The 67,941-nt window shown below is 47.8% G+C and overlaps 4 protein-coding genes and 2 long non-coding RNA genes across 13 annotated transcripts in view; 1 reads left to right on the forward strand and 5 right to left on the reverse strand.

The window, feature by feature from the left end:
* Positions 1 to 989: 989 nt before the first annotated feature.
* Positions 990 to 19,770, reverse strand: ESYT1 (extended synaptotagmin 1). The gene is made up of 31 exons (XM_053555956.1): positions 19,175 to 19,770; positions 17,077 to 17,118; positions 16,761 to 16,895; positions 16,568 to 16,641; positions 16,370 to 16,442; positions 16,044 to 16,133; positions 15,418 to 15,473; positions 14,327 to 14,450; positions 14,061 to 14,237; positions 13,863 to 13,945; positions 13,544 to 13,592; positions 13,336 to 13,422; positions 13,143 to 13,235; positions 12,830 to 12,901; positions 12,576 to 12,662; positions 10,617 to 10,766; positions 10,151 to 10,297; positions 9,853 to 10,029; positions 9,605 to 9,687; positions 9,421 to 9,469; positions 8,944 to 9,033; positions 8,733 to 8,828; positions 7,547 to 7,618; positions 7,138 to 7,224; positions 3,547 to 3,687; positions 3,242 to 3,396; positions 3,037 to 3,135; positions 2,818 to 2,949; positions 2,634 to 2,739; positions 2,387 to 2,436; positions 990 to 1,836 (listed from the first exon to the last, which is right to left on the reverse strand). The coding sequence occupies exons 1-31, from the start codon at positions 19,562 to 19,564 to the stop codon at positions 1,797 to 1,799; spliced, it is 3,306 nt and encodes a 1,101-aa protein (XP_053411931.1). The 5' UTR covers positions 19,565 to 19,770; the 3' UTR covers positions 990 to 1,796.
* Positions 19,771 to 27,095: 7,325 nt separating this feature from the next.
* Positions 27,096 to 31,844, reverse strand: ZC3H10 (zinc finger CCCH-type containing 10). Of its 2 annotated transcripts, XM_053555984.1 has the most exons (4): positions 31,693 to 31,815; positions 30,845 to 30,908; positions 30,439 to 30,509; positions 27,096 to 29,094 (listed from the first exon to the last, which is right to left on the reverse strand). In XM_053555984.1, exon 4 carries the CDS (start codon positions 29,037 to 29,039, stop codon positions 27,741 to 27,743), a length of 1,299 nt encoding a protein of 432 aa, XP_053411959.1. In that variant the 5' UTR covers positions 29,040 to 29,094; positions 30,439 to 30,509; positions 30,845 to 30,908; positions 31,693 to 31,815; the 3' UTR covers positions 27,096 to 27,740. The 2 variants fall into 2 exon arrangements, with proteins under 2 accessions (XP_053411959.1, XP_053411958.1); XM_053555983.1 differs by lacking the exon at positions 30,439 to 30,509 and having other exon boundaries at positions 31,693 to 31,844.
* A 342-nt stretch (positions 31,845 to 32,186) lies between these two features.
* Positions 32,187 to 33,408, reverse strand: LOC128561584 (uncharacterized). 3 transcript variants are annotated; one of them, XR_008373292.1, is made up of 3 exons: positions 33,270 to 33,408; positions 32,878 to 32,900; positions 32,187 to 32,528 (listed from the first exon to the last, which is right to left on the reverse strand). It is a non-coding gene; the product is annotated as an uncharacterized LOC128561584 (long non-coding RNA). The 3 variants fall into 3 exon arrangements; XR_008373293.1 differs by having other exon boundaries at positions 32,187 to 32,655; XR_008373291.1 differs by lacking the exon at positions 32,878 to 32,900 and having other exon boundaries at positions 33,270 to 33,402.
* Positions 33,409 to 33,414: 6 nt separating this feature from the next.
* On the forward strand, positions 33,415 to 45,881 carry LOC128561585 (uncharacterized). Its single transcript, XR_008373294.1, has 4 exons — positions 33,415 to 33,566; positions 33,648 to 33,794; positions 36,405 to 36,531; positions 45,160 to 45,881. It is a non-coding gene; the product is annotated as an uncharacterized LOC128561585 (long non-coding RNA).
* Positions 39,216 to 49,290, reverse strand: PA2G4 (proliferation-associated 2G4). Its single transcript, XM_053555985.1, has 13 exons — positions 48,790 to 49,290; positions 46,824 to 46,952; positions 46,402 to 46,507; positions 46,241 to 46,310; positions 45,896 to 45,988; positions 42,387 to 42,450; positions 42,088 to 42,166; positions 41,781 to 41,859; positions 41,563 to 41,696; positions 41,218 to 41,312; positions 40,865 to 40,992; positions 40,649 to 40,702; positions 39,216 to 39,545 (listed from the first exon to the last, which is right to left on the reverse strand). Exons 1-13 carry the CDS (start codon positions 48,875 to 48,877, stop codon positions 39,480 to 39,482), a joined length of 1,185 nt encoding a protein of 394 aa, XP_053411960.1. The 5' UTR covers positions 48,878 to 49,290; the 3' UTR covers positions 39,216 to 39,479.
* A 1,794-nt stretch (positions 49,291 to 51,084) lies between these two features.
* The window catches only part of ERBB3 (erb-b2 receptor tyrosine kinase 3), a 25,679-nt gene continuing 8,822 nt past the window's right edge, over positions 51,085 to 67,941 (reverse strand). For all 5 annotated transcript variants that reach the window (XM_053555932.1, XM_053555934.1, XM_053555935.1 and 2 more), the window contains 19 exons: positions 62,892 to 62,965; positions 62,601 to 62,691; positions 61,906 to 62,111; positions 61,567 to 61,699; positions 61,155 to 61,245; positions 60,788 to 60,942; positions 60,360 to 60,413; positions 59,631 to 59,772; positions 58,948 to 59,067; positions 58,726 to 58,824; positions 58,049 to 58,234; positions 57,436 to 57,591; positions 57,104 to 57,179; positions 55,587 to 55,733; positions 55,384 to 55,481; positions 55,103 to 55,291; positions 54,883 to 54,954; positions 53,837 to 54,143; positions 51,085 to 52,707 (listed from right to left, as the gene is read on the reverse strand). In XM_053555932.1, the coding sequence (XP_053411907.1) occupies positions 52,181 to 52,707; positions 53,837 to 54,143; positions 54,883 to 54,954; positions 55,103 to 55,291; positions 55,384 to 55,481; positions 55,587 to 55,733; positions 57,104 to 57,179; positions 57,436 to 57,591; positions 58,049 to 58,234; positions 58,726 to 58,824; positions 58,948 to 59,067; positions 59,631 to 59,772; positions 60,360 to 60,413; positions 60,788 to 60,942; positions 61,155 to 61,245; positions 61,567 to 61,699; positions 61,906 to 62,111; positions 62,601 to 62,691; positions 62,892 to 62,965 (2,923 nt within the window). In that variant the 3' untranslated portion in view covers positions 51,085 to 52,180. The remainder of the gene's footprint in view (positions 52,708 to 53,836; positions 54,144 to 54,882; positions 54,955 to 55,102; positions 55,292 to 55,383; positions 55,482 to 55,586; positions 55,734 to 57,103; positions 57,180 to 57,435; positions 57,592 to 58,048; positions 58,235 to 58,725; positions 58,825 to 58,947; positions 59,068 to 59,630; positions 59,773 to 60,359; positions 60,414 to 60,787; positions 60,943 to 61,154; positions 61,246 to 61,566; positions 61,700 to 61,905; positions 62,112 to 62,600; positions 62,692 to 62,891; positions 62,966 to 67,941) is intronic.

The following is a 67,941-nucleotide window of genomic DNA, read 5'->3' on the forward strand; positions in this document are numbered from 1 at the left end:
TGCTGTGAGCTATGATGCCACAGCACTCTACCCAGGGCAACAGCTTGAGGCTCTGTCTCAAAAAAAAAAAAAAAAAGACTTCCTTTTCCTCCCTGGGGGCAGCATCCTAAGGTTTTTTTTTTTTTTTTGTGGCATCACAGCTCACAGCAACCTCCAACTTCTGGGCTCAAGCGATTCTCCTGCCTCCCCTTCCCAAGTAGCTGGGATTACAGGCACCCGCCACAATGCCCAGCTATTTTTTGGTTGCAGCCGTCATTGTTGTTTGGCGGGCCCAGGATGGATTCGAACCCGCCAGCTCAGGTGTATCTGGCTGGTGCTTTAGCCGCTTGAGCCACAGTGACTCTGTTTTTAGTATTAACTCTTCATCCATCTCACTCTTTCACTGGACTGTTAGAACAGATGGAGCACAGCTTCTGTAGCTTGTGTTCCAGAAAAACTCCTATAAGGAACAGAGTTCAAAGTGAGCAGATCCAAATGGTTACAAAATATTTCTTAGTTCGCTGCCTGTCAGATGAATCTGAAGCCTTCTGGATGTAGCTGAGTAGGCCCTGATAGCACTGAGACACTCAGAGCTTCCAGGCTTACCAGATAGGGATCCTTCTCTAGAATGTCCACAGTAGTGAGCAGACAAGTGGGCTGAGTAACAGACATCATGTCTACGAGTGGAACCAAGTCTCACTCACCTGAGACTCAATAGCACCCACTTCACACAGGCCCCTTGACTGTCCTCAGTGTTCTTGGTGGCTGCAACCTCAGTAGGTTTTGATCATTAATTAAACTGATGTGACTCATGAATTGAATAAAAGCTGTTGACAGAATAAACATCTTTTTTGTGTGTGTGTGTGTGGTTTTTTGGCCAGGGCTGGGTTTGAACCTGCCACCTCCGGCATATGGGACCGGCACCCTACTCCTTGAGCCACAGGCGCCGCCCCAGAATAAACATCTTAAGGAATAGATTGGCTTCCCTATTTTTAAGGACGAGAACCATGCTGGCTTGAATATAACGTTTAATGTAGGATACAGTGGATTGGCAGAGTTGTTGCAAAACTAGGTTCAGTTCTAGTCAGTGAGTTAACAGCCCAGGCACTTGGATAAAAAATTGGCCCTGCTGTCCTGAGTCCTCCAAGGCCCTCTGCACTTCACCTGCTAGGGGCTCTAAGACCGAATCTCATTATTTGGAGGCTTCAGTACAATTCAGATGTCCCCTGTTCCCAGAGTGAATTAAGAGGCTGGCCCCAGCTATCACAGCAGGTATAATTTTCAGGATAGGCTGAGGCAAGGGGGGACAGTACTGGACAGGGGGGCTCAGGCTGTTGTACAGATGCTACATGCAGTGGGCTCACAGCTTGAGGTTAGCCTAGACCTCACCACCCCCATGGTTATCCTCCCCGACTGCTCACCGTAGGAAAGGTGATCATGCACTTAAAGAAGACAGATCCTTCCAAAAGAGATATTTGGCATAATCTAATGCCACTGCTGGTGCTGCCAGTGGCCAGGCACAGATACAGAAGGCCCTGAGAAGTGGGAAGGGAGGACAATGTGCAGGCACAGCAGGAAGCAGCCAGCTCAGGGCCCTGCCCCAGGAGCCCAGAAGGATAAAGGCCGTGCAATAAAAGGGAACATGTGGTCCTTCTCTTTGGTCAGGCAAAGGCCCTGGTGTAGGCCTGGAAGGTGAAAGGGTTGAGGGGTGCAGGCTCTGCCCCCAGACCCCAGCTATAGGCTCATCACATTGAGCAGTAATAAGTGTGCAGCAAGGTAAGATGACACAGTGAAGCCAGGCCAGTAATCACTGGCTCCTAGGAGCTGCCCTTGTCCTTGTCATCCATCAGGTCATACCTGTGGAAACAGAGAGGGCTTAGGTAGAAAGATGACTCTGTCCTCTTCTTCTTCTTCTTTGTTTTTCTTTTTTGGCTGGGGCTGCATTTGAACCCGCTACATCCAGTATATGGGGCCGGCACCCTACTCCTTGAGCCACAGGGGCTGCCCTTTTTATTTTTGAGACACAGTCTCACTATGTCACCCTAGATAGAGTGCTGTAATGTCACAGCTCACAGCAACCTCCAACTCTTGGGCTTAAGCGAGTCTCTTGCCTCAGCCTCCCAAGTAGCTGGGACTACAGACACCCGCCACAATGCTCAGCTATTTTTTGTTGCAGTTGTCTTTGTTTAGCTGGCCTGGGCTGGGTTTGAACCTGCCACCCTTGGTGTATGTGGCTGGCGCCGTAACCACTGTGCTACGGGCACTGAGCCTCTGTGTAGGAGCCCTACCAAGGGCTCCTACACTTCATAGAATCTGTGGTTCTCATCCCAGACTGCATCCTTTTTCCTTTCCTGTGATTGCGATTTCTCCTACTTAAATATACAGACACACCGACCCTGACACTCACCACTGGGCTGCACCTTGGGAAAGGTCCATCTCGGCCAGGTCCAGCTGCACCTGTGTTGGTGGATGGCAGGGAACGAGATGTTATTTTGATATCTCTAATGACCATATCCCCTCATCACACACTCCTGATCCCAGCCACAGCAGAGGTGAGAGAGTTGCCTCTAAAGTACCACCTGGGGTGCTTCCTTCCTAACAGGGACTACAGCCTTGGTACCAACAGCTTCCAACTCTTACCCCTGCCCTCCTACCTTGCCCAGCAGCTCACGCTCTCTTGACATGAAGGAGGAGTTAGACTTGATGGAGACGTCCAGCTTTCGCCTAAGGGCCTCATCCAGGGGCAGATCCCACTCAAACCTGGGGGATAACTGGGTGTTAGGGGCCAGGGTCCTTCTGCAGCCTGCCATCTCTCCAGCTGCATGCCCACTGACTGACCGTTCATTGAATTCAGGACTCAGAGTCCTCTTCTTCTGTGACGTCTTCCTCTTGCTGCCTCGGTTCTTGTCTGGTAGTAGCAACAGTGACACATAGGGGTCTGGGGGATCTCGTCCATTTTGTCGAAGGGCCCTGCAACAGGAAGATATAAGTGAGAGATAAGGTAGCTCAAGGGAAGGGACAGAGGGAACATGGAAGACAGGAGGGATGAAGTCTCACCGGCAACTGTGAACAATGCTGACCAGCTTTCGTTCTTCACTATAGTACCATACTGTTAGTTTCACCTGGCCTAAAGGCCCAGCTGGAACCTCAAGGGGGCTGTGGAGAGATGACAACAGGCTTGGGAGAAGGCAGAGCCTAGTGCTCCTTTGACTCACACTGAATATTCTCGACTCTGCCTGATCTCTCTGTCCCAGCCCTTTACCTGTCACCGTGTGTTAGGCGCTGCCGGAGCTCTGGGGCTGAGGAGGTGATGGGAGGGAGTGTCCCCCAGACCTCTGGTTCTTCACTCAGAGATGAGGAGCTGTGGCTATAGCTGTGGCTATGAGCTTCCACTCCTGAGTGCTGGGACACCAGGATCTGGGGGCAAGAAAGCTGTGAGCTGGCAGAGTTCTCCCAGTGCCATAGCTCTCAGACACAGCCCTTTATTCCCATACCCCTACCTGTTCCCCAGTAGGAAAGGCCTTCCTGCCCTCCCTCTCAGCCTGTCCACCATCTCCTGGCACTTACTCCTAGCTGTGCTCTCAGTAGCACCTGCCCTTGACCATTGCTGAGTGTAAACCAGCGGTCCAAACAGAGCCGGTCAGCCGTGAGGAGCTCCGAGAGGGGCAGGGCTAACGAGCCCAGAGTACCGGTCCCTTCACCCCGAACCTGTGGGGGCAACAGGATTGTGACTGAGGCATGCATGTGGATAAATGAGTTAATCCTGTCATTCAGGGTCCAAATGCTTGGACTCTTGGGTGGTTTTGGTGAGAGGGTCCCCTTTGAGAAGGGCAAGGAAGCCATGGTAACAGTTGCTGGTCCCTCTTACCTTCCTTCCTTAACCAGGGTAGACTGCACTATCTTTATTTCCAAAACATTCAAAAACTATTACTATAATATCTGTACAAAGTACAAAACAGTAAAAATGAAATTAAACATAAATGTCTCCTGCTCATTCTTCCTCCATTGCCATATGCCAAATATAACTTTTAAACCCCTTCTGTTTTCTTTGTTCTAATGTTAATAAACATGCCTGTATCTCTTTCATGATTTGCCAACTTTAGATAGTAACTACCAATTCCCTGCTATGAAAGATGAATTTAGCTCATTTACACCCTTTTCTACCTCTTTAACAGTTATATTATTTTTAATCCCATTAGTTTCTATTTAATTCATGTAATTCTCTACTTTCTATCAACTTTAGAAGGAATTTCATTTTTTTTTTTTTTTTTGAGACAGAGTCTCACTATGTCGCCCTTGGTAGAGTGCTGTGGCATCACAGCTCACAGCAATCTCCCAACTTTTGGGCTTAAGCGATTCTCTTGTCTCAGCTTCCCAAGTAGCTGGGACTACAAGTGCCTGCCACAACACTTGGCTATTTTTTTGTTGCAGTTGTCATTATTGTTTAGCTGGCCTGGGCCGGGTTCAAACCTGCCAACTTTGGTGTATGTGGCTGGCATGGTAACCACTGTCCTACAGGCACCAAGCCTAGAAGGAATTTCTTTTTTCTTTTTAGACATGTGGTATGTTGCCGAGATCATTCTGCCTCAACTTCCTCAGTAGCTGGGACTACAGGCAGCTTAGACCTGACTTAGAAATGATTTTCTTTTCTTTTGAGACACCAAAGTCTGCAATGAGCTCACTCTGTCACCAAGCTAGAGTACAGTGGTGTCATCACAGCTTACTGTAGCCTCCAGACTCATGCTTCTGCCTTGGCCTCTCTGGAGTAGCTGGGAATACAGGCACCACCACGCCCAGCTAATTATTTTATTTTATTATTATCATTTGAAACAGTCTCATTTTGTTGCCCTGGATAGAGTGCTTGTGGTGTCATAGCTCATAGCAACCTCAAACTCTTGGGCTCAAGCAATCCTCTTGGCTCAGCCTCTTGAGTTTATGGGACTACAGGTGCCCACTGTAATATCTGGCTAATTTTTCTATTTTTAGTAGAAATGGGGTCTCACACTTTTTTATTTTTATTTTTTTTTTTGTAGAGACAGAGTCCCACTTTACCACCTTCGGTAGAGTGCCATGGCATCACACAGCTCACAGCAACCTCCAACTCCTGGGCTTACGCAATTCTCTTGCCTCAGCCTCCCGAGTAGCTGGGACTACAGGCGCCCGCCACAACACCCAGCTATTTTTTTGTTGCAGTTCGGCCAGGGCCGGGTTTGAACCCGCCACCCTCGGTATATGGGGCCGGCGCCTTACCCACTAAGCCACAGGTGCTGCCCCATCTCACTCTTTTTTTTTTCTTGAGACAGCATCTCAAACTGTTGCCCTGGGTAGAGTGCCGTGGTATCACAGCTCACAACAACCTCCAACTCTTGGGCTCATGCGATCCTCTTGCCTCAGTTTTTCTATTTTTTTTTTTTTTTTTAGAGACAGAGTTTTACTTTATCACCCTCGGTAGAGTACCATGGCATCACAGCTCACAGTAACCTCCAACTTCTGGGTTTAGGCGATTCTCTTGCCTCCCGAGTAGCTGGGACTACAGGCACCCTGCCACAATGCCTGGCTAGTTTTTTGTTGATTTGGCTGGGGCTGGGTTGGTTTTTCTATTTTTAGTAGAGATGGGGTCTCGCTTTTTGCTCAGGCTGGTCTTGAACCTGTAAGCTCAAGCAATCCACCTGCCTCGGCCTCCCAGAGTGCTGAGATCACAGGTGTGAACCATCATGCCCTGCTATTTCTTCTATTTTTTTTTTGTAGAGACAGAGCCTCATTATTACCCAGGCTGGTCTTGAACGCCTGGCCTCAAGTAGTCTTACCTTAGCCTCCATACTTGGCTTAGAAGCAATTTTTAGACTCTTCATTCTATAAGAAGAAATCACTCCTCTATTACTTTCTATCTATTCTCTCCGATAAGAGCACATGGTGCTCCAACAAAAGAAGGAAAAAACCACATAGGCAGGGCGGCGCCTGTGGCTCAGTGAGTAGGGCGCCGGCCCCATATGCCGAGGGTGGCGGGTTCAAACCCGGCCCCGGCCAAACTGCAACAACAACAACAAAAAAAATAGCCGGGCGTTGTGGCGGGCGCCTGTAGTCCCAGCTACTTGGGAGGCTGAGGCAAGAGAATCGCGTAAGCCCAAGAGTTAGAGGTTGCTGTGAGCCGTGTCACGCCACGGCACTCTACCCGAGGGCGGTACAGTGAGACTCTGTCTCTACAAAAAAAAAAAAAAAAAAAAAAAAAAAAAAAACCACATAGGCAATAGATGTACCTCTGGATGTCTCCCCATGGACGTTGCTCAAAGATCACAAATTCGAAAATTCCCTCTCTGCACTCCCTGTGTAGCACCCATACCACCCTATGCCAAAAGCCCTGGAGTTATCATCTAGGGCCAGGGGTCCTCAAAGTAAGGCCCGCGGGCCACATGAGACGGTGTGATTATATTTGTTCCCATTTTGTTTTTTTACTTCAAAACAGGATATGTGCAGTGTGGATAGGAATTTCTTCATAGTTTTTTTTTTTTTTAAACTACAGTCCGGCCCTCCAACGGTCTGAGGGACAGTGAACTGGCCCCCTGTTGAAAAAGTTTGAGGACGCCTGACTAGGCCATTTCTTGTTCCTCCTCTCCTCCATATCAGAACAGCCTCCAAATCCCATGAGCCCTTTGTCATTTCTTGTTTTGATTACTCTAATATTCACTTCAAAGATCTTCCTGCCTCCTGGCTGATCTTTCCTGTCTATTCTTTACCTTGACATCAGCGTGATCTTGCTAAAAGACAAACCTGGGTATATTACCCTTCCTGGCTGCCTCTCTAATCTGTAAGAAAATTGCCTTCTCTCCCCTCGGATCTTTTCTCATCTTAGAGATTTCCTGCCCTTCTTTTCTTGGGCCACGCCTGTCTACCCTAAGCTCAGGAGTCATCTAGAAATACCTTTCTTTGTATCTTTACTTTTTCTCCAGTTTGTTAGAACCCTCTTCTGTTCTCCACAATGATTTTTACCTCAGTTATTATTCTGGAAGTATTATCTAATGATTTTTCTCTCAAAACAGTGAGAGCTTCATAAATGTAAGAACGTGATCTTTTTTTTTTTTTTTATCTTGAATGCTCTATGTCTGGTTCAGTGCCTGGCCCAGAATCTGCTAAACATTTGAAGTATGAAGTTTACAGTACCTGCAACTCCAGGCTCTCAGTGTGCGGTTTCCTGATGAGAAAGAAGGCACTCTCATCCCAGACAGGGGCTGAAGTTTGGGAGATAGTCTGATGGAGACGAGGTGTTATCAGCAATTTATACTCTCTATTCCTCATATCCCTCTAACCCCCTCCCCACACACACATCTTGAAACCCTGGGATGGGGTCTCGCTATATCACTCAGGCTGATGTTGGACTCCTGGGCTCAAGTGATCCTCCTGCCTCAGCCTCACAAATAGCTGAGACTATAGGCATGAGCCACTGTGCCCAGCATTCCTCCCATTCTTAACCCTGAAGAATTTGCTAATACCTTGGTTTTCTGTTTGTTTGTTTAGGTTTTGCCTCCTCCCACTTTGCCTCCCATTTTGCCTCCTCCCATTTTGCTAATACCTTGGTTTTATGAGAAGTATCTCCCACAATGAGAGTAGCATAAGGACTGGGAGGCTTGGTGCCTTTTCGGAGCTGGAAAGATAATATTCATTCAGAATATGAAAGACAAATTAAATTCAGACCCAGTTAGGCAGTCCCCCCCATAAACACATAAATTATATTCACAGCCAGCAGCCATGTCTCCATTATTACTTGACAGCTACTACTTTCATGGCCTTAGACAATTCTATCCATTTCAGCACCACCCTCAGAAAGAGAGGGGCCATTTACTATTCCAAAGACCCCAGGGGCTGGTGGGGCATGGTGTCTCACGCCTATAATCCTAGCACTCTGAGAGGCTGAGGCGGATGGATTGCTTGAACTCACAAGTTTGTTCTTTCTTTGAGAGAGAGTCTCACGCTGTCGCCCTGGGTAGAGTGCCGTGGCATCATAGCTAACAGCAACCTCAGACTCCTGGGCTTCAGCAATTCTCATATTTACTAGCGTCCCACATAGCTGGGACTACAGGTGCCTGACACAAACCCTGCCTATTTTTTTTTGCAGTTGTCATTGTTGTTTTAGATGACCGGGCTGGGTTCGAACCTGCCAGCTTTGGTGTATGTGGCCGGCACCCTACCCACTGAGCTACAGGGCAGCCGAGCTCACAAGTTTGAGACCAGCCTGAGCAAAAGCAAGATCCCATCTCTACTAAAAACAAAAAAAGTGAGGCAGGAGGATCGCTTGAGACTCGGTGCTCATAGCAAAGTGGTTACGGCACCAGCCACATACACTGAGGCTGGTGGGTTTGAACCCAGCCCAGGCCAGCTAAGCAACAATGACAACTGCAACAAAAAATAGCTGGGCATTATGGTGGGTGCCTGTAGTCCCAGCTACTTGGGACGCTGAGGCAAGAGAATTGCTTAAGCCCAGGAGTTTGAGATTGCTATAAACGGTGACACCATGGCTCTCTACTGAGGGCGACATAGTGAGACTCTGTCTCAAAAAAAAAAAAAAAAGAGGATCACTTGAACCCTAAGAGTTGGAGGTTCTTGTGAGCTATGACACCACAGCACTCTACCCAGGGTGACAGCTTGAGACTCTGTCTCAAATAAAACCCCAAAACCAAAAAACAAAGACCCCAAAAGCATTCAAACCTGAGGGAGGTGAAAGAAGGGCCAGGTTATGGGGTGTGGGGGGAAGATCTTACTGGCAGGTCCTCCGCCCGCTCCAGATAGACGGATAGTAGGGCCGCTGCCAGCTCTGCGCTCTTCTGAGTCTGGATCAAACTGTTCACCTGCAGCACCTGTGGGAGGGCACATGGCAGGATAGGCAGCGGTAACTTACACCCTGGGGTCCGGCATGTGCCTTGGAAGCTGCGAGGACAGCTCACCCTGCCCCATCTGGGGTTCCTTCTTTACCTCCTCTAACTCAGCAGCAGTGGGACGAGGGGTCAGACGCTCCAGGCGCAAGTGCAAGCGGCCAGATGGGACATCTTCAAGGGTCAACCACTGTGAAAGTAGGCAGGTGAAGACATGGAGGATGTGAGAACAGAAGGTGAGAATGAGGCTTGGGAAAGATCAAGAAGGATTACTGATTCTTGGCTCAGCACCTATAGCTCAGCATCTAGGGCGCCAGCCACATACATCAGAGCTGGTGGGTTTGAATCCAGCCCGGGCCTGCCAAACAATAAAGACAACTACAACCAAAAAATAGCCAGGTTTTGTGGTGGGTGCCTGTAGTCCCAGCTACTTGCGAGGCTGAGGCAAGAGAACTGCTTAAGCCCAAGAGTTTGAGGTTGCTGTGAGCTACGAAGTCACAGCACTCTGCCCAGGGCAACATAGTAAGACTCTGTCTCAAAAAAAAAAAAAGATTACTGATTCTAATCTAATGCTTACCTCATCAAGGAAGCCACTGTTTAATACTGTGGTGAGACTCACTTTACACCTATAGAGGAGAAAGATTGAGACAAGAGGTAGTTGGTCAGAATTGAGTCTCCCTCTCTATTTCTCTCTCTCTGAGACCAGATTCTAAGGCCTACAGAGGTCCAGTCTGTCTGCCCACCTGGACTGCCCCCCTCACCTGCCCAGAAAATCATCTTTGTCCAAGTCCTTATCAAAGACTTCAACCTCCAGCTCTTGGCCTGGAATTGATGTGACAATCACCTAGTGGGAGAAAATAGTGCAGAAAAAAGGGGATTCTCTCCTTTTCCTCTTCAGATGACTGGACCCCCCCCCAACCAACTGAGCCCCAAAGTTTTCTGGACCACTCTTAGAGCTAGGAAGAATAATGGGCAGAACTGGGCGGAGTCCTTGCCACTCAATTCTGACCTCAAAAACCTCATTCCAGCGGGGATTAAGATCTTCCCGGACAACACGGCTCCGGAAGCTCCGTCCTGCCAGCTTTAGTTTGACGTAAGGGTCTGACTTGCCCTTCACCAATCCCCCTAAGAAACGGTCTTTGGCAATCAGGTCCTGGGCCTCTAATACATGGATCCGAAGCACATTCTGCAAGAGAGACAGATGGGGCACTAAGATGGCAAAGTGCGAGAGTCCTGCACCAGCTTGAAACAGGCTGCACACACTTAGGGTGGGCAAATAGCCTCGCTCTTTCCAGATAGAAACTCACCTCAATCCCAAAGTGGCTGTCAGGAGTGGTGTGACAGGGTCGAGGTGGGGCATCCACGCTGCTGCCCATTTGAGGGCTCTCAATGTCCAGGTTCCCAGCACCAGGCTCAGTGGGGAAGCATATTCCTGATGAATCCAAGTACAAGATCTGTGAAGGGGAGTGTGATTGTTGAATCAAAAAGTGCAACTAGTCACCAGCAGGCAAGGTGTTGTGGAGGTGAGGAGACAAGAGTCGGGACTCTGACCAGGTTCCTGCCTGGCTGGGCTCACTTCTAGAAGTTTCTCTCCACACTCTCCCCAACTCACACACCATTCCTCCCGACAGTTAGATCAACACTTTTTGTGCGCCTGCTGAGCGCTTCTACATAGACTAGCCCATTTAATCTTAGAAGGCTCCCTGCTTCCTTAACTCTTGATACCAAGGAATCTGCAGGCCCTCACCCGGCAGCACTTCCTCCATTTCCTACCCTCATGACCAGTTTCATGTAGAGCCTAGAGTTAGGGCCAGAGCTGCTCAGCTGGAACCACTGGTCCAGGGTGAGTTCAGGGGCCGTCAGCAGACGCACCAGAGGCAGGGTCAGTGCCCCTAATGTCAGGGCCCTGGAGTCATCCTTCACCTATAGGCACAAGAGGAAGGAACACAGTGAGGGGATTAGAGAAATAGGAGGCACACTGGGGAAATCTAACATGGCTCCAACTTCATTCCTCTCTGTACCAATCCCAAACCCTTTGCTTCACTCAGAGCCATCTTTTCAATCTTCTGCCCACTCCTTAGTCCCTTCCAGCTTTGCTCATTCTGTTCCTACTACTTGGGAAATTCTCATTTTCCTCCTTTGGCCTATTTAATTCCTATTCATCCTTCAAAGCCCAACTAAAATCTTAACATGCGGCTTGGCGCCTGTAGCTCAGCAGCCAGGGTGCCAACCACATACACTGGAGCTGGCGGGTTCGAACCGGCCTTGGCCTGCTAAACAATGAAAACTACAACCCAAAAATAGGTGGGCATTTTGGCAGGCACCTGTAGTCCTAGCTACTTGGGAGCTGAGGTGAAAGAATCGCTTAAGCCCAAAAGTATGAGGTTGCTGTGAGCTGTGATGTCACAGCACTCTACCAAGGGTGACATAGTGAGACTGTCTTAAAAAAAAAACAACAAAAAACACGTAACTTGCTTTATAAAATCTCTCTAGCTGCTGCATCCTCTGTACCTTCCTCTGGCCATCCTACCATGGGTATTTTACTCCTACTAGTTCATTTGTAATTATTTGTGGATGATTTTATCTATGTGTATATTGTCAATGAAACTAGCCAGTAAGTTCTTTGAAGGCAGATAACGTTTCATGCTTTTGAAATGTTTTTGTTTTTGTTTGTTTTTTTTTTTGAGACAGAGCCTCAAGCTGCCGCCCTGGGTAGAGTGCTGTGGCATCACAGCTCACAGCAACCTCCAACTCCTGGGCTCAAGAGAGTCTCCTGCCTCCACCTCCCAAGTAGCTGGGACTATAGGCGCCAGCCACAATGCTCGGCTATTTTTTGGTTGTAGCCATCATTGTTTGGCGGGCCCAGGCTGGATTTGAACCCGCCAGCTCAGGTGTAGCTGGCACCTTAGCTGCTTGAGCCACAGGCACCAAGCCAATGTTTTTTTTTTTTTTCATTTTTTTTGAGACAGTCCCAAGCTGTCACTCTGGGTAGAGTGCCGTGGTGTCAAAGCTCACAGCAACCTCAAACTCTTGGGCTCAAGCAATTCCCTTGCCTCAGCCTCCTGAGTAGCTTGGATAACAGGCACTCACTACAATGCCCAGCTTTTTTCCAGATGAGGTCTCCCTCTAACTCAAACTGGTTTGGAACCCGTGAGCTCAGGCAATCCACCCGCCTTGGCCTCCTAAGTGCTAGGATTACCTTCGGCATATGGGGCCAGCAGCCTACTCCTTTGAGCCACAGGCACCAGTTTTTTTTTTAGAGACAGAGTCTCACTTTGTCACCCTCAGTAGAGTGTTATGGCTTCACAGCTCACAGCAACCTCCAACTCCTGGACTTAGGCAATTCTCTTGTCTCAGCCTCCCAAGTAGCTGGGACTACAGGTGCCCACCACAACACCAGGCTATTTTTTTGTTGCAGTTTGGCTGGGACCGGGTTTGAACCTGCCACCCTTGGTATATGGGGCTGGTGCCCTATTCACTGAGCCACAGGCGCCCCCTAAGTGTTAATAATTTTGAGGTATAATTTACATACCATAAAATCATTCATTTTAAGTAGATAATTCCCAGTTATATAATTAGAGATAGGTGGAGAACAGTGGGGAGATACTGGGGAAGGTGCGGAGTTCAGGTTGAAGAATTAAAAATAGAGATCAAAGGGAGAAAGAAGAAATGGTACACATCTGGGAAGACAGAATGAAGTGTTCAGGAGGGAGGAATAAGTGATTATCTCACTTGTATATCAAGTTCCTGGCTGCGAGGGTCTTGCAGGAAGAACCGGAAAGCTTCCTCCCACACTGGACAGTTGGTGCTGTAGACAGTCTGGCGATGGGAGGATGGGATTGAGGGCATATACAACAGCACCATTCTCCTTCCTCCAAAACCCCCTTGCATTTACAGGCATTCTAAAGGGGAGACTTTATTCCAAGGATAGTCCTCTGCCTGTGCGACATAACACCTCCCCCAGGGATATCTGTCTTGGCCCTCACCTTGCTCTCCTGAGTCACATCCTGAATTGACAGTTGTATCATTGGGTTGGGTTCCTTATTTCCCTTCTTCAGCTGCAAGGGATATAAAATTCAAAGGTTACTATCTTGAGGGATTTTATTTTTGTTTTAGTAAAGGAAGGCAGGAATCTCATCAGAATCTTTTCCCTGAGGTGGATTTGATCTCCTCCTTGGAACCCCTGGTACTACATGTTGCTGCTTCTGGAGGGAAGCCGGCTGGGGGTATTTGCATCCTTAGCAAGAAAGGGTATGGGAATGCTACATCCAGGCCTCTCTACTCATCGGCCAAACTCACAGGAAGATCCTGGGCCCGATCCACGTATATAACTAAGATGGCAGCTGATGGTGGCTCTGGTCGAGAAGAGACTCCCCGGTTCCACTGTAGAACCTAGGGTGGGTAGTAGCAGGAAGACCTTGGTCCCCCAGCCTGTTATACTTCCAGCTACCTACTTCTCCCCTGCCAGCTTCCTCATTCCTCTGTGGCTTACCTGCTCAAGTTTTTCTGCATCTGGCAAAAGTGACAGCCATTCTAGCCTCAAGTGAACTTGGCCTTGCCCGCCTTGTAGAGGGAACCACTAAAAGGAGAGGTAGAAGGAAGTGACACGTACTAGAAATCAGATACCTCCCAACAAATGCAGGAACTATTATCTGCCCAGAGGGTAAGATTGCCTCCTCTGTCCTCTTCTCCCAACTTACATCATCCAGCACTCCAGCCTGTAATACCTTCCCTACATCCAGCTTCACTCTGAAGGGAGAGGTGGGGAGAAAGTGAGAGCAGTATTGTAATTAGTAGCATGTCAGCAGCCTTCCACTCACCCACCCAGAAATGACTGGCAGATCTCAGATTCTCTTTTCCTTACACTCAACAGATACTTAGTGTATAAGCGCATGCATGGTAGAGGTGGGAGGTTAGGAAGGAAAATGATACATGATTCCCAGGCCCAAAAAACAACTGCAATTACCTGCAAGATCTCAGTAACATAGGGCTATAGAATCCCAACATAGGTAGTCTCACCTGCCCAGAAAGTCATCTTTATCTGGATCCTTGTCGAACACCTCCACTTCAATCTCCTGCCCTGGGACCTCGTGTACCATCACCTGGAGAACACAGAGGGATAAGAGTCTCGTGGATTGCAGCTGTGAGGATCAGCCAATCAACATCTTCTCTCACAACCATCTGGGCCTCCCGTCTCATACAGCCAGGCTCTCCCACCTCATAAGTCTCTCCCCACTGGGGGTTGAGTTCCTCATCGATGACACGACTGCAGAATGTCTGGGTGCCCAAACGCACAAGTGCATAGGGGTCTGACTTGCCCTCAATCAGGCCCTTCACATATTTGTCCTTGGAACTCAGGCCTCGAGCAGCGAGCAGGTGAATCCGAATAATGCCCTGGGGAAAGGAATCAAGATGGTGAGGAACTAAGGATGCACTACAAGGTTCCTGATAAAGGGATCCATGCAATGGAGGAGAGGCCATACCCTGGGCAGAGGGGAACGCAACTGAGCCACATCTTGAAGGTTAGGCACAAGGGGCACCAATAATCGGTTGGGTAACACGAGGAAGGCAGCAATGGAGTCCATGATCATGGTGTCAGAGAGTGAGCTGAATGAGGGAATAGAAAAGGAGTGGGTATGGCCCCAACTTCCAATCCCCCCAAAATCCACTATGCTTTACACAGCCAAGAGAAACCTAAAGCTTAAAGAGTCCTTTTCTTTCTTTCTTCTTTTTGAGGCCCTCATCTCTGTTTTTAGAGATGAGGTCTCCATCTGGCTCAGGCCGGTCTCGAACTTGTGAGCTCAGGCAATCCACCTGCCTCAGCCTCCCAGAGTGCTAGGATTACAGGCATGAGCCACCTTGCCTGGCCTTAAGAAGCCCTTTCTTGAAAATCCTTTTTTTTCTTTTTTTGAGACGTAGTCTCATTATGGTGCCCTTGGTAAAGTGCTGTGGCATCATAGCTCACAGTAACCTCCAACTCTTGGTATGAAGTGATTATTGCCTCAGCCTCCCAAGTAGCTGGGACTACAGGTGCCTGCCACAAAGACCAGCTATTGAAAATTATTTTGTGGGTGGTGCCTATGGCTCAGTCGGTAAGGTGCCAGCCCCATATACCGAGGGTGGCGGGTTCAAACCCGGCCCCGGCCAAACTGCAACCAAAAATAGTCCCAGCTACTCGGGAGGCTGAGGCAAGAGAATTGCTTAAGCCCAGGAGTTGGAGGTTGCTGTGAGCTGTGTGAGGCCACAGCACTCTACCCAAGGGTGATAAAGTGAGACTTTGTCTCTACAAAAAAAAAAGAAAGAAAATTCTTTTGTTACTCTTCTCCCCTAACTCCCTACCTATTCCTCACCCTTTGTCATTACCATTCACAGCTTTCATTCTCTACCAAAAATGCATGCTCTTCCTGCAGAAGAAAAATCACAGTATGAAACTTTTCAGGGATACTTGTCTTATCTTCCCAAATATAGTCAAAGTTCCTGGAGGGTACAGGCTACATCTTTTACAGCTTTGTGTCCTTTAACCCCCTAAACCCTGGCTAGATCACTTAGCAGGTACTTAGTAAGTCCTTGATACCTAAGTCCTGGGATATCCAGCAGGTTAGTCATCCCTGTCCAGTTGATGTCCAGGGTCTGAAAAGAAAGAGCAGAAGGGTCGGGACAGATTTTGTGGGGCCTAATCGTACCCATCCCAGTTGACAACCAGACCCCCTCAGCTTTCTTTCTTTCTTTCTGTTTGGAGACAGAGTCTCACTCTGTGCCATAGCATCCTAGCTCATAGCAACCTCAAACTCTTGGGCTCCAGTGATCCTCTTGCTCCAAGCCTCCCAAGTAGCTGGGACTACAGGCACCTGACATGATGGCCAGCTAATTTTTTTTTTTTTTTTTCCGGCCGGGGCTGGGTTTGAACCCGCCACCTTCGGCATATGGGACTGGCGCTCTACCCCTCTGAGCCACAGGCGCCGCCCAGCCAGCTAATTTTTTATTTTTAGTAGAGATGGGGGTCTCACTCTTGCTCAGGCTGGTCTTGAACTCCTGAGCTCAAGGGATCCACCCACCTCGGCCTCCCAGAGTGCTAGGATAACAGGTATGAGCCACCGTGCCCATCCACCAATTCACTTCTTATTCTCCATAGCTGGCTACCTTCATCCTCCCAATCCTGTTTCCCTTACTTCTCCATTCCCCCTCATTGTTTTTCCTTACCGGACGACGGATAAAAAACATCGACACAGCCCCCACAATAGGAAGGTCCCCAAGAAGTGGCTCAAGAATCACCCGTAAGACACCGTGTAGCTGCGGCAAGAAAAGAAGATCATAGCTCTTTTTTTTTTTTTGGCAAGGGCCGGGTCTGAACCCACCACCTCCAGTATATGGGACCAGCACCCTACTCCTTGAGCCACAGGCGCTGCCCTAGAAGATCATAGCTTTTCCCCAGAATAAGCCCTCTGACCTCCCAGCCTTCCCTACCCTTGGTTTTTCCAACCTCCCACATCCCTATATCCCATGTGGGCACCTGACATCTGCCCCACCTGCATGCCCTTGACTCCAGCTTTACAGAAATATTTCTTCACTTCCACATCAATTTGCACATCACCTACGTAGCTGGGGTTGAAGAGAGAATAAAGAGGGTTAGTACTCATCTGACATGGGCGTTGGGGGAAGTGAAGTAGCCAGAAGTGACCAGGACACACTGGAGGGGAGGCAGGAAGAGTGGTGAGTAGTACTACCTGATGTTCAAGTCCAGCAGGATCTGCTCTTTTCGCTGACCAGGGTGAACCTTGACTCCTATGATGCGCAAAGGCTGGGGAGAGATGAATTCTTGACATGGGAGGAAGAGGAGGAAGACTTCATACGCTCTGGGCCACCCATGCTCTTTATCCCATTCACCCCCTTTCATTACTTTCTTTCCTATACACGTACCTTTTCACCCAGTTCCACTCGTGTAAATGTAAATGTCTGAAGATGGGGGTTAGATCCCCGAACAGCAGGGGCCACAGTTTCTGCCAGAAGCTTCTCCATATACTGACCCAGGAAGGGCCAGACCTGGGCCACAATCTGGGAGGAAAGGGAGGTGGTCACAGGCCTGATCTTGCTTCTAATGGCAAGTTCCTTCAGAATCTTCCCCTCAAGAGAGCACCAGGGGACTAGGCTGGGGGTAGAGCTGAGGGCCCACCGAGAAGAACGAGTCCCCATTCTCCCATCATGAAGAATAATAATCAGGAAAATCAGTCCTCACCTTATTTAGCCATTCAGCCTTTTCCACATCTGGGAAGCTGACCTGTAGGTGAGAAAGGCAGAGATAGCGATGAACACACCCTCTGCCTGTGGTTCTTGCCAAGATGTGGGTGGGATGCTCGTAGAGGAGAAGGAGTGTGTGTTGCAAGGACTCCTTACACTGGGGAGGGGCGTGGGGTGGGACGCAGGGGCTGGGATGTGCAAAGGTTTCATTCTTCACAGAGTTTGAGGCTGAGGTCTATTAAGAGGAGCTGGCTGGACACAGTGGCTCACTCCTGTAGTACTAGCACTCTAGGTGGCCAAGGCAGGTGGATCCCTTGAGCTCAGGAGTTCGAGACCACCCTGAGCAAGAGTTAGGCCCCCATTTCTAGTAAAAAAACAAACAAAAAACAAACCACTGGCATCGTGCCTGTGGCTCAAGAGGCTAAGGCGCCAGCCACATACACCTGAGCTGGTGGGTTCAAATCTAGCCTGGCCTCCCAAACAACAATGATGGCTGCAACCAAAAAATAGCCAGGTGTTGTGGCAGGCACCTGTAGTCCCAGCTACTTGGGAGGCAGAGGCAAAAGACATGCTTGAGCCCAAGAGTTGGAGGTTGCTGTGAGCTGTGATGCCTCGGCACTACCCAGGGTGACAGTTTGAGGTTCAGTCTCCAAAAAAAAAAAACTAGCTGGGTTGGCGGCGCCTGTGGCTCAAGGAGTAGGGCGCCAGTCCCATATGCCGGAGGTGGTGGGTTCAAACCCAGCCCTGGCCAAAAAAAAAAAAAAAAAAACTAGCTGGGCATCATGTCAGGCGCCTGCAGTTCCAGATACTTGGGAGGCTGGGGCAAGAGGATCACTTGAGCCCAAGTGTTTGAGGTTGCTGTGAGAGATGACGCCACAGCACTGTAGCCAGCTACAGAGCCAGACACTGTCTCAAAAAAAAAGAAAAGAAAAGGCCAGAGATGGGTGTAGGCCACATAAAGTTGATTTGTGGCTAGCTCTGGGCTATGAAATGACAGCTGCTGGGGAGAGAAGGAAGGAGGAGGAGGTCACATTCTTTCTGGAAAGGGAGGTACAGTCAAATAAGGAGTTCGAGGGAATAAGGGATTTAAGACGCTCTTCCCTTCTCTCCTCACTCTGGGGCTTGCATCGCAAAAAGGTGAAGTGGGAAGCAAATCCCTGAGTCAGGGAGCGACCAGAGAGCTAATGAGGTTCTGACTTTGTGCTTGTTCTTTCTGTCTTTAAAGTTAAAAGACTGACACCTGCGCTCGGCACTGCGGGGCAGGAAGATTAGCTTCCATGTGAGGCGCAGCCGCCTGGGTTACAGATCCCCTAGGACCATTTCTTTCTCCTTTCTCCTCCCAGCCCAGGGCCTGGAAGCATGGCTGTGTCTGCTTCGTGTCAATTTAGATTCCCCTCTTCTGGCATTCTCCCCTTCGACTGGCACCTCCACTGGGAGGGGCCGGGTGAGGGACTCTGCTGCGGCACTGGAGTCGCGCCGGGTGAAGAAGGGTCTAGTCGCAGCGGAGCAAACACAGCCCACAGTCCGGAAAAGGGTGTGGCCGCCGGCGGGGCACTGCAGCAGCCGCCTCCGCGGTGCCGCAGCCCGGCCGCCGGGGCTGGAAAGCCACTGCCGGAGGGTCAGCCCGTGTGTCGAGGCTCAGCTGGGAAGTGCTCCTGGGGCTGGATCTCACGGGGAAAAGGAAGAATCTTATGGCCTTAAGTGGGTAAAAAGTCTTGAGAACAGGAGAGGCGGGGGAACCCTTTGAGCAGTAACGGGGACCTGGATGCCCAGAAGCAGCGACAGGGCGAATAGCACCAGAAGCCAAGAGAGGCATAAGATGGGTTGGCTAGGGGGGAAAGCCCAGCTGAGACGAGATCCCCAGATGTTCCCAGTGCTATAGACCAAGAGTAGAGGAAGTCCTGGTTCTGTGCAAGGACCCATCTTGTGGAGAGGGTAGGTGGGGACAGTGGCGCGTCCCAGCAGGCAGGAGGCTAAGGGGGAGGAGAAATTCTGGGGCTCGATGTCCCAAATTGGGGAGCTGACTCTAGGGAAGGAAATACTCCAGACTGCGGAGTTGGGAGGGGGGCTATGCTGCACCGAGGGCGGTTGCTCACCCAGGCTGGTAGCTCTCGATGGCTCATATAGAGAGTTTTCGCCGTGAGTCGCTCCTCGTCGTCCAGTAGCTGCCTCGCTACTCGAAGGCTCCGTTCTTTCTCGTCGCGGACCCGGCGCCAGCCCAGGTAGAGGGCGAGGCCGACGAGTACGAAACCCACGCTGAGTCCCACTGCCCCGGCCAGGTACACCGGTATCAGCACCAGCAACCGCCGCCCGAAAGAAGTCAGCACAGCCAGGGCCTCGCCCGCCGCTCCCGGGCCGACACGTTGGCCCCCAGAACCCAGGTCGGGCTTCATGTGAGCAGCCGGGGGCTGGTCAGGGGGATCGGAGGGGGCAGAGGGCTGGTCCATAGAGCTGAGGCTGGAGCCCTCTCCCGGGGAGCGCTCCATTGTGCCACCGCTGAGAGAACCCGCCTGACCCAGGGACAAGGAGTGAACTGCCTGGTCTAGCGGGCAGCTCCCCTCCGCAAACGGTGATCCCCGCGATGGGGGAGGGGACTTCAAGTCACGCCCATCCTTTCTGAGGGCTTGGGTTGGCTCGCGCCGCGTAGATAGAGGTGGAGTTAAAAGACTGAAACTCCTCCTGTCTTCCGCGGAGAAGGGAGCCGCGTTCGGAGAGGCACGGCCTCACTGATTGGACCAGAGTGCCAAGGTGAGGGTCTGGGATGGCGGGAAAAGGACGAAAGGATCTCAGGGGTGGCATTTGATTTGGTAATAAGGAGAAGAAGGCGTGGTGTACTATTTAAAGAGAAGAGGGCGGATCTAGAGCTCCCCCACGTGGGATTCCAGTGCCTGCGGTATGACGTCATGCGGAGCCGCACAGTCAATTACTTGGTTTTGGAGAAAGCCCAAGTTGCGAAGTTTGAGGAGTTGTGGGGCGTCATCATTTCTTTCTATCTGTTCGGACGGTTTGGCAGGATTTAGTCTAGGACTCCTGTATGTTTCTTTGTCAACTTTCCCTAGTTTTCTTTTTTTTTTTTTGTAGAGACAGAGTCTCACTGTACCGCCCTCGGGTAGAGTGCCGTGGCGTCACACGGCTCACAGCAACCTCTAACTCTTGGGTTTACACGATTCTCTTGCCCCAGCCTCCCGAGCAGCTGGGACTACAAGCGCCCGTCAGAACGCCAGGCTATTTTTTCTTTTTGTTGCAGTTTGGCCAGGGCTGGGTTTGAACCCGCCACTCTCGGTATATGGGGCCGGCGCCCTAATCACTGAGCCACAGGCGCCGCCCCCTAGTTATCTTTCTTTTCTTGGCGGTCCTTACAGAGGAAAAAAAAAAATGAAATGATATTTGGAAGTGTTGGAGAACGGACTATCTATCCCACATCCCCAAGTCCTTTACTTTTTCCATGCAGTGTAACAACTGACGCTACAAAAAACTGGAGAGCTAGGGAAGTACAAAACAGATAATCCAGCCTTCAGGGAAGAAAAAAAAAAGTGGAGGAGCGAATATGAAGTTAAGCTTTATTTCTTTTTGGAAATCCCCAAGGGTTTGCTAGTCATCTCTACCTTAGAGGATGTATTAAGACTAAATTGGCGCCCAAGGCAGGGGAGCCTTAACTGCAGAAGAAATTATTACATTTTTCAAGAATTTCCTGAGCCTGGGCGGCGCTTGTGGCTCAAGGAGTAGGGCGCCCGTCCCATATACCGGTGGTGGTGGGTTCAAACCCAGTCCCGGTCAAAAATAAACCACACACACACACAAAAAAGAATTTCCTGAGCCTGAAAAATTTAGAGAACACTAAAATGAGGTATCAAGAGTCGTGAGGTAATTCCATTTCTCATTTGCCTGAGTTAGAAGAAAGGTTTGCAATACAGATGTAATACTAATGCAATTCTTCATTGTACTGTGAGGTTTAGGAAGAAAAAGTGCAGGGTACATTGATGATGACTATTTTTAAAGTTAACGGGCCTTACCATAAGATGGGAGTGTTGTCCAGAGATGTAGGTACTAAACTAATTGGAAGCTGAGGAAGGAAGGGTTGGTTGGTCGTGATTATTTTTTAATGCAGTATATGTGCAACTTACTGTTACTCTTTCGGTTGCAGCAGAGGAACTAGGGGTGATTGTTGGAGAAACTAGATCTGCAACTGATAAATTTTATCTGGCTCTGCAGGGCATAGCTTTCATGTGGCTGTGTTTCATCAAAGCTGCTTAAAACCTGTCCTTGCTCAGCTTCCCTCCCTTAATCTTTTTTCACTTCCTTTTCTCTACTTCCGTATGGCTGGTAGTAGCTAGACTGCTTCATTCAGTTTGCTGAACTGTATAAGACATAATTTTCTATCTGCCTCCTTTATCCTCCATATTCCCAGAGGTGAGCAAATAGAAAAGGGCAATCATGGACTTGGAGATATGAGTGATCTGCTCACCAACTGATGAAGCAGAACTACAGCAGGGCAGTGGATGAACCTCCTGAGAAACAAATGTCTCTATAAACTGAAATCTGCCAAGCACAGAGGTAGGGGGGATGGGGTTTGTAGGGCTGGGGGACTGGAGAGGGTGATCTTTGGAGGTGTCTTCCCAAAATTCTCCCTTTCTCATCTCATCCAGATCATTAGACCCTTCTATTTTAGATGTTTAATGGGGGGACAAAACCTCATCCTCAGGAAGGTCTTGTCCCAGCTGGAGCCCAGAAGCCACAAATCAGCTGCAATGCAGTTACCCACTCAAGTAAACAGGGTGGGTCCCACCATTGACAATCCTGCTGCCCAGGTGCCACCTGGTGGTGATAAACAGTAAGTGGCAACAGGAAGGGATGGCCCAACGTTAGAGGAAGAGTCTTAGAGTGGGGCCCAAGTGAAGAGAGAATAACCAGACTTCCTGGACTTGCAATCTGCATTTATATGTAAACCAATTGCCTTCTAGGGAAGGCAGGAGCTTGGATGTGGTACTCTGGTCTCATCCTATTCACAAGGCCAAAAGGGGCAACAGGATTTGAAGACACTTCTTCTGTATTTATTCCTTAAAATTTACTGCCAAGGGCGGCGCCTGTGGCTCAGTGGGTAGGGCGCCGGCCCCATATGCCGAGGGTGGCGGGTTCAAACCCAGCCCCGGCCAAACTGCAACAAAAAAAAAAAAAATAGCCGGGCGTTGTGGCGGGCGCCTGTAGTCCCAGCTGCTCGGGAGGCTGAGGCAAGAGAATCACGTAAGCCCAAGGATTTGGAGGTTGCTGTGAGCTGTGTGATGCCACGGCACTCTACCGAGGGCAATAAGGTGAGACTCTGTCTCTACAAAAAAAAAAAAAAAAAAAAAAATTTACTGCCAAATAATAGTCCCATTGTTGCATGGCTCTATCATTGGAACTTTCTCATGCCAAGTCTGAAGTCAGACTGCCTGCATAGATTCTTGGCCCTGTCTTTACTAGTTGTAGAACCCTGGGCAGGTTATTATTTTTTTTTCTGTAGCTTATACCTGACGTGGAAGGGCAAAGTTACTTTTTAAGCCTCCTTTCGTTTCTGCAAAATAATAGTACCCATTGTGTCAATGAAATATTGCATGTATTGTGGCAGGCACCTATAGTCCCAGTTCTTGGGAGGCTGAGGCAAGAGAATCGCTTAGCCCAAGAGTTTGAGGTTGCTGTAAGCTGTGACACCTTGGCACTCTACCCAGGGTGACAGCTCGAGACTGTCTAAAAAAAAAAAGTAGAAATGTTGCATGTAAAGTGCCTAGCACAGTTCCTTGGCTTATATTAAGCATTCGATAAATGTTAGCTAGTCTAGAGCTCCCTTTTTATCTCCTGTGCAGCGAACAGAACCTTCTTCCATTGGATAGTTCTTCACATATCTGAAGACATCTATTGGATTTCCCTTCAGCCTTCTCTTGCCAGTTCTTTTTTTTTTTTTGTAGAGACAGAGTCTCACTGTACCGCCCTCGGGTAGAGTGCCGTGGCGTCACACGGCTCACAGCAACCTCTAACTCTTGGGCTTACGCGATTCTCTTGCCTCAGCCTCCCGAGCAGCTGGGACTACAGGTGCGCGCCACAACATCCGGCTATTTTTGTGTTGCAGTTTGGCCAAGGCTGGGTCCGAACCCGCCACCCTCGGCATATGGGGCCAGTGTCCTACTCACTGAGCCACAGGCGCCGCCCCCTCTTGCCAGTTCTTTTTCAGCTATCCCATTGGTTTGTCAATGGCCCTTTTAGTAATTACATTTAGAAGAACACACAATATTAGGAGTGGTTCTACTTAGGCATAATATAGTAGAACTGTTAAGAGTCCTAGGTTGTTCTCATCTGAATTATTGCTAATGTAGATGTCTACGCTGTTCCTCAAATTCAAGGTTTTGTCCCTAAGCAATTTTAAGGGGAAGAGTGCCCCAGTGTTTTAGTTAATGCAAGTGACAGACCCTTTGAATATTATTTAGCACTTCATTGTTACTATTGATAAGTGGGTTTTTTTTTTTTTTTTTTGTAGAGACAGAGTTTCACTTTATTGCCCTCGGTAGAGTGCCGTGGCATCACACAGCTCACAGCAACCTCCAACTCCTGGGCTTAGGCGATTCTCCTGCCTCAGCCTCCCGAGTAGCTGGGACTACAGGTGCCCGCCACAATGCCCGGCTATTTTTTTGTTGCAGTTTGGCTGGGGCTGGGTTTGAACCTGCCACCCTCGGCATATGGGGCCAGCGCCCTGCTCACTGAGCCACAGGCGCCGCCCGATAAGTGGGTTTTTTAATAAAACACAACCCTTGGGGGCTTATCACTAGAGATTTCTCTAACATGAATGCACTAATCAACATTCCACCAAATGCTACTATTGACTGACTCATAATTTTTTTTATCTGCAATGACTTAGCAGGTACTAGAGAGGACAGCAGTTCCTGACACAGGCTTCGGAGTTGTTAGGACTATCTGGTGCTCACAGATAGCCAATGAGTTCTTCTTTTGAACACAATCTCATCAAAACATCAGCATTAGATGAGGTCACTCACTATGATGAAGTGAGATAAAAAAACAAGAGCACTGGCTGGACACAGTGGCTTACACCTGTAATCCTAGCACTCTAGTCCGAGGTGGGTAGACTGCTTAAGCTTACAAGTTGAAGACCAGCCTGAGCAAGAGGAAAACCCCATCTTTACTAAAAATAGAAAAACTAGCCAGGTGTGATGGGCACCTATAGAGTCAGCTACTTGGGAGGCTGAGGCAAGAGGAGCTGTTGAACCCAAGAGTTTGAGGTTGCTGTGAGCTATGCCAACGTGGTACTCTACCCACTGTGACAGAGTGAAACTCTTGTCTCAATAAATAATAGAAAAACTAGCTGAGTATTGTGGGCACCTATTGTCTCAGCTACTTGTAAGGCTAAGGCAAGAGGATCACTTCAGCCCAGGAGTTTGAAGTTGCTGTGAACTATGATTCACAGCACTCTACTAAGGGCAACAAAGTGAGACTTTGTCTCAATTAAAAATGAAAAAAAAAAAAAAAAATGGCAGGCACAATGGCTCAAGCCTGTAATCTTAGCACTCTGGGAGGCCGAGGTGGGTGTATAGCTTGAGCTCACGAGTTCAAGACCATCCTGAGCAAAAGCAAGACCCCTGTCTCTACTAAAAAAAGCAGAAAAACTGAGACAAGAGGATGGTTTGAGCCCAAGAGTTGGAGGTTGTTGTGAGATATGATGCCATAGCATTCTACCCAGGAAAACAGCTTGACTCTGTCTCAAAAAAATAAAAAATAAATAAATAAAACAAGATCCCGGGCGGCACCTGTGGCTCAGTCGGTAGGGCGCCGGCCCCATATACCGAGGGTGGCGGGTTCGAACCTGGCCCCGGCCAAACTGCAACAAAAAAAATAGCCGGGCGTTGTGGTGGGCGCCTGTAGTCCCGGCTGCTCGGGAGGCTGAGGCAAGAGAATCGCTTAGGCCCAGGAGTTGGAGGTTGCTGTGAGCTGTGTGATGCCATGGCACTCTACCGAGGGCCATAAGGTGAAACTCTGTCTCTACAAAAAACAAACAAACAAAAAAAAAAACAAGATCACTTCACAATTTTAACCACTAGACAGCTTGCAAACCATAAAACAGCAAACTTCCTTTTCCCAGCTAATGAGAAATTGCCAATGGCAGCTTTAACTTCACTCTAGTCTGTCCTCCTAGGTACAATTAATATATACAATCATGGAGGCTGGCATGGTGGCTCACGCCCATAATCCTAATACTCTGGGAGGCTGAGGCTGGAGGACTGCCTGAGCTCACGGGCTTGACCAGCCTGAGCCAAAGCAAGGCCTCATCTCTAAAAATAGCTGGGCATTGTGGCAGGTGCCTGTAGTCCCATGGGAGGCTGAGGCAAGAGAATCACTTAAGCCCAAGAGTTTGAGGTTGCTGTGAGCTATGGCATAATAGCACTCTACGGAGGGCAACAAAGAAAGATGCTGTCTCAAAAAAAAAAAAAAAATCCGTATCTAACAACTAGTTTCTAGCAACCTTGAGAACAAGTAGGGATGGATTCTTGAACTGTATGAATCCAGACTTAGTCCATCCACATTGCCCTATTTTGCCCTTGAAGATGATGCAGAACCACATAAAAGAGGAATTAAAATTAGAGATTTTAAAGGATTACCTACATTGACCTAACATCAACACATTGAAAACTAGTCTCTTACTAATGCTCCGTGGTCCATAGAGAACACCCCCCCCCAAAAAAAAAATCCAATCATAGAATTACCCCTTCCTCCCTTAACACTAGTGCAGAAGAACATCTACCTTCTTAAACCTTCCCCCAGATCACTTAACCAGCTCTAAATCCTCTGAGTCCTAACACTCTCCTATTGAGATACACCATGATTCCCAATGGTGTGCTCACTCCCTCACTGCAATGGCATTAAACCAACTTGTTTGGTGGTCTTTAGTTAGAATTAATGAATTCAAGACATGTCTACAGTTTCCCAAATCAGCCTCTTTAGATATACTTGGCAAGGAGGAAATGCAGTCAGGATTTGACTGAGAATTCATGTTGGTATCTATGATTACATTTTTCTCAAAATGTTCATAAACCATCTTTTAATAATCTAGAATTGTGCCAGAAAACTGTTAAGTTCATCAATGTGTTGTTTCTAAAATCCACAAACAGTATTTGCCCATTTTTAGGCTTCTGTTCAATGACCGGCTTTGACCTAGCCTACCATCTCCAATCCCAGGTATAACCTGAGTGATTAACCAGACAAGAGAACAAGAGGTAGCAGGAGATACAATGGGGGTGAGGTGGGGAGGGTGGGATTCAACTGAGGATCACTTTCCCTACCCCCAAATTCACTGTCCCAGTAGACTATACACCTGAGTTGTTTCCCCTACATCAACCATGAGCTGAGGAGAAATTGAGGTTTGGCTATTAGAGCCCCTGGCTTTACTGACCTTTAAATAGACTTAAAACCTCTGGTCCTATGTGGAGACAGAGGGGAAAGGGGGATAAACCCAAGGCTTGCATCCCCAGAACTCCCTTTCCCCAGCACTTCCCAAGCTTTGAAGGCTTAAGGAATTGACCACTGAGAAAGGGCTGTGTAGGAGGGAAATTAACTGCCATCAACAACTCAAGAAAGGCTACCTCCACCTGCTCTACTGTTTGAATAAGGGAAGGATCTGTCAACTATACGTATAACATCCCATCCCTATTTCTCAGCACATACACCCTCCATAATACCTGCCCCCTTAAATACCCCTAGGAGCCCTGGTTACTAAGGCAACCTGGGAATAACATGTGCAGAGAGACCAGAACAGATGGGATTATTTTTAAACGAGATTAGGTGACTCCATTGCTTTTACCCCACAAAGTACCTTTTGCAAACCCCCATTTGGACTTGTTCTGGATCCCTACCCTTCTTTGGCCTCCACCAAACTTACCCAAGCTATAAAGGTGGGGTCTTTATCCCATTTTGGCATGAGATCTACTTACTGCTCCCCTCTTCTACACAGAACATCTAAGCAAGTTTTCACTGCCTCCATTTGTTAAAAATAATTGTTCTTTTATTTCTTTGGAAAGTAGTGGGCCCTGCCCTAGGAATTTCCAGGCCAAGCTAGGGTAATGAATGCTCCCCTAGTCTTTGGGCTGGAGTACTATGGTCCTGGCCTTTCCAGGTCCTAGGAGCAGTTCCTGTATTGTCCAACCCAACCAACTGGGCCCCAAATTGTCTGAGGCTGCTATCAGGCCTTCTCTCTGGCCACCCACTTCCCAGTCTTTCCTGGCTCTCCCTCTGGGCAGGTTCCCTCCCCCCTCCAACCCAGTGTTGGAACCTGTGCTGTGCAGAAGAGAGGACAAGACCAGGGATGTCTCCAACTTCCCATAAGAGGACACAGACCCTCAGTCAGTCCTTCCTCTCTCCTGGCTTCAGTCTGCATTCTTATGCAAGTCCCCTTTTACCCTATTGTGAAGGTAAAAGATGGATAAGAGGACCCTCATAAAAGGCAGGTGAGAGAAAACACACCAACCCAACCCCTCCTCAGAACCATACTCCTTATAGTCTCTTGTCCTAGTTCTTGAGTGAGCCCTTCAGAAAGGGCCTGAGAGGGCTAGGCGAGCAGCTAAGGGCCCCAGGGCCCCATGACCCCCGCATTGAGAGGCTACACCAGGGCAGTGTCCTTTGGGCCCATCAGTGTGGCATGGCTGTGATGCGCATGCTCTGGGAAGCGATAGGGTAAGTCACCATGGGAGTGGTAGTGTGGCTCATTGTGATTCCTGCCAACGGCTGGGCCATCGATACAGCCACAGGGGCCACAGGAGCCACAGATACAGCTACAGGGGCCATGGAGACAGGTGGGGGTGCCATTCCCTGGGCAATTGTTTGAGCGAGGGCAGCTGACAGTGGTGTAATCTCTGGATTCAAGTGTGGGGGAGGAGCAGTAGGAGGGGCAGCATTAGTTGGGGGAGCAGCTGGAGCTCCAGCTGGGGCCACCAGTTCTTGTTGGGTCACAGGACGAGGCTGTAGAGCCTGGCTGCTAAGAGTAGTGTGAGTCTGGGCAATGCCATGGTTAAAAGTGGCAACAGTCCCCACAGTGGGGGCAAGAGTCTGCTCAGTCGCTGGTGCAGTGGAGCTCAGGGTCATCACCTTGGTCTGATTTCGGAATTGAGCATTTTGTTCCAGGAGTACTTCATTAGTGGCCAACAGGTTGCTGACCTGCTTCTTTAGCTCCTCCACTCGCTTCCTGAGCATGGCATTCTCCTCCTCTAACAGTCTGCACTCTACTCCGCGGGGGGGAGCCAAGCTATATTCATATGATTCAAAATGGGGGCCATCAGGGGGACAGCATCCACCTCGCCGGCGCTTGGGGCCTGGCTCATGGTCCTCAAAGCCCCTGTCAGGAAGGTCATAGATATCATAGAGATCATGACGTCGTCCTGGGGGGACTGATCCTGTTGAGCCCCCTCCACCAGTACCTCCTCCACCCCGAGCATCGAACTCAAAATCCCGTTGCAGGTGACGGAACTTGCACTTAGCTCCTCTCTGACAGTCACCCTTGAGGAAGTCGCGGCAAATGGGAACCTCCTCTTTGCCATTTGGTAGGTCAGCTGGTGAAAGGCCCAGGCCAGCTGCCACTTTCTGCCTCAGCCGAGGGGGAAGCTCTCCTGTCTTCTTATAGCCATCCTCATCTTCTTTGGAGCCATGGATGAAACGGCAATTTGGGCGGCTACACTCTTTGTTCTGGAAGTCATGGCAGAAGATGAACTCATTTTTGCTCACTCCCAAGTTGGAGACTTCACTCATGTCTGGGTGACGATATCGACAACGCTTGCCTCGCTTGCACACATTCCTCAAGAAGTCTCTACAGATGGCATCTGAGGTGGCCCCACCGCTCCCTGCCCCTGCCCCACTGGCTTCTTCATTACCACCACCTCCAGGGCCTCCACCGCTGTTCCCAGTGCCATTGGCATAGTTGTCCCTGTCAGGCATCCTGGTTTCCCCCAATTCAGGGCTTTCTTCCTTTTCTTGCCACTCTTGGTGACCGCTAAAAAAAGAGAACTATGTCAGAAAATTCTCCAGAGATATCCTACTCTTCCTGAGTATAGGACAGGTAGTCCAGAGGGGCAATGGCTTTGGAAATGGAGAATCTAAGGCATAATAATTCTGGCTTAAATGGCTGACCCATCAGAAATCCTGCCCAAGCCCTTCTGCACCTGGTCTAGATCAGAATGTTTCACACTTGCCTGGCTAACAGGAGAGGGAGTTGGGGTGAAGCCACCTGATGTCACTAATGATGAAAAGCCAAGGAGGGGGCAGGGAGAGAGTAGTGTTGGATTTTATCTTCTCTTCTGAGCTGATCTTGTTAAAGTTGTGGAAATTAAATTAAAACTACTATCATTGTCTAAATAGACTGAGAATAATGTCCAACATGGATTGCTTAGCTACCAGGGCTGTGGATGATGACACTGATAACAAACTCCCCCTAATCCATGTTCCATAGAATCTTAGGCAAGGGCTTTGTATGTTGCTCTGTATGTTATCGTATCTCTAGAACCCAAGAAACCCATGGTGAAGAGACTGTGGGCAGTACCTAAACCTATTTTTCTTGCAGTTTTTGGCCAGGGCTAGGTTTGAACCACCACCTCCGATATATGGGGCCGGCGCCCTATTGCTTGAGCCACAGGCACCACCCTTATTTTTTTTTGAGACAGAACCTCAAGCTGTCACCCTGGGTAGAGTGCCATGGCATCACAGCTCATAGCAACCTCCAACTCCTGGGCTTAAGCGATTCTCTTGCCTCAGCCTCCCAAGTAGCTGGGACTATAGGTGCTCGCCACAAGGTCCGGATAGTTTTTGGTTGTAGTTATTGTTGTTTGGCAGGCCCGGGCTGGATTCAAAGCCACCAGCTCTGGTGTATGTGGCTGGCGCCTTAGCTACAAGCGCCAAGCCCTAAACGTATTATTTTTAGTAATACGTTTCTAGACGTATTACTTCTTTCCCAGCCCATCGCTACTCTGAACACCAGGGAAGTAAGTCCATCACCTTCATTTCAGAGGAGGAGTTCTAAGATAGATTCTCTCTACTTCTAGACCCCCTAGGACAAAATCTTTTGTGACAAGGTCAGGTGAGAGCAAGTTAATTTCACAGAATGAGTGACCTTTCCCCATTCCCCACTCCCTTCCTACCTCCCTGTGTTAAGATCCCACTGACATCAAGCCACACCATTCCTCACCCTATAAAGATCCACTTTATTTATAGACTCCATAAAAGCTTTTTAAGTCTCCTATTTCCCAAGAGAGCTCTGGAATGTCAGTCCACTGCCCTGGTTCTATCCCTCCCCTCTCCACCCACAATAAGACTGGGGAGTCCCTGCTACCACGTGTCTGACCTCTCCAGCCTTTCCTGGGCAGTGTTCAGGCTCCCCCTGCAGTTGAAACAGGAAAACTTCACGTTGTTTCCCTGTAAGCATAAGGGAATTTTTACTTCTTTGGCTTTGACCTACCCCCACCTCACTGGCTTGGCTGTGCCTTCAAATCTTCCTAAAATGAACTGACCAGACCATATAATAGAGTTACAATGTTTACAAGAAGGTAGTTTTCCTTCAAAGGGAGGAATAACAAGATCAAGGATAGAAGTGGTAAAAGAAGACATATAAACTTCTACTAAAAAAGAAATGACCAGGTGAAGAATAAATGCCATCTATTCAAGCCTCACCCAAGTTGCAAATCCCACCAGAAGCAGATAATTAGATACGATATTCCTCCCCATCCAGCGTTCCCAGAATTCACTGATACCTGAGGTAGCTCAGGTGAAGTCCGGGGCTCCTGTGGGTCTCCACCTCCACATCACTGCTGGGTTCTGAACAGGAAAAAAATAGAGACATGGATGGCAGAAGGGGTAACCATGGACTATGGGGTGGTTCTCGGAAGAATGAAGTATGACAAAACGACAAGGCTCTTGCAATGTCAGAATTTCGTTAGAGCTCAAACTGAACTTCTCCACCTGTCAACGGGAGAAGTAGCCAGTAAGAAGAGTAAGAGAGAACTAATTTGCAGGTACGGAGAGAAAAGGTTGGAAAACAATCCCTGAGTGAACAAAAGGGTGAAGGGTGTCCTGCCTCAAGTCGAGGATGTAGGGGTGAGAGCCCGGTCAACGGCTGTTGTTGGGAGCGTCGAATGAGGAACCTGCCAAGGGCAGCGCCTGACAGTGCAGTGGGAAGGCAGATTAGACTTGGAAACAGTGATCATGACGCCTCTCAACACCCCAGAGTGTGCGGAGAAAGTCCTAGTAGTTTCCCTACAGCAAGTCTTCTAGCTCGGCAGGTTCCGTAGGGTGCTGCCGGCGTTCAGCCGTGAGCCTGTGAACAGGACACTAACGGAGCACGAAGTGAAAGGGGACGGGGATGGGGGGGTCCAGGTGACACCAAGCTGAGGGGAGGGGCAGGGCTGTGACGTCACTGAGCTGGCGTTTGCTCGTGAAGCGGGGTCAGTCAGAAAATCGGCTCTGCCTTGGGACGTGAGAAAGAGCCAGCTCGGTTCTGGAGGACCTTGCGTGGCGCTGCCCGGCCGAGCCTAGCCACTGGGCCGGCCCCGACTCCTCCCCTCCGGGCGCGGCCTCCACCTAAGTCTCCCGCCTCCCTCACCTGCCGCCGCCGCCGTAGTTGCTGCTGCCGCCTGCCGGTCCTCTAGCTTCGACAAAGAGCCGCCCACCCTATTGCTCTTCCGCTTCCTGCGGAAGGAGCGACACTCTAGCTGCCAGACCCGGAACCACTCTCCACTGCGCGCGAAGTATTTGTGCGACTAGAAGCCCAAGTACCCAGCGAGCTTTGCGCGTCACCATGGTAACCCAACCCTAAAGCCGGGAAAAGAACCCAATAGAGCAGCAATATAGGCCTCCGGGCAAATAGAAGTGTAACTAACTAGCATTTCTCCCTACTTGGCCGCCGACCCTGAAACCTCCCCCCAGGCCTGCACCGCACTAGGTCCAGCTCTAGCCAAACTCTCCATCACACGAGGCCCCTAGCATGTTACCAATACAAGCAGTCTTGACATCCCCCACAGCTCCAACTATGCCGGCACAGCATCCCCACCACACGGAACCGTAAAAGACACATCATAGACAAGAGGATTTGCTTCATCAGCCGAAACAGCAGAAGGTATGATTTATTGTATACTGGTTACACTCAGCCACAAGCGAGAACAGAACGAGTCCAGGATGTCAGGTCCAGGGCAAGGGACCAATAGGATTGTTTTGGTGTGAACAAGGTGGGTCTCTTAGGGGTGGTCATGGTGATTGGATGGCGATGAGGTCTTAGATCCACTGAGAGCAAGTTCTAGACAGTAGCATGCAGTCCAGCAGCTTGTACTAGCCTCCTTAGCCTCTTGGCATTCCATGTTCCTTCTCTTGTGGCCTTCACGAGTGCACAACCAGGCGGTTTACTTGGACCTCTGCCTCATCTTTCTCCTTTTGCGCTTCAGCCTGAAAAGCAGACAGAATACAACCTCTGCCCTCCAACCAGTTGTGTTCCCTCCCATCTTCAATCAAAGGTGCACAGACGGGGGGCGCCTGTGGCTCAAAGGAGTGGGGCGCCGGCCCCGGCCCAAAACTGCAAAAAAAAAAAAAAAAAAAAAAAGGGCACGGAGCACACGGGGTCGCAACATGAATGAGTACTAAGGTTCAATTCCCCTGCGTTCAATCCCTGCCTCTTGCAAGGCAATCCTCTTAGAACATTTTTCTCTTAAAGTACTTTCCAATTTCCAAACCAAATGCACTCAAGTTTGGACCAAGAGCACTCCACTTCTTTTGGGCCGGCAAAATCTCAACATACCTGCGCATTCGCTTCTTCCTCCACTAGCAACCGATCATGAAGAGAAAAATAAAAAAAAGATTAGTCTTGCCAGGCTTAGGTGGGGGTATGAAGTGCACTACTTATGGAATAGGTTCTCAACCAAGTACGGAGTCTGCTCGCAGCATTTGCATCAAAAATGTGAACACTCGCCCCCAACAGAAATCTGAAGTTCGTCAGAAATCTTAAGTTCGTCTGCTTTTTTTCCTAATCTATCCTGTTCCCCACAGCACTTAACGACCACCTCCTCTTTCTCCCTATACTATCTATCCTCTTCCGCTAACTCTAGGGAATCCTTGAGAATCTAGCAGTTCAGGTTTATGGAGAACTTCCCTTGCCCCCGCCTCCCAAGCTCACAACTAGGGGCCGCTCACCTTGGCTCTCATGGCGCGGAGGTTTCTACGGGAAAAGAGAAAAAGGCTACAGTTAGTTTGCTGTAACGATGGTAGACGCAGAGGTCAGATGTTAATGGATTGTCCGCAGAATCCGAGCACAGGCAAAATTAGCACTTACCTAGAAAGATGGCGCTAAGGCCGAGAGAAAGCCAAAGTTCCGCCTACGGCTTTTTAGTGAACCGCTCGGTGTCGTCACTTCCGCTGTTCTGCCTTTTCCCCCAAGGGGCGGGGCTGCAATGAGAGTAACAATGGCTATCCGCCCCTTTCAAGTGGCTGGTAAGTGATTGAATTAGGGGTTCTCTCGGAAAACAGTATTTTGCAATGCGTTGACAATCCTCCCACCCCTGTATTTCTAAGAGGACATCGTATTATGACAACGTGAGCACCTATTGCCAATACTGGACCGAGAGGGGCCGACCCGAAAAGCAGTGACTTCCGCCTTGCTTCTCATTGCTTCTTGGGAGTTGAAGTTTACTACCGAATCCTCCATTTTACTTTGGATAGGTGAGGACTGAACAAAAATTCCCAGTTGGTTTTCCTAGTTTGCCTTATTTTCTTTCTTTCTGTTTGTTTTTTTTTTTTTTGAGACAGAGTCTCACTTTGTCGCCCTCGGTTGAGTGCCGTTGTGTCACAGCTCACAGCAACCTCAAACTCTTGGGCTCAAGCGATTCTCTTGCCTCAGCCTCCCGAGTAGCTGGTACTAACGGGCGCCTGCCACAACGCCTAGCTTTTTTGTTGTTATTGCTGCGGTTGTCACTGCTGTTTTAACCGACAGGGCCGGGTTCGAACCCTCGATATATGGGGCCGGCGCCCTACAGACTGAGCCACAGGCGTCACCTGTTTGCTTTATTTTCTAAAATAAATTGCTGCAAGAGATTCGATTTTGAAACTGCCTAAGGTCTTAAGATTCCTGAACATAGGAAGATGTGGAGTCGGTAGCGCTGCCATAGTACAAAAAGAGACCCTATCCTTGGAGCAACTTTTCCCCCCTATAACTCTGAGAATACTAGTACAATAGCTGACTGTCGTTTTTTTCCTCTCATGTCTGAGGCAGAATGTAACTAGTCCCCTGGCATGATGCATTATTTGTTCAGAAAATACTTCACTAATTTTCTAGCGGTGAAGGTCGAACCAATGGACAGAGGGAAAAATTAGCTAATTCCTTTCTAGAGAAAGTATGACATTTGGTATTAAGATAAAGAACTTTCCAGTCTCATGGCTTGGTTAGGTTAGAAGCACCACAAAACAAGCAGATTCCCAAAGATTTGCCTACAGCAGACTTAATTTATGGAGGATAAAAAAGAATCTTAACCATACAGACGTCATCTTATTGCTTAAAATACTGGAAAGTTTAGTGTGTGTGATTGCTAGAATCATTCTCTTACTACTTACACAATATTTCACTTTTTTTTTTTTTGTTTGAGACAGAGTCTCAAGCTGCCACCCTGGAGAGTGGAGAGTATCCTGGTGTCATAGCTCACAGAGACCTCTAACTTGGGCTCAAGCACTCTTCTTGCTTCAGTTTTTCTATTTTTAGTAGAGACAGGGTCTTGCTTTTGCTCAGGCTGGTCTCAAACTAGTGAGCCCAAACAATCCACCAGCCTCATCCTCTCAGAGTGCTAGGATTACAAGCATGAACCACCACACCTGGCTGATATTTCGCTTTTTTAAACCTTTTTTTTGAGATAGTGTCATTCTGTTTACCCAGCTACAGCGTAGTGGCATCATCACAGCTCACTGCAACCTCAAACTTCTGGGCTCAAGTGTTCCTCCTGCCTTAGCCTCCCAACTACCTGGGACTACAAACATGCACCACCATACCTGGCTAATTTTTTCTAGTTTCTGTAGACCTGAGGGTCTCACCTTACTCAAGCAGGGCCTCATTATGTTTCCCCAGCAAAAGTGCAGTGGCATCATCATACATAGCTCAATGCAACCTCAAACTCATGACTTCAAGCAATCCTTCTGTCTTGGTCTCCCAAAGTGGTAGGATAACAGGCATATTACCGGGCCTTTATTTAACTCTTGAAAAGCAAGGTTTTAAAAATTAGGGTCCTTGTGGCTTGGTGCCCCGTAGCACAGTGGTTATGGCACCAGCCACATGCACTGAGGCTGACAGGTTTGAACCTGGCCCTAGCCAGCTGAACAACAAGGACAACTGCAACAACAACAAAAAATAGCCAGACACTGTGGCGGGCACCTGTAGTCCCAGCTACATGGGAAGCTGAGGCAAGAGAATCGCTTGAGCCCAAGTTTGAGGTTGCTGCGAGCTGTGACACCATGGCACTCTAGCAAGGGTGACATAGTAAGACTGTCTCACACACACAAAAAAAATTAGGATTCTTGTTCTAAATGTTTGAGTAGTTTAAGTACTGTCAACATCAGAAAATAACACTTTTTTTCTTTTGAGACAAGAGTCTCACTCTTTTGCTTGGGTTAGAGTGCCATGGTGACAGGCTAGCTCACAGCAACCTCAAAGTCCTGGGATCCAAACGATCCTACTCCCTCAGCCTCCTGTGTACCTGGGACTACAGGTACCCACCACAAGGCATGGCTAATTTTTCTATTTTTCTTTTTTTTTTTTGAGACAGAGCCTCAAGCTGTCGCCCTCAGTAGAGTGCTGTGATATCACAGCTCATAGCAACCTCCAACTCCTAGGCTGAAGTGAGTCTCCTGCCTCCGCCTCCCAAGTAGCTGGGACTACAGGTGCCTGCCACAACACCTGGCTATTGTTTTGGTTGCAACCGTCACTGTTGTTTAGCCGGCCCAGACTGGATTTGAACCTGCCAGCTCAGGTGTATGTGGCTGGCACCTTAGCCTCTTGAGCCACAGGATCCAAGCCTAATCTTTTTTTTTTTTGTAGAGACAGAGTCTCATTGTCCTCGGTAGAGTGCCGGGGCGTCACACGGCTCACAGCAACCTCCAACTCTTGGGCTTACGCGATTCTCTTGCCTCAGTTTCCCGAGCAGCTGCCAAGCCTAATCTTTTTATTTTAAGTAAAGTAGAAGTTCTCACTTTGCTCAGGCTGATCTTGAACTTGAGCTCAGGATTACAGGTGTGAACCAATGCACCAAGCCAGAATATGACATTGTTTTTTGTTTTTCTCTTGAGCAGGGTCTCACTTGCCCAGGCTGGAGTGCAGTGGCAGATTCACAGGTTGCCTCCAACTCTGAGCTCAAGCAATCCTCCCACTTAAGCCTGCGGAGTAGCTGGGACTACAGGTGCGTAATACCACACGCAGGTAATTACAATTTGTTTTTCTTTTGCAGAGACAGGGCTACTGTTGTCCAAGCTGGTCCCTGACTCCTGGCCTCAAGGTATCCTCTTGCCTCAGGCTTCCAAAGTGGTGGGATTATAGGCATGAGCCACTGTACCTGGGTATAACAACTTTTTTTTTTTTTTGAGTTTCACTACATCACCCTCGGTATGCTGTGGCATCACAACTCACAGCAACCTCAAACTCTTGGGTTCAAGCGATTCTCTTGCCTCAACCTCCCAAGTAGCTGGGACCACAGGTGCCTGCCCCAACACCTGGCTATTTTTTGTTGCAGTTGTTATTGCTGGTTAGCTGGCCCAGCTTGGGTTCAAACCTGTCAACTTTAGTGTATGTGGTGGGTGCCGAGCCAACTTTTATTTTTGAGACAGTCTCTTTGTTGCCCTTGATAAGAGTGCCATGGCTTCACAGCTCACAGCAACCTCAAACTCTTGGGCTTAAGTGATGCTCTTGCCTCAGCCTCCCAAATAGCTGAGGCTACAGGTTCCTGCCACAACATTCAGCTATTTAGAGATGAGATCTCGTTCTGGCTTAGGCTGATTTCAAACTTCTGAGCTCAGGCAATGCACCCACCTTGGCATCCCTGAATGCTAGGATTACAGGTGTGAACCACCCCGCCAGGCCTTATAAACTTTTTGAAAACAAAAATAAAAACCTTAAGTTATTTTGTATGACATCCATCAAGATTATTCAAGTAGGCTGGGTGCGGCGGCTCACACCTATAATCCTAGCACTTGAGAGGCCAAGGCGGGTCGCTCTCCTGAGCTCACCGGCTCAAGACCAGCCTGAGCCAGAGCGAGATCTCATCTTTAAAAATAGGCGGGTGCCTGTAGCTACCCCAGAGGCTCAGGCAACAATCACTTGAGTTGAAGAATTTGAGGTTGCTGTGAGTTGTGATGCCACCGCATCTACCAAGGGTGAAAAAATGAGACTCTGTTTCAAAAAAAGAAAAAAAAGATTATTCAACTAGACTATAAGCTTTGAGGCAAACTGTGAGGTTTTTTTAGAGTAGTTTTAGGTTCACAGCAAAATTGAGAGGAATAAATTTCCCACATTGCCTTGTCCTCACACATGCATTGCCTTCCCTATTGTAAACATCCCCTACTACAGTGGTAGTTTTTTTTTTTCGTAGAGACAGAGTCTCACTTTATGGCCCTCGGTAGAGTGCCGTGGCCTCACACAGCTCACAGCAACCTCCAACTCCTGGGCTTAAGCGATTCTCTTGCCTCAGCCTCCCGAGTAGCTGGGACTACAGGCGCCCGCCACAACGCCCGGCTATACAGTGGTAGTTTTGTGACAATTGATGAGCCTACATTGACACACCAGTTATCACCCAAAGACCATAGTTTGCACCAGAGCCTACTCTAGGTTACATCCTATGTTGTACATTCTGTGGAGGGGTGAATAGGCAGAGCAGACTTTTAGGCAAGTGAAACTATTCTGCATATTTTAATGGTAGATGCATTATATATTTGTCCTGTGCTGTTTGTTTACTATAGTATTTCAAGGTCAGAAGTGTTTACCATGTAATAAGATACTCAAATCTACTTACCCACTGAAGTTCACTCAGCCTGGCCCTGAAAACTAGTGTAACATCCAAGACATTCTTCCTGAATCGAGATCAAATACTTGCAGTGTTCTTTGCATACAATTAAGCATCCTAGTCCTGAACAGATGTCAGCAGTGAAGGTTGTTTCTACTTCAGAAATTAAATCACCAAATTTCCATAGATGACTTACTATATCTTCAAAAAAATCCAAGATTTCTCTTCCCTAACCCAAGATATCTGTTGTTTTAAGAAGAGGGTATATGACACCATGCAAAAAGTTGCAGTTGATCGCTGTTAGGAGTACTTCAACTGACACATTCCTCACCTCCATCAAGTAAGAGCATACAAAAGCACATCATTAAGAGCAAATCCAAATTTATTGTAATACCATGTCATTTTCAATGTTTAAAAACCTCATAAGTTAGTGGGAGCCCTACTTCCCTGGGACAGCATGCCAGAGGTACTGAAATTTGTCACCTTTCTTTACAAACCCCCAGCAATCCAATTCAAGTCCATAGCTTCAGAAAGCCAGGAGTTGTTTCTTCAGTCTACTCCTCTGGTTCCTGGTTTTTGTTTCAAGGGAGGGAGGTCACAATATTTCAAACAGGGAAAACCACAGTTGAGCTTCCAGCTCAGGTTTGTGTAAGATGGAGTGAGGGAAGACCGCACCAACCCCACAGAAAAAAAGACAAAGTTGAGATGGATTACTTCTTTACAGCCTCGTGAAAATGGAAGGAAATAAAAAGATTTACAAATGAGGATCCATATGATAGTTGAGAATCTCTTCGTAAATGGAGGTTCCAGCTCTAAAAAATAGGAGGGGCCTAGACAGCCTGGATCAGAAATCTACCACATGTGAATAAAAACAATGTGATGAAGAACAGCTCCTCTTAATTTTGAGGCCGGATAAAATACTTGAGATTTTATGGGTAACAGATGGGTAAATGCTGACATCAGAGTGGTATTAAAAACTAAAAATTCAGCAGTGTTTAGTGGTGGTGGCTAATTTAGTTTTCTCCCTGTTCTGTGGTAGGGCCACAAATCTTGACCAAGCATAGAATTGTAGAAAAAAGGCTAGAAAGAGGGGCCTGAAGACGATGGATTTTGACTCCTGATTTTATTATTCAATTTCTGTTTTTCTATTTAAAGTAGTCTTCGGTGGCTGGGAAGCCTTGCCTGCCAAGACCAGAGTCAGTTGGAGCTGGTTGTTGTTGGAAGGGGGTGGGTTGGGGGACTGGGATGGGGGCAGGGAGACCCTGCTCTGCTGGCCGTCCTGGGTGGAAAAGATGAACTGCACTTCACAGAGCCTGGGGTGTGGTAGGAGGGGATGAGGCAGGAGCAGCAAGCTGGGGAGATGGGACCCACCTCAGTCCCCAGCTTCATTTTCTTCTAATGTTTCCCCACTGGTAGCATTCTCTGCTGTCTTGGAGGCCTATATAATTATATTCAAGAAAAGGAGAGAAGACTTGTCAGTTTCTAACACTATACTTGGAGGGTAGTGTCTAGGGTACCAGAAATAAAAATATCTTCATCCTCTGGGTCAGGGCTGAAATAAAGATATATGGACAGTCCCTGACTTATAATAGTCAACTTAATGACTTTTTTTTTTTTTTTTGAGTTTAACTATGTCGCCCTTGGTAGAGTGCCATGGTGTCACAGCTCACAGCAACCTCAAACTCCTGGGCTTAAGCTTATCTTGCTTCAGCCTCCCAAATAGCTGAGACTACAAGTGCCCGCCACAACGCCTGGCTATTTTTTTTTTTATTGTAGTTTTTCATTGTTGTTTAGCAAGCCTGGGCCAGGCTCGAACCTGTCAGCCCTGGTGTATGTGGCTGGCACTGTAACCACTGAGCTACAGGTGCCAAACCTCAACTTAATGATTTTTCAATTTTCACAATGGTGCGAAACCAATACATAACATGATTAACATGTAACTTACTCAAGAAATTACATGAAATACTCAATACTTTATTTAAAAATAGGCTTTGTGGGGCGGCACCTGTGGCTCATTTCGTAGGGCGCCGGCCCCATATACCGAGGGTGGCGGGTTCAAACCCGGCCCTGGCCAAACTGCAACCAAAAAAAAATAGCTGGGCGTTGTGGCGGGCGCCTGTAGTCCCAGCTACTCGGGAGGCTGAGGCAAGAGAATCGCTTAAGCCCAGGAGTTGGAGGTTGCTGTGAGCTGTGTGAGGCCACGGCACTCTACCAAGGGCCGTAAAGTGAGACTCTGTCTCTACAAAAAAAAAAATAGGCTTTGTGTTAGATAATTTTGCCCAACTGGAGGCTAATATATATGTTCTGACCATATTTAAGGTAGACCAGCCTAAATTACGATGTTCTTGGTAGGTGAGGTGTATTAAATCCATTTTTTACTTAAAATATTTCCACTTATGATGGGTTTATCAGGACATAGCTCCATCAAAAGTTGAGGAACATCTGGCTATACAAAAGTCCATAATCCACCATGACCCAGGAAGATGGATTAAAGAGGGATCAGGTTCACCCTGTCAGAGAGGGATGATAATTGTAACATACCTTCTTTTTTTTCTTTTTCTGGGTTTTTCGACTTGCAGAACTCTGGAGGAGGGCCTAGAAAGCAGAAAGAAGGCAACAAATTTTGAGGAAATAAGAGGAAACAAAATCACAAATGGTTACTCTCAGTCCTGTAGCTCCTTTCAGGACTTTGCTGGTGTTTAGCCCTTATTCCCAGGACAGGTGCCACATGCTCACCACCTTCCATTTTACACTAACCTTTAGCTTTGCATCCTGGACCTCCATCTCAGATTTGTAGAGGTCAGGCTCAAAGGGACCACTAGTTATCCGCATGGGGCCATTGGGCATGAGCAGAACCGTAAATTTAAACTGGGCAACAAATTCACCTATGGGAAAAACAAAGATAAGTTTTGTTGACAAAATATTCCTTTGGGGTGGTGCCTGTGGCTCAGAGGAGTAGGGCGCTGGCCCCATATGCTGGAGGTGGCGGGTTCAAACCTAGTCCCAGCCAAAATGTTCCTTTGTTGTACTTAGCTCCTCTGAAGTTATAAGGAAAAGAGGGATACCATATAATCAGGGGCTCCAAAGGGAAAACTCTTCACAGAACTCACCCTCCTTCTCATAGAGAACATTAAATGGTTGCAGCAGTTCATGTTTGGCGCACTCCACCACACCCATCCGAGCCTTTTTCTCATCTTCAAATGCTCTGAGTGGGGGGGAAGACAATATTCAGAGGTATCCTTAACTTCTCATCAAGTGTTAACCATTTTAGTCATGTTTACCCTCAAGCAGAAATCATACTTAGAATCACTCTTTTCCATTACTTTCAATGAGAAGGAGATGGGGAGAGAGAGGGCAAGTGCATGCTGCAAGTTTGGGCAGGAAAGGAGAGAAAGGGAGGGGTGGATGGTCTGAGTCAGACTGGTTTCAAGTCTAGTCCTTGCTGAGTGCAGTACCTTAAAGTAAATGGCATGGCATCAAAACGCCTTTCCACCTCACTGAAGAAGGCACGTGAGGTTTTCATTTTCAGGCCATACTGTTTAGAGGGGTCTCGTTTGTAAATGGTGGTTCTCTGTCCTGCATCCTTGGCCTACAAGAATAAAAGTTAGGTTTCCTTTGATCTGAGAAACAACCCTTAGTCACCCCATTCTGCCAATTCTGGTACTTTCCTTACCTTGCCTTCTCCTGAGCTGACAAGAACATCCACAGCATATACTTCATGTACCTCAAATTCAGCTATTTCATGGTCTTTCCTAAAAGGAACAGAAAGAAGGTTAAGAGTAAGAAGTAGCTCCTGTGGCTCAGTGAGTAAGGCACCGGCCCCATATACCGGAGGTGGTGGGTTCAAACCCAGCCCCGGCCAAAAAAAAAAAAAGTAGCTCCTGGAAGTAGAAGGTGGGCAAGATTAAGCTGGGACTATGGGAAATAACTTGATGACTATTCTGGTGTGACAGAAGGTGAAAAGTGGGGTCGGCACCTACTTCTGCTGGTCTGTGGGATTCTGGATAATAGTTTTTTCTCCATCGATGACATGCTGCTTCAACTGATGTGACAGCATACCTGTATATAAGACACAACTTATGGTACCACAATTCCAAAAGGCTTCCAAATTCACCCACCTAAATAGTTTGAAATGGCAGGCAATGAAAAAAGTGCCTGGTTATGGAAATACTGGGCCCTGAGATTTCTGGCTGAACTGAACTAGAGCCAGGATAGAGCTCAAGGGAGCAAAAGCCTTAAATTCTGCTATGACGCTCAACCATGTTATCTGAGGTCTCACCTTCTATTGGCGTGCAATTAAATGAGTGAGCAACTTTGTTCCAGGCTTCTGTCACTTGTGTATTCTAGAAGTACAAGATCAAATAAAAGGTGAGCTATCAGGGGCTAGTAAGTTCTCTACCATGAGAATAAGAAGCACAAAACAACAGAAAGTTCTCATATCCTCTATCAAGTAACAACCATTCTCATTCACTTTTTTCATTTCACAGCCCTATTAACCTTACAACCTAAAAATACCTTGTATATACAGATGCTCCTCAACTCACAATAGGGTTATGCCCTGATAAACTCAATGTAAGCTGAAATTATCTAAAATTGAAAATACATTTAATGAACCTAACTTACCAAACACCATAGCCTAGCCTACCTTAAACATATTCACAACACTTAAATTGGGCAAAATCATCTAACACAAAGCCTATTTTAGAATACTGTTGAATGTCTCATGTAATTTGAGTATTGTATTGAAAACGAAAAACAAACAAAAAAAAGAAAACGAAAAACAGACTTGGCACCAGTAGCACACTGGTTATAGTGCCAGCCACGTACCCGAAGGGTTGCAGTTTCGAACCCAGCCAGGGCCAGCTAAACAACAACTGCAACAAAAAATAGCTGGGCCTTGTGGCAGGAGCCTGTAGTCCCAGCTATTTTGGAGGCTGAGGCAAGAGAATCACTTAAAGTCCAAGAATTGGAGGCTGCTGTGAGCTATGAAGCTACAGCACTCTACTGAGGGCAACATGGTTGACACTGTCTCAAAAAAAAGAAAGAAAATGAAAAACAACACTTGTATAGGTACTCAAAGTACAGTTTCTACTGAATATGTATTGCTTTTGTGAAATTAAGCCTGTATTTACATACCATTTTACAAAGTGCTTTCACAAAGATGTCCAATTAAGACAATTTTTGAAGGCAAACAGGGCATATATATAGCCCAGTCTAGAAGATGAAGAAACTTAAGTTTCAGAAAGGTTAAATTACCTGCCCAGATTTAAATGAGTGGAAATCTAGGTTTTCTGAAGTTAACTCCAGTATTTATTCATATTTGACACTATGACTTAAGAGAGGGGACAGCAAACCCTTATTATTATTTTCTTTTTTAGAGACAGAGTCTCACTTTATCGTCCTCGGTAGAGTGCAATGGTATCACAGCTCACAGCAACCTCCAGCACTTGGGTTTAGGCGATTCTCTTGCCTTAGCCTCCCAAATAGCTGGGACTATAGGCGCCCGCCACAACGCCTGGCTATTTTTTGTTGCAGTTTGGCCGGGGCCGGGTTTGAACCAGCCACCCTTGGTATTGGAGGCCGGCGCTCTACTCACTGAGCCACAGGCACTGCCCACTTTTTCTTTTTTTAAGCCTTTCAAACATGACCTGATCCTCAACCTAAGTTACAATTCTGAAAAAAAAAAAAAGTGAATCATCATAACTATGAATATATATATATATATATATATATATTTTTTTTTTTGAAACAGAGTCTCAAGCTGTTGCCCTGGGTAGAGTGCTGTGGCACCACAGCACATAGCAACCTCCAACTCCTGGGCTCAAGCGATTCTCCTGCCTCCACCTCCAAAGTAGCTGGGACTACAGGCACCTGCCACAATGCCTCACTATTTTTTGGTTGTAGTTGTCATTGTTGTTTGGCAGGCCCAGGCTGGATTCGAACCCGCCAGCTCTGGTGTATGTGGCTAGCACCTTAGCCGCTTGAGCCCCAGGCACCGAGCCTAATTATGAATATTTTATTACATGGCAGGTATTATGGTAAGCACTTTATGTGGATTATCTCAATTGTTAACAACAACTCTATGATAGTAAAGCACAATTTTATTTTTCCCATTTCTTTTATTGTTTCAGGTTAATTGAGGGAACAAAGAATTACGGTACAATGTTTTATTTTTCCTATTTTGAAGATAAATTTAAATTCAAGATTCTTTTTAAGTAGTAAAGGGGCAATAATAGGTATAGACCCCCATTTGATCTTATAGGTACATTAGCCATTACCCTACACTACTTTCCTGTGAAAATACATAATAATAAATACATAAATAATAAAAAGAAGTGTAAAATAACAACTAATTCAAGTCCTTACTATATATGCCAGGCATTGTTCAAAGGGCATTATAACACCTTTATGAAGTTAGGTATCATCATAAGGAAACTAGGACACTTAAGTAAAAAAAATGTAGTAATTGCTGCTTGGGAGGCTGAGGCAACAGAATCGCATAAGCCCAAGAGTTAGAGGTTGCTGTGAGCCGTGTGACGCCACGGCACTCTACCCAAGGGTGGTACAGTGAGACTCTGTCTCTACAAAAAAAAAAAAAAAATGTAGTAATTAAGTAATAATGGGGATAAAGTACAAATTGATTAAAAGTATGAGGAACAGGGCAGTGCCTATGGCTCAGTGGGTAGGGCACCGGCCCCATGTACCGAGGGTGGCGGGTTCAAACCTGGCCCCAGCCAAACTGCAACAAAAAATAGCTGGGCGTTCTGATGGGTGCCTGTAGTCCCAGCTACTCGGGAGGCTGAGTCAAGAGAATCACCTAAACACAAGAGTTGGAGGTTGATATGAGCTGTGACACCATGGCATTCTACCCAGGGCAATAGTGAGACTCTGTCTCTACAAAAAAAAAAAAAAATATGAGGAACAAGAGAACACAGAAAAGGAGAAAGAAAAGACAATGCCTTAAATGTTGAATAGTTCTTTGGAAATTTAAGTTATTAGCGATTTCTCCACTGATAATGTAACACGTTTAATTCTTTTTTTTTTTTTTTTAGCCTCAAGCTGTCACCCTGGGTAGAGTACCATGGCATCACAGCTCACAGCAACCTCCAATTCCTGGGCTCAAGCGATTCTCCTGCCTCTGCCTCCGCCTACCAAGGAGCTGGGACTATAGGTGCCTGCCAGGTATATGTGGCTGGCACCTTAGCCGCTTCAGCCACAGGCACCAAGCCTACATTTAGTTTCTTAAAATGAATTTACCTACAGTTCATATTTTTTTCCTGTTTACAGCAATCTTTTTTTTTTTTTTTCAAAGTCATATACACATAGATCATGAATACATTTATACACATGTGGGGTACAATGTATTGATTTTTTAATACAATTTGACATGCTTACATCAAAATAATTAATATAGTTTTCCCCTCATGGCAGCTTTATTTTTTTTGAGACACACTCTCACTATGTCACCCTCAGTAGAGTGCTATGACGACACGGCTCACAGCAACTTCATTGAGCTCAAGCGATTCTCTTGCCTCAGCCTCCCAAGTAGCTGGTACTACAGGTGCCCACCACATGCTCAACTATTTTTAGAGATGGGGTCTTGCTCTGGCTCAAGCTGGTCTGGAATTCCTGAGCTCAGGGGATCCACCCACCTCAGACTTCCAGAGTGCTAGGATTACAGGCGTGAGCCACCGCGCCTGGCCTAGGTTGGCAGCTTTATACATATTAGCTATAGTGCCTAATACATCCTTGGTTCTATCAAGCTTTGGAGTTGGATAAACAGCTTACCTGGTTACCAGGTTTGACCAGGCGTAAGGCAGCTTCAGCACAAAGGTGAGCCGCCTTAATGACATCTGCTTTCCGACCTGTTACTTGGGTCCCCTGTAGATAAGGACATGCAATTAGTATCTTCCTGAAAAGCCTGCTAACTCAGCTGGCCATTTAGTTGTTACCTATCTGTGTATCTATATGCAAAGGCCAGGCAATGAATAGGAGAGAAAAAAAACCTTTCTCTTTTTGTTTCTCCAGAAACTCTCTCAAAACTTATGTGGCGACGGGGTGACAGGGTCAGGGTAAGAGACAAATGGCAATGCACCCCCCCCCCAAGGTTGAACAGAGATCAAATGCACCTACCTGAGCTACATCAACCACAAAAGTGTGAGCCACATTGGCAATGAAGCCATCCACGTGGACCCCTAGGTCACTAAAAGGAATGACCAGAGTACTGTGTTAGGAATCAGCACTATGTAAATGCTTTAGAAAAAGACAAATGCCTTAAAATGGTTTAACCTTACATTTTTACCAAGTCACCTTCCTTGAGAATATAGTCCTGGTCACTCTTCAAAGGGGAGAAGTGACATACACAGTTATTTACTGAAATGCTGGTGGGAAAGGCAATACCTGTAAAGAAAGAGTCATCAGCCTTACTGCTTTGCTGTCTTCTGGGAGCCCTGTTGCTCTTCAGGAAAATGGAAGGATTTTTTTTTTTTATAGTCTTGCTTAAGTTGAGTGGGTAGGAAACTGCTTATATCATGCTTGCTATTCCAAATTTCCAGATAACCAGAAAACGTTCGGAAATTTGGGGCCTTATTAGGGTACTAGAGTAGGGGGTAGATCATTATAATGAAAAAAACAAACAGAAAAAACTCATATAGGACCAAACAAGGGTCAAACTTGTGAAGTTAGTGAAGGACTTTGTTGTTTTTTTTTTTTTTACCTTTCTTCATTTCCTTTTCTTTCTTGAAGATTTTCCCTGTCTCTTCCATAATCATGGCATCACCTCTCTCACACAGGCTCAGTACTGACACACCTGAACTGGATGCATCCACCAAAGTCCGAAGTACCCCTGGGGACAGAATCACACCATATCAGCCTTGAATGTATTCACTGTCCCGTTACCACCCAAGTAATACCTAGAAGTTGGAGTCAGAGTTTCTAATATTCCCTTAGTGCTACTGCCCTGAGACCGAAAGAGGAAACAAGTTTTGCCTCTTAGAATGTAAAATCTCTAATTTTTACCTTCCTTTCCTAAAATGAGAAAGGTCAACATGCCCTTCTCTTTCTTCACATTTCTTACATGTGACAAGTGGTTTATACACAATCTTTCTCCCAAGGAAAGGCCTCAGGCTTTACAAAGAAAATACTTTACGTGTGTTAGGCCAGAGTTATGAACTTCAGGGGGCTCTAGCCAAGATATCCCACATACATGCAAAGAGGATTAGAAGAAATTTATAGGCATCAGGGACAACAGGAAGGTAGATACAATTGCTGACTCAAAACTGACGCATTGTTAAAATATTTGTCTTCCCTTCTCAGACACTGTAATTAGGTGTTTAGTAATCTCAATTTATGTACACTTATTTCCTCACAAACAAGTGTATAATAAGCCAAGAGGACTTCATCTAAGGTCCTTGGGTTTCCAGGGCCCATGGCTTGTAACTTTAAATAGATCACAAAGAGGTATGTATATGATCCCAAAGTTTCAAAACTTATTATCTGAGGTCATAAGAGCCTCAAATTACAAATTGCAAGAAAAATTTTTTTTTCTGATTCAAACCACTAACATGAAATACTAAAAGGCAGCAAAAATGAGGAGATTATACTAAATGTTCATTGTGTTATAAAGCATTGGTCTTTTCATGCCCTCACCCTGATCTGTCCTCAACTTCAGGTTTGATTTTTGATTTCTGTTTTGATGATCCTCTGGAAGCTGGAAAGTAGGACCAGAGGCATCCTAAATACCTCCTCCCAGTGATCTTTACTGTCAAAACCACTCAAACACCTAAGGAGAAAAAGTTCCTATCTCCTTGAGTTTTAAAATGGAAAGGTGAATTGGAAAGAGAAAATAGGAAGTGAGACATCTGCCTAGGGCTGCAGACAACTGCTGAGAAAGAGCACGGCTGGAATAAGGATGACTTATGACAATCCTAAAATCAATTCTTCCTTTCCCAGTACTCTTCACAAGCCTGCCTACCTGGGGTAAAAGGAGGGACCAAAAACATTTCTCTAGTTTTCAAGTCATTGCGAACAAAACTGAAGGCTAAGTATAACTATGTACAGATTGGAGTACATATCTCCTAGATTTATGTTAGGAGCTCCAGGAGTGCCCTCCAACGGTCCTCTGGGCTGGCCCTAGGGTAGAAGGGGGCCCCCACCAGGGTAAGAGTTGAAGTAAAGAAGGGAAGACTCGGCAAAACACGTGGTGGGAGGCTGGTGTCAGGGACCGTAGTTGAAGAATAAGGGAGCCAGCGATTCACATGGGGACCCAGCAACACGTGCCGGCTGGACTCCTGATGTCCCAGAGACGCGACAGGCCACAGAGGCGCTTCCTTTTCGAGGTGGCCTCGCCGATGCCATATTCAGAGAAAGCAAAAATCCGGACTTAAGGGTAGCAGAGACGCGCTGTGCCTCCTAAACAACGGCCGAGGGTCGGAGGCTGCAGGGGGGCCCTGTCTGCGCTCTTCCCGGTCGCCGGCCCGCACCTCCACAGACTCCAGCCTAGGCCTGGCCGCTCAGGTCCCAGGCGCGACACTAAGTCTTCCCACCATGCCGCCCCCAGAGGACCACTGCGGGCCCCTCAGTAGTTCTCTCTCCGCATGACTCCGCTGCTCCGGCCCCTCCGGAGCCAGCCTGGCACTTTCCCCTCTCAGCCTCGATTCCCGGACCCCCGAGGCCGCACTCACGGTTGGCGATGTCGCCCCCCATCTTATACTTGGTCACGACCAGGTCTTCGGCGATAGTTTGCTCTTGCTGCTCGTCCTCGCCCGACATCTTCTTACCACCACTACCACTAAAGCCTCGTTTTCCCTGAGCCGCCGCCTCTGTCTCACTTCCCAGCCGCAGGCTGTGATCAGAGCCACCTCGATCCGCGAGGAGAAAGCGAGCGAAAGCGCGAGCAAGCAAGGGAGCGGGCAGACGGGGAGAGCTGGAAGCGGCGAGCGCGCGGGCTGAGGCGCAGGGCACGCTGGGACAATGAGTCCTTCCCACCGCCAGCCTCTGGTCGCCTTCGTGGCCGTGTGAACTACAATTCCCAGTCTGTCCCCCGCGCACCTACGCCAGGCCCTGGGGCCTTGCCCTCCAAAGGTCTTGCACGCCGGAATCGCCGGGCACGCTGGGAAGGGTTAGGCTCCGGCGGGAAGGCGGAGCCGTTGGGGAGCGTGCGGGGACTCGTGGTCTCTCCCGGAAAAACCACTTCCACCCGGAGCGCGGAGCGAAAGCCCGTAATAGAGGGGGGCGGGCTGAGAAAGGGGCGGAGCCACGGCGGGGCGTTGGGTTAAAGGCGGGGCGGTAGGGCGGAGCTGGGTGGAGCTGAGCCGGGTGGGCAATGTCTACACTTAGGGCGCGGAGGCTGGGTGCGCCCTTCTTTAGATACCTGGTTCAGCTGGCGGGACCGGCCGAGCCGGTCCAGTCGCGCTCCAGTTTTGGGAGAATGCGAAGGGTCAGAGCAGGTGTGGAAGCAGACCAAGGGCGCTGGTTGCAGGGGCTAACTGGGTAGGCAGACCCTACGGGGATTATTCACTTAAAGGCCTCCTTACTCTAGAGGCCGGACTTCCAATGAAGTGGGATGGCATTCTTCCAACAGTGGCCATGGCTGGCATCTGAGTGAAGTGTTAAGAAAGAGTTGGGGCTCGGCGCCTGTGGCTAAAGCGGCTAAGGCGCCAGCCACCTACACCAGAGCTGGCGGGTTCGAATCCAGCCCGGGCCTGCCAGACAACAATGACAACTGCAACCCAAAAATGGCCAGGCATTGTGGCGCGTGCCTGTAGTCCCAGCTACTTGAGAGGCTGAGGCAAGAGAATCGCTTGAGCCCAGGCTTTGGAGGTTGCTACCAGCTGTGATACCATAGCACTCTACCCAGGGCGACAGCTTGAGACTCTGTCTCAAAAAAAAAAAAAAAGGGGTTGGCCAGTCGCGATGGCGCACTCCTATAATCTGGCACTGTGGGAGGCCAAGGAGGGTGGATCGCCTGAGCTCAGGAGTACTCTACTCTAGAAAAAACTGAGGCAGGAGGATCTCTTGAGCCCAATAGTTTAAGGTTGCTGTGAGGGCAGACGCCAGCCCCAGCACTCTACGAATGGTGACAGTGAGACTCTCAGAAAAAAGAAAAACAAGTTGGCTAACAATCTTACTTTTCTTTTCTTCAGCTTCCGGAGGTTTTAGTCTTACACCTCTAACGGAGAAAGTCTATAGGACTTTATTTAACTTCACCAAGCACATTAGGTTTTGGTTTTGTTGTTATTCCCAATTGGCTGCTCTGTAGATTCTCTGTAAAACTTTTTTTTTTATTAGAGAGACAGACTCACTTTGTCACCCTCAGTAGAGTGCCAGAGCATCACAGCTCATAGCAACCTCCAGCTCTTGGGCTCAAGTGATTCTCTTGGCTCAGCCTCCTGAATAGCTGGGACTACAGGCGCCCGCCACAACCTCCGACTATTTTTTTTGTTGCTGCAGTTTGGCCGGGGCCAGGTTTGAACCCACCATCCTCAGTATATGGGGCTGGCACCCTGCTCACTGAGCTACAGGTGCCACCCACCAGTAAACATTTAAATAAAGAGGACTGTGCTCTATGTAGAAAAGTAAAACTAGGACTGGAGAGGGCTGAGGTGGCTAGTGCCTAAAAGCCTAGCACTCTTGTGGAGATGGAGGAGGGAGCATCCCCTGAACTCAGGAGTTCCAGAGCAGCCTGAGCAAGAAAAAGACCCTGTCTCTAAAAATAGCCTGGCGTTTGTGGAGGGCACCTGTAGTCCCAGCTACTTGGGAGGCTGAGGCAAGAGGATCCCTTGAGCCCAAGAGTTTGAGGTTGCTGTGAGCAATGATGCTATAGCACTCTACTGAAGGCCACAAGTGAGACTGTTTCGAAAAACAAAATAATAATAAAAATTAAAAAAAAAAATTGAGAAAGTTAGCTATCTACTGTTGAAGAGCAGTGAAAGGGGACAGTCTCTCATTTAACACACTAATTGTCTTTCAGACAGGAACCTGAAAAAAGCTGTTGCATTTTTATTCAGACATGTATAAAAACAAAACAAAAAACTTCAATGATACAACATACATTTTCCCCCGGTTCTCCATCCAAGGGGGATGAAGAGGTCTGAAGCTGGGTCTTCTTTCTGTCCCATCTGGAAGCTTCTCACTGCTGGATGAGAATAGCTCCTAAAAGTGGATCTTGGGGACCATTGTGAGTAAGGAGTGGAGATCATTTATAGCACATGTAGGTTATGGTTTATCCAAAGGTATTTTGTTATTTTTCATTTTGACCCACCCACCCACCACATCCTGAGATGAGAGGTCTGGACACAGGAGGAAGATGTGGTTTTTGGGAGTTAGTCTTCATTCAGTGCAAAAGTAAGAAAACAACGACCTTTACAAGAGCTCTGACTTACATCAGTTTTCCTTGATACCTTATAGTAGGAGGTGTGCACTGGAATTAGATTTTGAGTCCTGGACCTGCTGCTTAATTTAGTCGCTTTAAGGCTCACTTTCCTTATCTGCATAATGGGATAATATGTATCTCACAGAATTGCTTTAAGGATGAGATAGTATAGGTAAAGTTTAACATGATGCCCAGCTCATACTATTCAATTAACAGCAATCAATATGTATTCCTAACCTCTTTCTGCACTTGACAAACTTTTAAGCTTCCTGGTCTTTCTAAGACATTAGGAGTCATACGTAAAAATTTTGCTTTCCTCTCCCAGGTTTCCTCCCATTCCTCTTTCTGAACCTAGTCCCAATAAGTCAGAGCCTGAGATAAACGGACAGGGAGAATAATCCTTCATATCTCCAGTAGTCCCCGTGAGGAGGCTGAGGAATGAGATTGAGAAAGCACACAAAACAGGGATAAACCTTCTTTCCTGTGTTGGGAAAGAGAAGAAAGTGCACAGCTGGCTACATATCACAAGAATTTTTTGTCAAAGTGTTTAAAAGCCTCCAAAGGTTGAGTGGAATTGTCTAGGACTGGCATAGTAGGGCTAAGACCTGTAAAAGAGGAAGAGGAAGTAGAGAGAAGTAGGGGTACCCTCTAGAGGCACTAGCTGCCATCAAAAACTCCTTGAGTACCTCAGGGAGCAGGGGTTATGTTCTCTGGGCATTAGCCTTGGGGAAAAGTCTGCTATGCCAGTAATCAGGGTTATCAAAGGCAGAGTCAGTAGCTTCTAGGCTACGTAGAGTTTTGAGGCGGGCATAATGAACATGGGGGGCATGGTGGCTACTAGGCCCCTGGAAAGCTCTCATTTCTTCATACCCTTGCTCAGTTGCTGGGCAGGCCCCCATGGCTGCATATTCCCCCCCAGGACCACCTCCACCACGTCGCCGATTCATATATTCATAGTCTTCATCTGGAGTTGTGCCAGCAGTGGGCATGATGGGCACGGGGTGGAGTGGGCAACTCTGTGTGCTACCCAGGGAGGCACTGAGGTCTGATCCCACATCCATGTATTCATAACCCAGCTCCTCGAGGGAACTTGGCCGGGGAGGATGAGGTGGACTGTGCCTTCTCCGGTTCATGTATTCATACTCCTCCTCTTCATCTTCTTCTTCAGTACCCAGGACAGAACTGCGACCCACTGAAGAAAGAGTGCCTTCTCGGGAGGAGGGAGTACCTAGGGATTGAGAAGAGAAGCTAGGTATGTGGAGGACATGATGGCAATAGGCAGTCGGGAATGGTAGAACTTTTTTTTTTTAAAACAGTTTCACTATGTTGCCCTTGGAGTGCTATAGCGTCACAGCCCTCAAGCCTCAACTCTTGGGGCTTAAGCGATTCTCTTACCTCAACCTCCCAAGGCTGAGGGGACTACAGGTGCCCGCCACAATGCCCAGCTATTTTTTGTTGTAGTTGTCATTGCTGTTTAGTTGGCCCAGGCGAGGTCGAACATGCCACCCTCGGTATATGTGGCTGGCACTGTAAGCACTGTGCTACGGGCACCAAGCCAAGGGGGGAAAATTTTTAAAAAATAAATACGGAGGCATGTGATCAGAGAAGACAAAAGAATTAAGAGAAAGGATTAGGCTCGGCACCTGTAGCTCAGCAGCTAGGGCACCAGCCACATACACCAGAGCTGGCAGGTTCGAATCCAGCCCAGGCCGGCTAAACAACAATGACAACTACAACGGAAAAATAGTCAGGCATTGTGGTGGGCTCCTATAGTTCCCAGCTACTTGGGAGGCTGAGGCAAGAGAATTGCTTAAGCTCAAGAGTTTGAGGTTGCTGTGAGCTGTGACACCACGGCATTCTACCGAGGGCAACAACATGAGACTCTGTCTCAAAAAAAAAAAAAAAAATTAAATTAAAAGAGAGGCTTGGCGCCTATGGCTCAAGTGGCTAAGGCACCAGCCACATACACCTGAGCTGGCAGGTTTGAATCCAGCCCAGGCCCACCAAACAACAATGACAGCTGCAACCAAAAATAGCCAGGCGTTGTGGCAGGCGCCTATAGTCCCAGCTACTTGGGAGGTGGAGGCAGGAGACTCGCTTGAGCCCAGGAGTTGGAGGTTGCTGTGAGCTGTGATGCTACAGCACTCTACCGAGGGTGACAGCTTAAGGCTCTGTCTCAATAAAAAAAGAGAGAGAGTGGAACCTGTGGCTCAAGGAGTAGGGCGCTGGCCCCATATACCAGGGGTGGCGGGTTCAAGCCTGGCCCCTGCCAAAACTGCAAAAATAAAATAAAATAAAAAATAAAAAGAGAAAAGATGAAAGGAATAATTGAGGAAAGCCCTAGGAAGATTAGGCACCTTTGAGGTGTGTATCTGGCATGACATAACCATTGACATCCTCTTCCTCTAACCCTGGTGGGGAGAGTGGGGTGACAGGAGTAAGTAGACTATGGCGCTGGGAATGGTAGGCACTGTCTCCACGGGGCCGCGGACTCCGGCTCCGGCTCCGGCTCCGGCTCCTACACATTGACACCTTCTCTTGGAGCTCAGCTTCAGAGCCTGTCACATGGCCTTCTGATGACTCTGATGCCAGGCGTGTCCGTGGTATTGGATGCAGAGAGACTGGACGGGGACATCTTTCACTACCTCCACAAACTGCAGAATCCTAAAGAGGAAAACAAACAGAAAATAATACAAGAAGATTTATATAGAGACAAGGAAAGAAGGAGATTGAATAGTTCAATGCCTTCTTTTTTGTAGGACGATGATTAAACCTCAGAGTCTCAGTTGCCCTGGGTAGAGTGCTGTGGTGTCATCATGGATCACAGTAACCTGAAACTCTTGGGCTTATGTGATCCTCTTGCCTCAGCCTCCCAAGGAGCTGGGACTATAGGAATATGCCACCACACCTGGCTAATTATTCTATTTTTTTTTTTTTTTTGTAGAGACAGAGTCTCACTTTATAGCCCTCGGTAGAGTGCCGTGGCCTCACACAGCTCACAGCAACCTCCAACTCCTGGGCTTAAGCGATTCTCTTGCCTCAGCCTCCCGAGTAGCTGGGACTACAGGTGCCCACCACAATGCCCAGCTATTTTTTGGTTGCAGTTTGGCTGGGGCCAGGTTTGAACCCGCCACCCTTGGTATATGGGGCCGGCGCCTTACCGACTGAGCCACAGGCACCGCCCTAATTTTTCTATTTTTTAAGTAGATACAGGGTCTTGATTTTGCTTAGGCTGGTCTTGAACTCTTGGGCTCAAGCAATCTACCCACCTCAGCCTTCCAGAGTGCTTGGATTCCAGGCATGAGCCACCTTGCCCAGCCTAAACCTCAAAAGTTTCTAATGCCTCCCACATAACCCTTATCATTCCGATCCTAAGACCCAACCTCTCATCAACAGACTTTACCTGGGAAGCTTCCCCAAGATTGCTCTGGTTCATGGGCATGTATCCAGATGATGGATTTAAAAGGCTCTGGCTCTAGGATGAAAAAAGTAAGGAAAAGGTTTAAGATGAAGGAAGAATCTACTCTTACCATAGGGGGCCTGGAGTGGTTAATCTGGTGTCTGTAGGGTTCATGAGGGCTTAGAGTGTAGAGAATTGGGTAACTACTTAGGAGGTGTCTTACCCCACGTGGTCTATTAAGTGTTCCAATGGGTAGGCTGAGGGCAGAGCCCAGTGTGGTTGCCAGATTGTCCTCCTCTGCTTCCAAGTCTAGGTCTAGGTCTAGTTCTGGCTCCAGCTCTACTTCTTCCAGTTCCTTGTCTGTCAGAGCAGAGGGCTCTGCCCCAGGTGCTATTCCAGGCCCACTCTCTCTCTATAGGAACAGGTGATTGTTAGGGTGGATCCTGGTTCTAGCCAAGTCTCTCTTTCTCTAAATTTCTTTGATACCTCTTAGCTCTTACTTACCTTTATGACCAGATACCGGGGTGGGTCTCGGGCCATCCTGGTGAATTCATTGGCTAGTTCTTTAAAGGTTGGTCGAATGTTCTCATCAATCATCCAACCTAGGGGTAAAATGTTAGAGGTAGACACACAAAAGGGGATAGAGCCATAAGACAAGTAGAGAGGGAAGTCAGTTAGAAAATGGCTGGGATCAGTAGGTAACTCACACTTGACCATCACCATGTAGACATCAATGGTGCAAATCTGGGGCTGTGCCAACCGTTCCCCTTTCTCTAGCAGGTCTGGCACTTCAGCCAATCGTAGCCCTGCATAGGGCTCAGCTCCGAAGGTCATCAACTCCCAAACTGTCACACCTGATGATAGGAAGAAATGTACTAGTAGGTGGTAAAATGGTTGACATGGTCATGAAGTGAAAAGAAGGCATAACCTGAATTTTTTTTTTTTAGAGACAGGGTCTTGCTCTGTCACTCAGGCTAGAGTGCAGTAGCATAATCATAGCTCACTGTAATCTTGAACTCCTGGACTCAAGTGATCCTCCTGCCTCATGACTATAGGCATAAGCCACCACGCCAGGCTAGTTTTTAAATAATTAAAAAGAATTTTTGCAAGCAGCGCCTGTGGCTCAAGGAGTAGGGCGCTAGTCCTATATGCTGGAGGTGGCGGGTTCAAACCCAGCCCTGGCCAAAAACCACAAAAAAAAAAAAAGAATTTTTGCATAGATGGGGATCTTGCTATGTTCAGGTTGGTCTTGAACTCCTGGCCTCAAATGATCTTCCTGCCTTGGCCTCTCAGAGCACTGAGATTGCAGGCATGAGCCACTGTGCCCAGGAGAACGTGATTTGACACAAGGATCTGAAGTGCTTAGAAAAGGGGTCTTGATAAATTGTGGTATATGTATCATGGAATACTATGCAGCCTTAAAGAAAGATGGAGACTTTACCTCTTTCATGTTTACATGGATGGAGCTGGAACATATTCTTCTTAGTAAAGTATCCCAAGAATGGAAGAAAAAATACCCAATGTACACAGCCCTACTATGAAACTAATTTGGGACTCTCACATGAAAGCTATAACCCAGCTACAACTTAACAATAGGGGGAAGTGGGAAAGGGGGGGGTGGGTAGAGGGAGGGGAATCGGTGGGATCACACCTGTGGTGCATATTACAGGGGTATTTGCGAAACTTGGTAAATGTAGAATGTAAATGTTTTGGCACAGTAACTGAGATAACGCCAGAAAGGCTATGTTAACCACTGTGATAAAAATGTGTCAAATGGTTTATGAAGTGAGTGTATGATGCCCCATAATCATATCATTGTATACAGTTATGATTTAATAAAAAAAATAAAATAAAATAAAACAAAAGAAAAATTAAAAAAAAAAAGAAAAGGGGTCTTGGGCAGCGCCGGAGCAGTGCTGGCCCCATATACCAAGGGTGGTGGGTTTGAACCCTGCCAAAACGCCCGGCCAAACTGCAACAAAAAATAGCCGGGCGTTTTGGCAGGTGGCTGTAGTCCCAGCTACTTGGGAGGCTGAGGCAAGAGAATCGCCTAAGCCCAAGAGCTGGAGGTTGCTGTGAGCTGCAATGCCACAGCACTCTACTGAGGGAGACAAAGTGAGACTCTGTCTCTAAAAAAAAAAAAAAAGAAAGAAAGAAAAGGGGTCTCAAAGGCAATTGCAAAATTGGCCCACTGATGGTATGGAGGGCACTGAGATACACTGACCATAGCTCCAGACGTCACTCTGGTGTGTGTATTTCCCAAAGTGAATACTCTCAAGGGCCATCCACTTAATTGGAGTCTGAAGAGTAAAGATAAAGGTGTCACCAGTTGATTTCTACACACTTTCTTAGCATTTCTAAGCCCCAAATTCTCTTATCATTCTTTTCCTTTGTTTCTCTCTGAACTTAAATTGTTGACATCTCTAGCTTTCTCTTCATGAACTTACCATGAGGCATGAAGGATCTGCCTGCCCCTGAAGGAAACCACTGCCTCCTCCCTAACCCCATGCTTTGGTCCACTCCCACCTCCTTACCCAGCCCTTTCTGTCACCTTACCTTGGCCTCACTATGTAGTAGCTGTTTATCATCCGGTGGCAGCAGATCAGCCACACCGAAATCTGCTACCTGAACCTGACTAGGTGACTTGAGTAGCACATTTCGGGCAGCCAGGTTCCTATGTACCATACCATGCTCCTCAAGGTAGTACATACCCTAAAGGGAAGAAAGTACTCTCAGGGTTGGGGGAAATCAGTAAGTCACTGAGATCTAGAATCCTCCCAAACCCTGAAGATATGTCTGAGAACTTCAGCCTTCCTACCGCAGCCAGGCAGGTTTTTTTGTTTTGTTTTTGTTTTTTGAGACAGAGTGTCAGTATGTCACCCTCGGTAGAGTGCCATGGTGTCACAGTTCACAGCAATCTCAAACACTTGGGCTTAAGCGATTCTCTTGCCTCAGCCTCCCAAGTAACTGGGACCATAGGCGCCCGCCACAATACCCAGCTATTTTTTTAGAGATGAGGTCTTGCTCTTGCTCAAGCTGGTCTCAAACTTGTGAGCTCAGGCAATCCATCCACCTTGGCCTCCCAGGGTGCTAGGATTACAGGCATGAGCCACCGTGCCCAGCCCAGCTGGGCAGTTCGTATCATAGAGCTCCTCCAGGCTCCTCTCACCTTTGCAATCTGCACTCCCCAGTTGAGCAGCAGTTGTGGCCCTAGTGCTCCCCGGTGTTGTCTCACATGATCCAGCAGAGAACCCAGAGGCAAGTATTGAGTGACCAGCTGCAGAGATGATCCTGGGCATAGTCCCAGCAGCCGTACAATGTGGGCATGGTCTAGACTGCCAATGGCCAGCATATGCTAAGAGACACAAGAGGTGTTATCCAGGAAACAGATTCACATACAGTCTGCACATGGCACACCCAGACCAGGGCCCCCCAACATTCAAGTACATCAACATGGCTAACATGGCTGTTAACACAGGGTCATGCTTCTACATGATTGTATCTAATGTTGTCCTCTCTCCTAGTGGCATACAGAGCTCCTTTCTTTTTCTATCTTTCTTTTTTTTTTTTTTTGAGACAGAGTCTTACTATGTTGCCTTCGGTAGAGTGCTGTGGTGTCACAACTCACAGCAACCTCAAACTCTTGGGCTTAAGTAATTCTCTTGCCTCAGTTTCCTAAGTAGCTGAGACTACAGGCACTTGCCACAACCTGGCTATTTTTTTTGTTGCAGTTGTCATTGTTGTTTAGCTGGCCCGGGCTGGATTTGAACTCGCCAGCCTCAATGTGGCCGGTGCCCTAACTACATGGTACAGGCACTGAGCCCAGAGCTCCCTTCTTTCACTTACATCTGTCACAGCTTGAAAACTTTGCCGTCCACTCTTGTCCTCAATGACTTTAATGCAGACTGGAATCTTGATAGATTCACCCTCAGGGATCCACACTCCCTGGGAAGTTTGGGGCAGGAGTCAGTCTAGGTCATTCTCCCCAGATCAGCCCTTGGCTAAAATTTTTTCCCCTTTGCCCTAAATCCTCCTCCCACTTCTCCAGCCTTCCTGTGGGTCACTCACTTTGTGCACAGTTCCAAAGACACCTGAACCAAGCACTTTAAGCTTCCTCAGCTCTGTCTCTTTGAAGATTCTGGCCAAAACTTTGTTAGCCTTCTCACTGGGATCCAGAGGCTCTATACTCTGAGGAACAGAAGGGATAGAGGTGTTGGTGAAGGCCCAACTCACATTCTGCTCCAGCCTGCTCCCCCTAAGTGGTGAACACAGCACAGAGCCCAAAGGACAGGAAAAGAGACTGTCTTTAGTCCTGGAAAACACTGTAGGCATATGGAGAAATAACAGACCCCAAGGACTGAAGCAATTGTTTGTTGTCATGAGATTAGAAATTCAGAGAGCCGGGTTTTCTTTTTAATGGGGGAGGCAGGGTCCGGGGTGCCCCTTGGGAATATTATTAATACTGTCCCCACCTTGACTCCCCTCACAACCATCCTGAAAGGATGAATGTAACTTAGACACAGAGAACAGAAGTAAGTTTTTCAAAGTCATGTAGGAAATTAATGGCAAAATCAGAACTAGAATGTATGCCTCCCACTTCTCTGACCAGAGTTCTATCTAGAGAACCACACTCTCTCCTTGAAGAAAGGGATCAAATCTCCAGGGAGAGAAGGGGAATGGTGCTCATTTCATTTCTGATCTGTGGGTGCATTTGGCAAGAGGGACCTCTCGAAATCAAGCTAAGTACTCACCTCGCCTCGTTCCAAGTAGCGCCTCATAGCCCTTTTATTCTGAATCTGGCGCCCACGCCAATAGAGAAAAGTACCACCCAAGATCAGGAAAATTGCTACCAATCCTACTATCACCATCAAAGCCATCGTCAGATGGGTTTTGCTGTGGAATATAGAGAAACCAAGCATTATCCTGGATATACACCTCCATTACCAATATCTTCTATACCTGTGCCAAGATATAGTGCAGATGTGGAGCAAGAATTTAACTTTCACACACATTTTTTTGTGACGGAGTCACTTTGTCACTCTTGATACAGTGCTGTGGCGTCACAGCTCACACCCTATAGGCACCCACCACAACACCAGGCTATTTTTAGAGATGGGGTGTCGCTCTTGCTCAGGCTAGTCTCATACTCCTGAGCTCGGCCTCCCAGAGTTCTAGGATTACAGGTGTGAGCCATCGTATCAGAGTATACATATGTTTTTTATATATATATATATATATATATATATGTCCTTGAGCAATGAAGGGACCAACCTAATCTAGACCACCATTAGGCTACTACAAATTAATTTTAGGAAAGAAAGGCCAGAAGCCTGGATTCTTATGTCTCAAGTCTAATAACAGTGGACTGTGTATAAAAGGGGGAATGAATAGATGCACTCTTCTTTGCAGGTAACCGCCCTCACCCTAGCTTTTCTCCCAAATATCCCCAGCTTCCAGAATCTCCAAGACCATCATCATACCTGATCAGCTCCAATGGTTGGCCTAAACAGTCTTGTAGCTCTGGTCCTTTACACCTAAAAAAGACAGCCAACACCTTAAATGGGAGCTCGAACAACAGAGGCTCAATGCCAATGGCCTCAACCTACAAAAGCTGTTTCAGAACCTACCATGGCATCCTATCCTGGAGCCCAAAGCCTAACACAAGCTGTGGCCTCCATCTCCAGTTCATCAGCCCTCCCTGAGCCCCTCTATAATGAAACTCATCTGAACTGAGTTTATTACACGTTCCCCAAATTGTACTGTGCTGTTATTGAGTTTCCCTTTCTCCAGTGCATCACTACCAGGCTGAGAGTGATCCTTAAATCACAGTCCCCCTCTTCTCTCTTCATCCTAGTTTTGTGCTCCCACCCTTCAGCCTGCACCCTCTTTTCATCATTCCATTACTGACCCCTGAGTGCAATTCTCATGGCAGGGCTGACATTCATTCTGAACATCTGGGTACTTGTAGATGGGGCCCTTGGCACCTAAGACTCCATTTGGGCAGCTGCTCACACAGTGGGGCCCATCTCGAAAATGGGCACATTGGGTACAAGCATCAGAGCCCTGAGTAGAGAAAGCAGGAAGAATTGGATTCCAAGGTTAACTTCATAACTCCCAGGAAAGACCAACCCAGCCACTTAGGATCCTCCAGCCACCATCCTTAGATTATCTGGCTTCCCTGTACTGTCTCTGGGGTTCGGCTATATCATTTCCTAGATGCTCCACGTGTTGCCCCTCACCTATCTGCCTTAGAGATTATGGTGCTGCTACTATACCGAGCCATTGCATGTGGCAGTGCCCTCCATGGGCTGGCATTCTGGGTGGCAGGAGAAGCATTCAGCATCATGGGCAAACTCACGAGGCTCCCTGCAGTGGGGTACAAAAGAAGTGGGGTCACTTTCAAGTCCTAACCATCACGTCCTGAGCCCACACCCACAGGTCTCCTACCTCATTCCCACCAAGGCATATGCAGAAAGCTGTCTAAACGTTCAGGTGCACAGCTCCATCCTAGAGCTCCACTTCTGCCCCTTCTTTTTTTTTTTTTAAGTTTATTTATTTATTTATTTTGCAGTTTTTGGCCAGGGCTGGGTTTGAACCTGCCACCTCCGGCATATGGGGCCGGCGCCCTACTCCATTGAGCCACAGGCACCGCCCTCCGCCCCTTCTTGATTGTATCCCTCACTATACCCATTCAGAAAGTTGCAGTGGGTCACACAGACACCTCCTCGGCTGTAGTTGCGGCAGGATAAGCACTGACTAGGGCCTGGACCCCAGCATCCCCCAGAAGAGCACAGTGGGTCACACACTTTGCCCTCTGCCACTGGAAAGGAAGGGGTGGATTAGGAGAGGAGCCTGGGGATACCTACCAAGCCCTCTCCTACTCTTCCTCATTACTTCTTCTAACCTAACATCCCCCTTCTCCATAGTTTTATCCCCAACCCCATTCCCACTTCAGGGAAGAAAAAGCCTTACACCCTGTCTTCCCTGACTGCCTGTTCTCCACACCTAGTGGGCCCTTTCCCTCACCACAGTCTCTGCGGGGCCGATTGTGCTTGATGTCTAGTCTCTCTTCCGAAGGCCCCCGAAGCAGCTTGGTCCAGTTCAAGGAATGGTGGTAGCACAGCTGCCGATTGGCACTTATGTAAATACGCCCGGCACTAATTTCCTTCAGGGACCGGAGGCCCAGAGATGTTACATTCAAGTTCTTCATGATCAGCAACGAGAAGCCCCGGCTGAGGATAAAGAGATAGAATGACACACGAGAGAAAAATCTCAATTAAATTCAAGAAGGAGGGAGTGGGAAGGGGGGCTCAAAAGCTTCCCACCCAGTGGGTACAGTACATGGATACATGGCACACTCCCCAGGTGTAGGACACAGCTCAACTCTGACATCAACCTGTCATGTGTGAATTATACAGCCTAATGCTTATAGCCTCATACTAATCTGAAATTTAAAATAATAATAAGAAAAAAAGGGGGGCAGAATGAGAGGGGAGACTACTAAGAGAAAATTAACTGTGCAGTGGATTCATTTCATTCAGCAGATTTGCTCTGCGCTGGTCAGACCCACCAAGAAGGATGCCTCCCCTTTTGCCTTTCCCTGTCAAACTCTCAAACCCTGTGGTTCTGCTCTTTGAGTCAGCACCTTGCATTTCCCTCAAGAATGCCTACCAAGCAGGGCTCATGGCCTATTCCTGCCATCAACTCTATCCCCTACTCACTTGTAGAGGCTTCTGCCTCCAATGGTGGTCAGGTTGGAAAAAACACTGAAGTTGTGCATGTGGGGAGGCCAAGACTGGATGTTCAGGTAACCTGAGGAATGGGAGAGAGGCCTGTCAACAGGGAGTCTTCTCCCTTCCTCTTTATGAGGTTCCTGGCTCCTCCCCTGCAACTTGTTTTGTTTTTTCCCCTGTAACTTCAGACATAATTTTCTCAAGGAGTTAGTTAAACCACAGTTCATGCAAGTGGGTCACCTATTCCTGTCAGAAAGGGCAGACTCTGGACCCACTCACCTGTGATCTCCCGGACTGTCCGGAAGACATTGAGCTTCTCAGGGTCCAGGGCAGGGATCTTGTGCCAGGGATCTCTGAGGAGAACAATAAAAGCAGTCAACAATGGCTTGGCGCCCGCAGCTCAGTGAGTAGGGTGCTGGCCACATACACAGAAGCTGGCGGGTTCCAACCTGGCGCTGGCCTGCCAAACAATGATAACTACAGCAACAAATAGCCAGACATTGTGGCGGGTGCCTGTAGTCCCAGCTACTTGGGAGGCTGAGGCAAGAGAATAGCTTAAGCCCAAGAGTTTGAGGTTGCTGTGAGCTGTGATGCCACAGCACTCTACCGAGGGCAATATAATGAGACGCTGTCTCAAAAAAGATAAAAAATATGGGCGGCACCTATGGCTCAATGAGCAGGGCGCCGGCCCCATATACCAAGGGTAGCGGGTTCAAACCCGGCCCCAGCCAAACTGCAACAAAAAAATAGCCAGGCGTTGTGGCGGGCGCCTGTAGTCCCAGCTGCTTGGAAGGCTGAGGCAAGAGAATCGCGTAAGCCCAGGAGCTGGAGGTTGCTGTGAGCTGTGTAACGCCATGGCACTCTACCGAGGGCGGTAAAGTGAGACTCTGTCTCTACCAAAAAAAAAAATAATAATAATAAATAAATAAATAAAAGCAGTCAACAAGATAGAGGCATAACCTATTACCAATGAGCACACATAGCCTCCAAACTTGGTTTCTAAACATCACTCTCCACTAAAAGGAAACAAGACTCTGGAGAAATGGCTGGGGTGAGAGAAATATAACATGAGCCTAGAACTGTGATTTTTCAACCAGTATACCATGAAAAAAAGTCTCACTTTGTCACCCTTGGTACAATGCTGTAGCGTCACAGCTCATAGCAACCTCAAACTCTTAGGCTCAAGCGATCTTTTTGCCTCACCCTCACAAGTAGCTCCAACTACAGGTGCCTGCCACAACACCCAGCTATTTTTAGAGATGGGGTCTCCAACTCCACTTGAATTACTGTGACTAGCTGTACTGTATTTTTTTTCCTCTCTCTCTTTTTTTTGTAGAGATAGAGTTTCACTTTATTGTCCTAGATAGAGTGCCGTGGCGTCACGCAGCTCACAGCAACCTCCAACTCCTAGACTTAGGTGATTCTCTTCCCTTAGGCTCCTGAGTAGCCAGGACCACAGGGCCTGCCACAATGCCCGGCTATTTTTTTGTTGTTGTTGCAGTTTGGCCGGGGTGAGTTTGAACCTGCCACCCTTGGCATATGGGGCCAGCGCCTTACCGACTGAACCAACGTGCCACCCAAAATAAGTCATGTTAGTATTGAGTACATTGGATACTTGCTTTCCATTCTTATGGGGTTTTTTGGGCAGTTTTTGGCAGGGGCCGGGTTGGAACCTGCCACCTCCGGTATATGGGGCCAGCACCCTACTCTTTGAGTCACAGGTGCCGTTACTCTCTCTCTTTTTTTTTTTTTTTTTTGAGACAGAGTCTCACTATGTTGCCCTTGGTAGAGTGCAATAGCATTGCAGCTCACAGCAACCTCAAACTCTTGGGCTGAGGGCAGTGCCTGTGGCTCAAAGGAGTAGGGCGCCGGCCACATATACTGGAGGTGGCGGGTTCAAACTCAGCCCCAGCCAAAAAAAAAACTCGGGCTGAAGCGATTCTCTTGCCTCAGCCTCCCATGTAGCTGGGACTACAGGAGCCCACCACAACACACGGCTATTTTTTGGTTGTACTTGTCATTGTTGTTTGGCAGGCCCGGGCTGGGTTCAAACCCACCAGCTCCGGTGTATGTGGCTGTCACCCTAGCCGCTGAACTACAGGCGCCAACCCTCTTTTTTTTCTTTTTTTGAGACAGACTTCAAGTTGTTGCCCTGGGTACAGTGCCATGGCATCACCGCTCACAGCAACCTCCAACTCCTGGGCTTAAGCAATTCTCTTGCCTCAGTCTCCCAAATAGCTGGGACCACAGGTGCCCGCCACAATGCCTGGCTATTTTTTGGTTGTAGCTGTCATTGTTGTTTGGCCAGCTCAGGTGTATATGGCTGCCACCTTAGCCACTTGAGCCATAGGTGCCGAGACTTTTTTTTTTTTTTTTGATTAACGTAATTTAAGTGTGCCATGAAAGTTTAACTATATGTTCAAGTGTGCATGAGATAAAAAAAGTTAAAAAACACTGGCCTTAGAGTATCTTGTACAAAAGAGTAAGAAAATATTCGGGGGTAGGCGGTGACTGTGGCTCAATCGGTAAGGCACCGGCCCCATATACCGGGGGTGGCGGGTTCAAACCCGGCCCCGGCTGAACTGCAACTAAAAAAATAGCCAGGCGTTGTGGTGGGCGCCTGTAGTCCCAGCTACTCAGGAGGCTGAGGCAAGAGAATCGCTTAAGCCCAGGAGTTGGAGGTTGCTGTGAGCTGTGATGCCACAGCACTTTACCGAGGGCCATAAAGTGAGACTCTGTCTCTACAAAAAAAAAATAAAAATAAAAATAAAAATAAAAGGGCAGCACCTGTGGCTCAGTCAGTAAGGCGCCGGCCCCATGTGCCGAGGGTGGCGGGTTCAAGCCCGGCCCCGGCCAAACTGCAACCAAAAAATAGCCGGGCGTTGTGGTGGGCGCTTGTGGTCCCAGCTACTCGGGAGGCTGAGGCAAGAGAATCACTTAAGCCCAGGAGTTGGAGGTTGCTGTGAGCTGTGTGAGGCCACGGTACTCTACCGAGGGCCATAAAGTGAGACTCTGTCTCTACAAAAAAAAAGAAGAAGAAAGAAAAAGAACAAAAAAAAAAAATAAATAAAAATAAAAAAAAGAAAAGAAAATATTCGGGGGCCCCAAGTGAGCTGACTCCTGCACTGGCTTCGCCTTGGGCCTTCCCCGGATCCCTCCTCCCCCCCAAAATAAATTAATTAAAAAAAAAAGAAAATAAAGAATGAAGGGTATGGGCTGGGCACGGTGGCTCACGCCTGTAATCCTAGCACTCTGGGAGTCCTAGGTAGGTGGATTGCTTGACTCAGGAGTTTTAGACCAGTCTGATGGAGAGTGAGATCCTGTCTCTGCTAAAAATAGAAAAACTAACCAGCTGTAGTCCCGGTTACTCAGGAGGCTGAGACAAGAGGATCACTTGAGCCCAAGAGTGTGAGGTTGCCATGAGCTGTGGTGCCATAGAACTCTACCGAGGGCAGCAGAGAGAGACTCTGTCTTAAAAAAAAAAAAAAAAAAAAAAAAAAAAAGGGCGGCGCCTGTGGCTCAGTGAGTAGGGCGCCGGCCCCATATGCCGAGGGTGGTGGGTTCGAACCCAGCCCCGGCCAAACTGCAACAAAAAAATAGCGGGCGTTGTGGCAGGCGCCTGTAGTCCCAGCTGCTCGGGAGGCTGAGGCAAGAGAATCGCGTAAGCCCAAGAGTTAGAGGTTGCTGTGAGCCGTGTGACGCCACGGCACTCTACCCAAGGGCAGTACAGTGAGACTCTGTCTCTACAAAAAAAAAAAAAAAAAAAAAAGTGGGCAGCGCCTGTGGTTCAGTCGGTAAGGCACCGGCCCCATATGCCGAGGGTGGCGGGTTCAAACCCAGCCCTGACCAAACTGCAACAAAAAAATAGCCGGGCGTTGTGGCGGGCGCCTGTAGTCCCAGCTGCTCGGGAGGCTGAGGCAAGAGAATCGTGTAAGCCCAAGAGTTAGAGGTTGCTGTGAGCCGTGTGATGCCACGGCACTCTACCTGAGGGTGGTACAGTGAGACTCTGTCTCTACAAAAAAAAAAAAGAAGTGTACAGCCTAAAGATACTAGTTTGAAGGGATTACCAATAGCCAAATCAGGGGCAAATAAACACCAAAATAAATAATGATTATAAAGGATTATAATACACTGAATAGGCTGGGCTTGGTGGTTCACACCTGAAATCCCAAGACTTTGGAAGGCTGTGGTAGGAAGATCACTTGAGGCCAGGAGTTCAATACTAGCCTGGGCAAGTGACTCCCTATCTGTACAAAAAAATTCAAAATTAGCCTGTAGTCCCACCTACTCTGGAAGCTGAGGCAGAAGGATCACTCGAGCCCAGGAGTTCAGGCTGCAGTGAGCTACGATCATGCCTCTGTACTCCAGCCTGAGTGACAGACCAAGACCTTATTTCTAACAATAATAAATAAGTAAATAAATAAATAAATAAATATTATGTCAATGTAAAAAATTAAAAGAAAAAAAAGTGGCCATAGTATTTCTCTCTCTCACACACATATACACACTTTTAAGTGCTAACCTATAGATTAGGAAGTCCCTTTGCTTTTGTTGTTCCAAGAAGCAGAACTAGGGGAAACAGCCGAAAGTCATGGAGAGGCAGATTTTTTTTTTTTGAGACAGAGCCTCAAGCTGTCACCGTGGGTAGAGTGCCATGGCATTACAGTTCACAGCAACTTCCAACTTCTGGGCTCAAGCGATTCTCCTGCCTCCGCCTCCCAAGTAGCTGGGATTACAGGCATCTGCCACAACGCCCGGCTCTTTTTTGGTTGCAGCCATCAATGTTGTTTGGCAGGCCCGGGCTGGATTTGAACCTGCCAGCTCAGGTGTATGTGGCTGGTGCCTTAGCTGCTTAAGCCACAGGTGCCACGCTGGGGAGGCAGATTTTTATCTAAGTTTAAGAGAAACCTTTTAGAAAGCTTTAAGAAGGATATACTAGGGCGCCGGCCCCATATACCGAGGGTGGCGGGTTCAAACCCGGCCCCTGCCAAACTGCAACCAAAAAATAGCTGGGTGTTGTGGCAGGCGCCTGTAGTCCCAGCTACTTGGGAGGCTGAGGCAAGAGAATCGCTTAAGCCCAGGAGTTGGAGGTTGCTGTGAGCCGTGTGAGGCCACGGCACTCTACCGAGGGCCATAAAGTGAGACTCTGTCTCTACAAAAAAAAAAAAAAAAAAAGGATATACTGTCACTGTCCTTGGCAGGCTGATGTTGGATTGCACAACGATGTGCTGAGGGAATTCAGGGACCTCCTTAAGCAATGCATGGGATGTTGAGTTAATCATTCCCCTAAGTCCTTTGTAACCACTAAAGTTTTATGACTTAGATTCCT

This window comes from Nycticebus coucang, chromosome 12 (assembly GCF_027406575.1).
Source record: "Nycticebus coucang isolate mNycCou1 chromosome 12, mNycCou1.pri, whole genome shotgun sequence".
Lineage (NCBI taxonomy): Eukaryota > Metazoa > Chordata > Mammalia > Primates > Lorisidae > Nycticebus > Nycticebus coucang.

Excerpts from the sequence above, each read along its gene's own strand:
- ESYT1 (XM_053555956.1), bottom strand. The coding sequence starts at position 19,564 with ATGGAGCGCTCCCCGGGAGAGGGCTCCAGCCTCAGCTCTATGGACCAG. Across the intron at positions 16,443-16,567 it reads CTGCTGGACTTGAACATCAG|CTACGTAGGTGATGTGCAAA; the intron begins GTAGTACTACTC and ends CTTCAACCCCAG. Across the intron at positions 16,134-16,369 it reads CTGGAGTCAAGGGCATGCAG|CTACACGGTGTCTTACGGGT; the intron begins GTGGGGCAGATG and ends TTCTTGCCGCAG.
- ZC3H10 (XM_053555983.1), bottom strand. The coding sequence starts at position 29,039 with ATGCCTGACAGGGACAACTATGCCAATGGCACTGGGAACAGCGGTGGA.
- PA2G4 (XM_053555985.1), bottom strand. The coding sequence starts at position 48,877 with ATGTCGGGCGAGGACGAGCAGCAAGAGCAAACTATCGCCGAAGACCTG. Across the intron at positions 41,697-41,780 it reads TCAGCTCAGGAGAAGGCAAG|GCCAAGGATGCAGGACAGAG; the intron begins GTAAGGAAAGTA and ends TTATTCTTGTAG. Across the intron at positions 39,546-40,648 it reads AGAAAAAGAAAAAAAAGAAG|GCCTCCAAGACAGCAGAGAA; the intron begins GTATGTTACAAT and ends ATAATTATATAG.